The 72089-nt window shown below is 40.9% G+C and overlaps 2 protein-coding genes across 2 annotated transcripts; both read left to right on the top strand.

Annotated features, from left to right (window-relative positions):
* The first annotated feature begins 6782 nt into the window (after window positions 1-6782).
* Window positions 6783-14794, top strand: AKAP17A (A-kinase anchoring protein 17A). Its single transcript, XM_060233903.1, has 4 exons — window positions 6783-7815; window positions 9704-9852; window positions 11368-11608; window positions 12943-14794. The coding sequence occupies exons 1-4, from the start codon at window positions 7054-7056 to the stop codon at window positions 13822-13824; spliced, it is 2034 nt and encodes a 677-aa protein (XP_060089886.1). The 5' UTR covers window positions 6783-7053; the 3' UTR covers window positions 13825-14794.
* A 4940-nt stretch (window positions 14795-19734) lies between these two features.
* ASMT (acetylserotonin O-methyltransferase) lies at window positions 19735-37296 on the top strand. Its single transcript, XM_060235108.1, has 8 exons — window positions 19735-19930; window positions 20869-21043; window positions 22320-22449; window positions 25809-25877; window positions 33245-33363; window positions 34357-34497; window positions 35623-35745; window positions 37081-37296. Exons 1-8 carry the CDS (start codon window positions 19817-19819, stop codon window positions 37290-37292), a joined length of 1083 nt encoding a protein of 360 aa, XP_060091091.1. The 5' UTR covers window positions 19735-19816; the 3' UTR covers window positions 37293-37296.
* The last annotated feature ends 34793 nt before the right edge of the window (window positions 37297-72089 follow it).

Raw genomic sequence — 72089 nt, forward strand, 5'->3', positions numbered from 1 at the left:
ACTCTCACTCTGATCTTCTGGAATTTGCCAACTGTCTCTTCCTCCAGTCTATCACCTCAACTTTGCTAAAACCCAATCTAATGCATAACTTGATTGATCCTACCTTTAAGTCTTTGATTCCTTTTCCGAGTGTTAGACAAAGCCCAGTAACAAATTATGCATTTCCTTCAAACTTATCCTAGCAAAATGTGTGAAATTTCCCAACATAACGATGCAAGATAGCCATCTATGGAAACATTAAAGACCCTTTGTAACTACTGACCCCCATCCTCATACCCCTATAAAGTGTGGGTCAGAACCCCACCTCGGTGTGCATTCTTGTAGGGCGCCATTTGCAGTTTGTACCACCCGTTACTCCTGTAATTGGGTCTATAGGGCACGTTATGCTGGTCGTTCGCGTTCCTCTCTGCGTATTTTTCCTTGGGATGGACATCTCCTCTTCTGGATCAGGTGAATATTACCCGCTTCAACGACCCTTGAATTCTTGTATCGATAACCTCTATTTTTCTTAGACTCTTGTTTGCTTGTACAACATATGTGTGTGTGTATAAATCCTCTTGAAATATATCTTAAGTAAACACTATAAAAGATACAAATGTGTGGTCTATTCTTGGCTGAAAACCTGAACTCCGTATTATTGAAAGCAAAGGTCTTCGCTCCTAATTCACTCTACCAAGTCTCTTAGCTAATTTCCCCATCAAAATAAGAGACTTAAAGCACTGTCTGTAACAATATGGATGGTAGATCCTAAGCAGAGTTACATGCTTCTATTACTACTGACTTCATCGAACTTAAAATGGTTAGCAAAATTCCTTTACTATGCTTCTTAGATGTTCTTTTTGTCCATAGATTCTAGTGCAGTTCATTTGATTCGTGCTGTTATGCCAATAAAAGTTGTGATGATGATGATGACGACAACAACAACTTAGAATAATGTAACTGTGCTTAGGAAGGCAAGTGGGAACAGAAAGAAAGAAAGAAAGAAAGAAAGAAAGAAAGAAAGAAAGAAAGAAAGAAAGAAAGAAAGAAAGAAAGAAAGAAAGAAAGAAAGAAAGAAAGAAAGAAAAGCAAGCTATGAGGATGCTACCACTTGTCTGCTTATCTGTAAGCCAAAACTATCTCAGTGGTAACATCTGCTTTATACATCTCTCCAGAGAGGTTTACAGATTCTCCCAGAGAGGCTCATCAGACCTGCTTTCAACATGTTTTGCTGTTTCTTTTTAAATGAAGTCTAAATTAAATGAAGTCTGATATTTAAACTGCTGCTATAATTAAATGTTTGCATTTTAAATGTTTCCATTTTATGTTATTGTAAACCACATTGAACATTTTGAGGGGAAAGCAGAATACCAATATCAATTTAAATACATTGAGATATATTAGTAAGAAATAAGCACACATGGTCATGTGAATCAACCCCCCCCACCCCATTATTGAGTTTAGATGAACAGCTTGAGTATTTTAAGAAACTGCCTTCCCCTACAACAATTTATGAAAATATTTACTTTATAATTTCAATAACCAATGTTTTCAAAAAAGCAGTCACTTGTAGAAAAGTAAAACAGAAATCGAGCAGTACCACGTTTATTTCAGCTTATTTCAGTATAAGCTTTTGTGAGTCAAACTTCACTTCTTCAGATTCATAATATGAAATGGAAATTTCACATGAACATTAGTAAATATAATGATGTGAGGGAGAGGAGGTGGCATGTAAAATCTTGCAGCAAATCGTTATGAATGAATCCATGTTTAAGGCACTGGAAATTCTTATACTTAATTAATGATGGAAGGGGCTTATTATTAATGAGAGGGAACTTTGATCCCCCTCTTTACCTGAAGTCTGAAATAGGGTTGCCAGCCTCCAGGTAGTGGCTGGAGGTCTCCCATTATTACAAATGATATCCAAGTGACAGAGAGCAGTTCACCTGGAGAAAACGGATGCTTTGGAAGCGAACTTTATGGCATTATACCACATCGAAATCCCTCCTCTTGCCAAATCCCACTCAGGCTCCACCCTCCAAATCTCCAGGTATTTCCCAACCCAGACCTGGCAACTCTAATCTGAAAGGTTCATGCTGCCTCAGCAATCGATATTCCCATCCATTGTACTGCATGTGTAGACCAGATCCCAGACATGTGAGGGCACAGAGATAAATATGCACAGTATGTGCCCAAAGCAGGCTACAGGACTGATTCACGCTCCAAGTAAATGCCATTAGCATTAGTTCTTTTATTTGTGGTGTACACTCATGCATAGAACTTGCTACTAGGCTCCAGTAGTCCTGTTATCCTTCAAGACATGATATAATTCAGATGCTATGCAGGCATCATCACTTCTGAACTTGTCTTCCTACATCTGATACACTACAGGTCTTGAACTCCAAGCACTATGCCAAAATGTACAGAAATGTAACTTCTCTATGATTTTGAAGCCAGAGACCTACTGCTTCCAAATGCTAGACTAACAATTCCCTTGCCTGAGAATGAGATTCTGTTTTATTTGTATGTCACGGATTGCTTTCTTAAAAAATGGTGAAAGGGACAGCCCTTCACAGGAAACAATAAAGAAATCCTGGGGTTTAATACTTCCAGGCAGGTAATCCTGTTAGGCTTTAGCAGCAAAATAAAACAGGAGTCCAGTGACACTTTAAAGCCCAACACAATTTATTCCAGGCATAAAGTTTGATGAGTCAGAGTTTGCTTCCTCAAACACTTGTATCTGTTATGAGTTTATGGGACTGGGTAAAAGTCAGGTCTAGGTAATTTAAAACAGATCCTCATGAATTCATATGATTTTTACATTGAAAAGTTAAAACCACTGTCATATTGTAGATCCTGTCTTAGCCTACAGGCAGCACCACAAAAATCATGCATCCACTGCTTCATGGCTTTGCCATGGCTTAGAAATATAGTTCCAAAGAATGGATCCGGATGATTTTTGCATTGTGTCACCCCAAACTCAACATAAAATCACATATCATGACAATAGCCACAGACAGTGGTGTACCTAGCCTATTTGGTATCCAGGGCAGATAATTTTTTAACTCCTTTCCCCTCTATTTTTTCCCATCAAGTCACAGCTGACTTATGGTGACATTGTAGGGTTTTCAAAGCAAGAGACATTCCGTTTGTCACACCACCCATGTTCTGAGCAGGCACTTGGGAGGGCTCCTCTCATTTGAAGCCCAAGAGCTAACCATCCCAAATACCTACAAGGCATTTTTGCTAAGAGCTTGCCTTTGTATTAAATTTACTAACACTAGCCAAAGCCAATTTTGTAATCTAGTCTCAGGACTAGATTACAAAATTACAAAAAGACAAACTATTAATAATATATCTCTGAATGTCAATTGCAGGAGGCAGGGTGTGGGGTGCTGTAAGCCACCTCTTTGCTAAGTTTATTTAATGGTTTACTTTAAGAATCTAAGAAGAGCCCTGCTGAATCAGACCAGTGGTCTATCTAGTCAGGCACCCTGTCTCACACAACTGGCCCACCAATTCCTCTGGAGGTCCAAAAACAGGGCACAGAGGTCAATGCCTTCCCCTGATGTTGCTTTTTGGCACTGGAATTCAGTGACTGACTGCCTCTGAACATGGAGGTTCCCTTTAGTCACAATAGCTAGTAGCCACTGATGGCTACTTTATTTACAGTAATGTGCTTCCAAGAAGCCAGACAAGATAGTTCTTTGGTCTGATCCATCAAGGCTGTCTGTATTTTTACTTTAAACAAGGGATAGGACAGGCCTCTGGATTTGGGAATGTGTGAAGCAATAGTAAAGAGCAGGGTTGCTAGCTGTAGGTTGGGAAGTACCTGGGGATTTTAGATGTGTAGCCTGAGGAGGGCCGGGTTTGGGAAAGGGAAGGACCTAAATGGGGTATAATACCAGGGTTCACCTTCCAAAGCAGCCATTTTCTCTGGATGAACTGATTTCTGTCACCAGGAGATATGTTATAATTCCAGATCTCCAGCCAGCACCAGGAGGTTGGCAACCCCAGAAGAGGAAAGAATTCAATTAAGCTACTGCAGAATATTTCCCTGGTGGCTAAGGTTGCCAGCCTCCAGGTGCTGGCTGGAGATCTCCTGCCAGGACAGGATCTGGGGATTTCCTTCTGAGTCAAGACTGAAACATCTTTTGCTAGCAAGCTCCCATTGGGGCTTTCTTTGGAAAAAAAGCTTCCATTGGGCAAAAGTCAAATACAGATCCTTATGAACTCGTATTTTTTTTAACACTGAAACGAAACTGTTATAGATTTTGTCTTACTTTATAGGCAGCACCACAAAGGATCCACTATATGAAGATGGTTGTATTTTGTTTCGTATCCAAAAATCATAAGAATCCATGAGGACTCGTGTTTCGCATCATGTTTTTGTGCCACTGCTCCGCCGCAAAGTACAGAAGGTTCAGTCTGCGGTTTCAAATGTGATGACACTGGATTTGGGGGAGCTCGCTGAAAAACTCGTGAAGATCCGGCTTTTATTTTTCTCCAGAGGTTATTTCCCCTTCGCTTTTCTACACGCGGATGAAAAATATTGGTGGAAGGAGGGTGGTGGAGCGTTTTAAAATACTGTCCTTCCTGCCCGTGCAACTATTTTGCATTGCTGTTGAGAGACCACGGTTTATGCCAACCCTACAAAGTAGTCCAGGATTATTATCCGCAGACTTGAATTACTCTAATGTACCTTTTTATGCAACACTCACAATACCATTCTATGCCTGGTAACAGACCAGGTTACCAGTTAAGCGCCAGCAACGATGTCCCCCCTCCCTCCGGAAAGAGACGTCATCTTCAGTCGCCGGCTGACCTTGTACCCCCCACTTCCGGGTGCCTGACCAATTTCTTCCTGTCGCTGACTTTGCTCGAGTGTCAAAGGAAGCGGAAGTGCTTTTGTTTTGGTGGGTGCTAGGCAGTGTGGGAAGGCCGGTGCCGCGCGCGTCAGCCTTGAGGCGGGGGAGGGAAGGAGGGAGAAAGAGAGAGGACGGCGGTGACGACGCTGATGATTCCGGTCTGGGGTCTCTGAGGCTAAGGTGGTTGGATCTGGAGGGTGTCAAGAGGCGAGGTGGTTAATCGGCATAAGAGCTGGTGTGTCCCTTCGCAGTCCACGCTCTCCCCGCTGGGTATGCCTCTGTGTGAGTGTGTGTGCAAAAAGGAGGGCAACCCCCCGGTCCCTCAGTCTGTCCGTTATAAAGCCGGTCTGCCTTACAGGGTGCCTCCGAACTTTCAAAGCCTATACAAATGTGCAGTCTTGTTGGGGCTTTTACTCTAGATGTAATGTGACGTTTCTGAGCCCCACCAAATCGCTTCTCTTTGTTGTTAAATTTCCTTATGTCCATTTTCCAAAAATAGTTCTGCATATTTTACCTGCTAGTATAGTAATTTCCGTCTTTCTCAGGCCATCTTTAAACCCAGACTGTGATGCGACCCCTTTAAAATTATGTCACATCTGTATTTTTGTTCTTTTCCTCCTCTCTTTGTAGTATTTTCAGAGGCAGTGTGGCAGAAAATACCAGTTGCTGGGGCAAAAAGCAGGAAGTGGCCATTGCCTTTATGATCTGTTTGGTTGCTAGTGAGTGACCATTTTGGAAGTACAGTGCTTGGTCTTGTCCAGCTGAAGAGCTCTTGAATACTTCTCTGTTTAGAAAAATGGGAATGCTGTTGGAATTGCTAGTGCAGCACAGGTTAAATAAGGGCATGACTGAGCTATCAGTGTTGACCTGTTAGCCTGAGAGTGTGTGACTGGTCATATTCTGTGGGTCGCCCAGAAGTCTTCCACAACAGAGTGAGATTTTACACCTGGGCTCCCAGATTCTATTGTATCCACCACACTTCCTTTTGCACCAAGTTTAAGACAAAACTTTGCTGTTGCAAAGAAGGGATGGGACCACTTTTAATAACAGGATTCCTAATGAATACAAACTGTTTAAATTAAAAGCCAAAAACCTCTAGAAAGGCTGGTAACCCTGAATTTACTGTTTTTGTATATATGTGCTCCATACCATGAGGTGGATGAAGTTATGCAAACATTATACAAAAGTGAAAAAAATATATCTTTAACTCGTGCATCCTGGTTAACTCTGTAATATGTCAGATGTCCTGAAAAGGTAATGAATAGGTGTTAAACATGTAGATTTTGTTAAATTCGAAGGGCTGCAATCTTGTGTCTGGCTGATGAATAAATATGCAGAGGTTCATGCTTGAAATACATATATTTTATATAATTTCATTGTATAGATATTTTGGTATGATGTTTACTGCTTTGAATACTTTAGTAATTTGGTAGCATTGTGATGCAGTGGTTAACATCAAAGATCTGGGAGACTCCAGGTCTGAATCCTCAGTTTGCCTGAGAAGCTTGTTGGGTGATTAGGCCAGTCCACACACATGGCTGTCATGATTAGGCCAGTCCATTCACAATGCACCTCACAAGACTGTTGTGAGGATAGAAAGAGAATTATGTAAACCATGTTGTGACCCCTTAAAGAAAAAGTTTAAAATAATAAAAATGACTTTATCAGATTTGATGAGGATAAGCAAAACTTTAATTCTTTTTCAATTTCTTACAGAGCAAAAGCGTTCTAGTTACTGTAAAGATTGGCATTCCATTCATATGGCTGTGATTCATTATGGAACCTTGCAAGCAGTCTGAAGGCAGAGATTCTCGAGAGCTATTGCTGTTTTGGCATTATTACGGAACCTGGCAAGCTGTCTGAAGGCAGGAATTCTCAGAGGGCTATTGCTGTTTCTGCATTTTCAGTGTCTTCTCAAACACAATTAACTCTTGTATTTCTTCTACAAACCGGTTTTGTGCTGCAATATTTCTTGCACACAAATCTGTCCATTCATGGTCTTTGTGTGATATGTTTTGACAAATTCTAATGGAACTTAAACCAAGACAGGCCAGGCCTTGTCTTAAATCCCCTCACTGCATGTACTTTTCAAAGTCTTAACAGTTAAAATGGTCATTTATTCAAAGAAAGGGACCACTTTTCCCCAGTGTCTTCAAAATAGATAAGCCTACATTTTTCTTTGCTAGCTTTTTTATTAGTCACAGGTATGGCAGCTGCTACAATAGTTCATGACACTTCAGAAGCAGTGGAGCTCTGTGCTCCTTATGGGCTTTACCTTAAACCCATTACCAAAATGACCATCAGCGTGGCCCTTCCTCAGTTAAAGCAGCCAGGGAAGTCCATTTCTAACTGGGAGGTGATGGAACGGCTGAAAGGAATGGTGCAAACTCATCAGTTTTCAACTTTACGGATTTCAAAAAGCACCATGGATTTCATCCGCTTTGAAGGAGAAGTAGAAAATAAGAGTTTGGTTAAATCCTTTTTGGCTTGCTTGGATGGGAAGACTATCAAACTCAGTGGCTTCTCAGACATTTTAAAAGTTCGTGCTGCAGAATACAAAATTGATTTTCCTACTCGACATGATTGGGACTCCTTCTTTCGTGATGCAAAAGATATGAATGAGACTCTGCCAGGAGAAAGGCCTGACACTATACATTTGGAAGGTTTACCTTGTAAATGGTTTGCACAGAAAGATTCTGGCTCAGAAAAACCAAGTGAAGAAGTTCTTATCAAGGTGTTTAGTAAATTTGGGGAGATACGCAATGTGGATATACCCATGTTGGACCCTTACAGGGAAGAAATGACTGGCAGAAACTTTCATACTTTCAGCTTTGGAGGCCATTTGAATTTTGAGGCTTATGTTCAGTACCAGGAATATGCAGGCTTCATCAAGGCTATGAATGCTTTACGTGGAATGAAACTGATGTACAAAGGGGAAGATGGCAAAGCAGTGGCTTGTAACATAAAGGTGAGGTCCTATTGAGTCATTTATAGTTGATTTCTTTGGTAGAACTGTTACATGCCCTTCTGTATGTTTTTGTGTCTGTTATGCATTCTGAAACACTGATTTAGATACACATTCTGTTGATTTCTTCTTTTGGAAAAATGATTTAATTTCATTGAGTGATTGTTAGGGGCAGGATGGAGGGATCATATTATCCCACTGCTGAGAGAGTTGCAGTGGTTGCAAATTTATTTCCAGGCAGAATTAAGATCGCTAGATTTTAGCTTTAAATGGCACTTGAAAGATTGCCTCATCCTATATTGACCAGTCTGCCAGTTAAAATCTGCCTCTGAAGCCTTACTCTCTGTGCCTTCAGAGCTGAGGTGGATAACAACCATACAGGGCTTTTTAAGCCATGGTGTCTCACTTATGGAATGTTCTTTGGCTTGAGGCTGTTCTGGTACCTACATTGATTCCTTTTAAGCTCAGCAGAACAATACTTACTTGTAATCTCCAGCCCGAGACATCTGCCTGACTTCAACCAGAGCCAGAGCTTTTTCGGCTCTGGCTCCAGCCTGGCAGAACGTGCTCCCAATTGAGATCACGGCCCTGTGCAACTTACTGCAATTCCACAGGGCCTGTAAAATGGAGCTCTTCCCCCAGGCTTTTGGTTGAGATGGTGGGTGCCTCACTATATCTGCCTCCCCTGCTCTAACCAGCCCCTCCTGCTCTAACCAGTCCCTGAAAGGGCAGCTGCTGTGAGAGCCTGCTCAGTCCCACACACCTCACAGGGTGTCTGTTGTGGGGGAGAAGATATATGAGATTGTAAGTCTCTCTGAGTCTCTGATTCAGAGAGAAGGGCGGGGTATAAATCGGCAGTCTTCTTCTTCTTCTATAATAGGTTGGGGCTGGACCCAATTAGTACCTTGATAGCCCTTTCTGGAGTCATATACAGTTATATCCCTAGGGTCTGTGTCTTCCATCTCACCATCATGTAGGTTTAATTGGATTTTTTAAAGTTTAACTTAAATTATATGTAATTGCTTTTATGTGTTTGTTGGAGAATTGTACCCTGCCCTGAGCCCGCTTGTGGGGGAAAGTGGGATAAAAATCTCATAAATTTGAGATAAATTTTATGCAGTACCAGAACAAAACATTTCTATTCACCCAGGCCTTTAATTAAGGGTTGATCTTTTAACACTGTTTTACTTTGGAAACTTCTTTCAATCTGTCAGTGGCTTGTTTTTATAGTATATGGATTTTTTGATGTTGGGCTGGATTTTTATGTGGATTTTAATATCTTTGACTATTTTTGTTTGTAAACTTCTGCAAACAGGCTCCTGTAGAAGCAGCAGAAATATTTACTGAATAGTTTAATGTTAGAAGTAGTTTTCTTTGTTGCCTTATAATGGAAGTTTGGATATGTTTACTTACCTGTCTGGATCACCTTTCCATAAGCACAGCTGATGTCAGTACATATAAAGTGGGCTTCCCTAATAAAACCGTCATCCCAACATCTCCTGTGAGAGAGGTTCATATAACATTGTTTACAGGAACACAACTGTTGTCTAAGAATCCTTTGCAAATGTGTTACAAGGCCTTTTGTCCCTTTGTTCTTCTTGCCACTGAAACAAAGACGAGAGCTCTGTGAAGTTTGTCAAGTTTTGTTTTCTCAGTCCCACATGAAAAACCTTTAAAAATTTATGTTGTTTTTAAGGAAAGCCACTCTGGTTAAAGAACAATTGGAGTACAGTATTTCTAAAACACAAGAATTCAAATAATTATTGTTAAAGTATGTATGCTAAGAGCCCTTTAGACTATTAATGTTGCATCCTAAAATGTATGTTAACTATACATAAGCTTAAGAGAATTCTAACTGCTGGTATGAATATTTTCCCCTGTGCTTGTAAAGGTTTCATTTGATTCAACAAAACACTTGAGTGATGCTTCAATTAAGAAACGTCAGCTTGAAAGGCAGAAGCTTCAAGAGCTGGAAAAACAAAGAGAAGAACAAAAACGCAGAGAAAAAGAAGCTGAGGAAAGACAAAAAGAGGAGGAAAGGTAGACTTTTTATCTATTCTTACCAAATCTTCAAACATTTCTGTACTTGTAAAATATTTCATACTTTTGTCATATTCTTGGGTGGGGAGGAGGGGTTTAATTTTTTTTTGGAGAATATTGAGAATAATTTGAACTATATATTCTGGACCTTATTAATAAAAGATTAGTTTGAGGTTTCTGATGCAGGCAGATGAAATGGGAGGCCTGCTTTTAGAAATTCTGCCCTTCATTTGCTGGAAAGCGCAGCAGTAGGTCTTCGGGTCTTGCTTCTAACACTGAAATAGATCTCAGACTACTGATGTGAAAAACAGGCCTCCCCTCAGGAAGATAGTGAGGGGTTTGGAGACCAAGTCCTATGAGCAAAGGTTGAAGGAGCTGGAGGTGTTTAGCCTGGAAAGGAGGCATCTTGAGAGGTGATATGATCACCATCTTCAAGTACTTGAAGGGCTGTCATATAGAGGATGGTGTGGAATTGTTTTCTATCGCCCCAGAAGGTAGGAGCAGAACCAGTGGGTTGAAATTAAATCAAAAGAGTTTCTGGCTCAACATTAGGAAGAACTTCCTGACCGTTAGAGCAATTCCTCAGTGGAACAGGCTTCCTCGGGAGGTGGTGGGCTCTCCTTCCTTGGAGGTTTTTAAACAGAGGCTAGATGGCCATCTGACAGCAATAAAGATCCTGTGAATTTAGGGGGAGGTGTTTGAGTTTCCAGCATTGTGCAGGGGGTTGGACTAGATGACCCTGAAAGTCCCTTCCAACTCTATGATTTCCTGCAGAATTACTTGAGAGTAGTACCACTATAATTGTGCTCTTGTAAGAGGCATGAAGATTTCAGTTTTGTCCATTCTCTAAATGTCTTATCTTTTATTCCTCAGGATGTTTGTTGATGTGTTAAGAGTAAGAAATTTTAAATAACTGTGGGAAATTAGTGTGGAAGAATTTAATGTAATATGCCATCAATAGAGTGACTGCTGGATTCTATTTAGACCACTGTTTTCAGTAGCTTTGTTATGTATCCTTTCTGATATGGAAAAATTACTACTCACTGTTTGCACCCTATCTGTCATGAAAACTGATTGCTTTCTTTATGAAATTCTTTGTTTTCACAATCAACAAGTCTCTTTTTAAAGTTAGCTTTGTGCCAGATTCAAGGCATGTTGTCTTTTATGCAAAGCATATAAAACATACATAATACATGCTTCTCATATTTCATGGTACCACCTTTAAGATAAGGTGGGGGTAGTTTTGTTTTTAAGATGTTCTTGGACAGAAGTAGTGTTTAGAAACCTTTCCTTGTATTCTGAGGTGGTTTTCTACTTCCACTCCTCAGTCTGGTATTTTGTAGAGATTGCAATTCTGGGCACTTTTACGTGAAACAAAGTTTTGTTGAAATTGGTGGAACTTAAACTTCTAGTGAGTATGTATAATGTTCAAATATTCATGTGTCTTTTGGTTGAAGCATCATATAAAACCTGAAACTGTATACCTGTTCTGACTTATGTAATATGCATCTTTAGGAGACAGAAGGAACTTGAGGAACTGGAACGAGAAAGAAAAAGAGAAGAGAAATTGCGGAAGAGAGAACAGAAACAAAAGGATCGTGAAATTCGTAGGAACAAGAAAAGACTTGAAAAAATGCAAGCTGAAGAGCAGAAAAAACTTCAAGAAAAAATAAAACTAGAAGAGAGGAAGCTTCTTTTAGCGCAAAGAAATCTTCATTCCATTCGACTAATTGCTGAACTGCTGAATAGAGCCAAGGTAATTTTTTTGCAAACCTAGAGAGCAAGTTTCCATGTACAAGCCACCTTAAAAAACCATGTGTATCAATTGTCAATAGCTTCTCCTGATTTCAGGCTTTCCAGTATGCAAGATTTGTAGTTCCTGCTCTGTGAAGTACTTAAATAGTGCCAGTGACCCTTTGCTTCTGGCATTGAGCTGTTGTGAATCAGGCAAGCAACCCTATTTTCTTGTCATCACACTTTTTCTTATGTGCAAAGCAAGTAGATCTCTCCCCTCACCCCACCCCAACACTTATAAACCTGAACTGGATGCTCTTATGTGTACTGCAGTCAGTGCAGATTTGTTGTTGGGAGAACTTGCAGGAAGTCGGCAGTCTGTGATCATCTGACTCTCCTTAGCATCTCCAAGGGACAGTGGTTTGGTGTTGACATGGATAGGGAGCAGACTAGGAACTGCATGCAGCATCACAAAGTTTGCTAAAGATGCTGACGGTTTCTATAGTTGAGTGGTTAAGAAACATAGAGGGCTTTTAGTGTACTGAGGATTTTTTCTTATACAAGTTTTCATATATAAGCTTAGGATGTTGATGTGGCACAAACTTTTTTATGCATCATGATAGCTTCATGTGGCTGCCTATAAATTTAGGACATGAATAATACTTACAAAACAGCTACAATCCAAACAAAATCCCTTAGAAGTTAAATTGAGGAGAATAAATACTAGGCATTCTGTTTCTTTATTATGCTCCAGTGCCTGAGGCTTCTTGAAACTGACATCTAAGCCATTTTCACCAGACAATTGATTGCATGCACAAGCTTTTGTTGTTAATGGTTGATTAGTATAGACTAGAATTTAGTTGCCATAATCTGTTCTGAACTGACTTTTTTGAGGTTGCCCATTGCAGTTTTTCAGTTTGCCTTGCCAAAACTGTCTCAGCTGAGCCTGCCTTTGTTTGTGGAATTGTATTTAGTAGTTTGGAATGAAAATTACTAATTCTTATAATATAGTATTTATCTTCTTTTAATTGGATGGATCCAATCTACTTTTTTGGTCAAGCTGACAGAATTTCCTTCCTTATTATGGCCCATGTCCCACATGGCTTTTGTCCACATGGCTTAATCCCATGGTCCCCTAGCATAGTGGTGGTCAGAGGAGACCCCAACCAACTCTTTTCACCTACAGAAAAGCTGGTTGACTCCAACCTATTATCTGAACTTGAGTGTTTTATGCAGGTCATTTTCTAACACATTGTCCCTTGTAATGGTTCTCTGAATCTGTGGAAGGTTGTCTTTGTCTTACAGGGAACATGCTTTCATACATATGATACTGTCATCTTCCCTCAATGTTCTTAGGCATTAAAGCTGCTGGAGCAAGAACACAATGAGGAAAAGGTCCGCCTTCAGCAGCTCGAAGAGAAGAGGAAGCTGCAAGAAGCTGAACTTCGTCGTGTAGAGGAGGAAAAGGAGAGAGCTCTTCGACTGCAGAGGAAAGAGAGGGAATTAAGAGAGAAACTATTAAGCAACCTCATGAGCAAGAAGATAGAAGCAACCCATTTGAAAAGGATAGAACTTAATTCTGCTCCTTTGAAAGCAATTGGGGGTGTTTCCCACTGTGTCATATCTACCTCAGCCCAGTCCACCTTGGCCAGACCCATTCAGTGCTATCAAAGCAGCATATCACCTAATGAAAGCATCAGTCCTCAGCTGAAATACCTAAATGGAAGCTTTCCGGAGCCGGTTCACATCAATGAACCGAAGACTGGTATTAATAACAAAGAGACTGTTTCTGAAGAAAATAGCTCAGGTGTCCTTTCTTGCATCCCTGTAAATCAGCAATATAGGAATGCATCAGAATATGAACAGAAGACATGCAAAAAAGACTTATTGACTGAACAAGACAAGTGTAACAGAGAACCCAGTAAGGGGAAGAGCCATTCATACAGAGATATGCATAACCATCACAGCAAAGAAAAAACTGAAAAGAACAGACATAAAAGAGACTTAAGCAGTGAGGATGAAAAATACAGAAAGGATAGACATCACAACAAAAAATATGCTGCAAAAAGTAGCAGTCCTTGCCAGAGAAGTTCAAGTCGAGAACATGCACGAGAGAGGCGATCCTTTAGTAGAGACAGGGAGCAGGATAAAAGAGGATGCAGTCATGGTCACAAGAGCAAGAAACAAAAACATCAAAAGAGATCTTTGAGCAATCAAAGAAACTCTTGGAGTAGGTAATTAATATGACTTGGCCTTTTTGTAAGAGTTATCTCAGGCAGGACTGGAATGGACCCTCTGCGGAAGGGCGGGGGGGGAGGGATGGAAACCCTGATCAGTTATTTTACTTGAATATAGTTTAATGGAGCCAAAATGCATATAACCAGGCATTTTGAAATTTTCTTTTGTGACTTCTCATCTATCAACTCTGCTGGCTTACTACTACTATAGCATACATTGAGCATTCTTGCTCACACTTTGACTGACTTTCATGGTCTTCGCTTATTTCTTCCACTGGATCCCTTTTAAAGATACAATCACAGCAGCCTCTTTTTCAGAAACTGGCCTGTGTATGCTTCGAGAAGGAAACATGAACATAATAAGTAATTATGTGCTTGAATCATATAAATTCAACAATTCAGTGCAGGATGTTTTGCTACCTGAGTTGGTGCTAGATGCAACCATAAAGGCAAACCTATTTTTATAAAGTGCCATGATGGTTCTTGAGCAATGCATATTTGATAGCGTGATCTAGGGCTCAAATAGTCATGGTATTTGATTCTATTATTCAGTGTTTCAGATTTCTGTTTAAAATATGCACACACACTCTAGGAATTTAGAGCCTTGGTGAAAGTACACATGGGACTGCTGTAGTATTTGATGTTCGACTATTTTGTTCATACTGTTGGTTGAAATACCTCTCCTCATGCAGTTGCACAGACATCTATCTTTTGAAAGAGGGGCCTTCCTGCTAAATTATTTTTACTTGTAATGTTCAGATTCAAAGTTGCTATTTCTCTTAACTATGTTTATAATATCTTTGCTTCTGGAAATAAAGTTCAGGAATTTCCAAAAAGAGAAGACGTTAGCATTGCTGTGCAAAAACCAGCTTTACCATCTTATGGTAAAAACACAAAAGCCATTGCCAGTGAACCCAAACTGCTGTTTCATATTTTAGTACATTAAAGATCTGTACATTTACTGCATTAAATTAGATCTCACTTGTGTGTGTTTCGATAATTACTGGGTTGTCCTGATAACTTTCAATATGAAATGAAAATAGGCTTCTTCACAAGAAGATAATGGAAGCCTAGAAATGTTTTATCTCATGCTTCTTTGGTCTCAGTTATAGATTGCATTTACAAAGTGTTCCTAGGAGAGACTCCAAAATCCCAGATAGTGTAATAGGTAATGGATAGATCCAAAGTGTTCTGCAAATGGAGTAAATTCATGTGAGCAGCTTTTACTGCCTCTCCCTTCATCCAGAACTCCTTGTGCCCCTCAAGCATCTGTTGGGGGGCACTCTTCCTAGTCACAACTCAATCCACATCTTAATGCTTCAGCTAAATGTTCTTGTAGCGCTAGTGTTCTTCACCATGTTAATTTTCTCTGTGGAAGTGTATAGTTTGAGCTGCAGTTTTTGTTCTTTTTAAATAATTTTGACCCCATTTTCTTTTGAAAATGTTACTACTAAGTTGTAAATGCTTTCTTTTGATTTAAATAGTGAGTAATACATTGATCCAATGTACTAGGAAGATAGTTTTGCCCTTTTGCTTTTACCATTTGTAATGGCTTTAAAATGAACTCAAGATAACCATTTAAGCTATTGTCATCAAGACAATTAGGCAGGTGTTATTTCCATACTTGATACATTTGCTGATGAAAATAGTGGAAGTGAGATGTTTCATTGGAGTAGTTGTAATTTGCAGCACTGCATGCTGTTTTAGAACATAGTTGCAAGTGGAGAAAGTGCAGAACAAAGCCAGAAGGCTGTTGTACAAATGTTTTCTAATTAATTTCTCTCAGAATTGGAGAGCAGAGCCATCCATGTGAACTATCATCTAGTAATATAAGATTGAACAGTCATCATTGCATCTATTTCCCTGCTGATTCTATCCATTCCGTACCTTATTTAAATATTTAGTTTTCCTCTCTAGGGGCATCCAAAGGGGCTTACAACAATTTTAAAAAAATTAAAATCAGTTTCGTCTTGGGCTGGTTCTATGTCCTGTGGGCCAGTTTGTCCAAGGCCGCAAGCCAGAGCTAAGAGGCAAGAGCCCTCATTGACTTGCACTTCCAGTTGTGCCCAGGCTTCAAACCTGGAAACAGGAAGGGAAAACAAAAGCACTACTCAGATGTTACAGCTAGCAGCCATGTTTCTCCCAATATTTTGTTCCTGCTCTAGAATCCCAGTGCTGCTCTCCTGTTTGTTGTTTGCTAACACCAAGCATTGCTTTCATTTTATTTTATTTTTTAAGAAATGCTCACTGGTTTGGGGTTTTTTTTGTTTTGTTTGTGTGTGTGAGAAAAGGTGTCATATATAAGGTTGTACCAATTTTCAACAAGTCTCATACTGGACAGCCCCCCCCCCTCCCCGGTGCGGGTACTTGATGCCAGTGAGTACTGTGAATAAATGTAGTTTTTTCTCCTTTGGAGGTTTGGAATGAGCAAAACCTTCACCATGAGTTTAGAAGTTTTTTTCCCCTTTTTGAGCAGAGGGCAGGAAGTGGGTAGTTCAGTTGCTTTCCAGACATACCTCTGCCCACTTACATAAAAATGCTAATAGATCTAGCAGGATCAATAATGGGTGTGTCAGGCTCTCCCCCTTCCCCAAGCAGGGGGCAGAGATTTGGAGGAATTAAATACTAGAGAGACTCCAGGAAGGAAATATTTGGAAACCAGGAAAAACTTATCTGACCCAGCCTGACCTGGTCAGTGGGTGGGGAAAAGCGATGATAAAACTCAGGAGAGCAAGAAGGAAGTTACTGTCTTTGATGCAGAATCCATCAGAGTGGACAGAACTCTTAACTGAGGTCTGGGGGAGGCAGCCATTTAACCATCTGCTGCCCTGGAGATCTGAAGGAAGCTTCAGGGTAATGGCGCTCTGTAGAAATGTGTAACTTCCTATGCTAAGGAGCCTGTCCTATATTTTAACATCTGATAGGGCATCTATAGAGTGAGGGACAGAGGAATTCTGTTTTACCCATTTCTTTTGGAATCCCTTGCTCAGTCTGGTGCTGTGCTAAAAGTATGTTGGTGAACATTTTCTTTTTAATAAATCCTTTAAAACTTTTAATGCTGGAAGTGGTTCTCTGTACCACATAGACCTCTGTCATCTTGGACATGCTATTTTAAAAGGAGCACCATGGACAAGGCAGTTAGTTGGCAAGTGGCTACTCCTCTAAGGACGCACAAGGCAGTAAACAGTGCCCATGGTGATGCTGAGCAGTGGAGATACAGAGGCAAAGCTTCAGAACTTGGAAGGGAAGCTGGAAGTTCTGACCCCGCCACCCCCCCTCCCCCCTGTGGGTAATTCCTGCAAAGATCAGGTGGTGGTGTCAGGCTACCAGAGAGAAAAAAAAGCCTCTCCAAGTGTTGGGAGAACCTTGGAAGGCAGGGTGGAACAGAGCCTGCAGGCCCATTCTGCCCCAAGTACCACTACAAAAAAAAAAAAAAAAGCCTTGGAAACACCACTACATTGTGTTTCAATCCAAATGTCCTTTTTTTGTAATTAGTGTGAGGTTTTAAAGAGAACAAACAAATGTTCTTAACTATGTTGTATGTTTGCATTTTTACCCTGAAAGTCTCTGGTGGTGGGTCATTTGACCAGGCTGAATTGAGGGAAGCTAGGAGAAACAGAGGCTAAAATCTCTTTTACAGCCTTACAGCCTCACCCCCTCTCTCATTGATGCTAACTGATGGCTTTAGATATTTTTCATGATGGGATTATGGCATTCTCATGTTCAGAGAGGCTTGCAGACTAACAGCTTTCCCAACAAGCACTTTGGGGTATTAGGCTCCAGTACCTTAAGGTTTTCTTAAGAGAGTGAAAGCAATTCTAATTTACTTTCTCTATATTTTAGTAGGCACTTAGACAGTAATCATCAATCACTGTCCAAGAAAACTGCAAACTGTGCACAATATGTTGTCTGTTTAGTTACTGGAACGAACAGTCTTGTGCACAAGAAGACACTCTGCTTTTGTAAATCTTTTTAGCTGATTATCTTGGATATCCTCAAAAGAAACAGCCGCTCACCAAGTTAGAGATTTATTGCATTTGGTTTTAATCAACAAGATAGCCTTACAGATTAATATTTAAAAACCTGTCACCTTTATTTTCTTTTTATTGAAGTTAAGATTACTGACTTTTTTTTGAAATGATAAACACTCCTCATTTCCATACCTCTGTGGTTGATGGAAGAATCTATGTTGAGGGATCATGCTGAACAGGATGGGGGACTCCAAGACATGGCTTTCAGAAAAGGAGTAAAAGGTGTCTTCTGGTCTCACCACCTCATCCTGTCAGTTCAATCATAGTGTCAGAAGAGACCTCCAGGGCCATCTAGTCCAACCCCATGCACAATGCAAGACATTCACAAATACCTCCCCCCCACACATCCTCAGTGACACCTATTCATGCCAAAAATGGCAAAACCCCCCAAAGACCTTCAGGATTCCTGGTCAAACTGGCCCTGAGAAAAATTGCTGTCTGACTCCCAAGCGGTGATCAGCATTTCCACGGCTGTATAAGAAAGGGCCACGAGAACTAAGCACTGATGCAACCCTTCTTGCCCTCCTCATGACCTGTGTAAGTTCACAGAATCAGCATTGCTGTCGGATGGCTATCTAGCCTCTGTTTAAAAGCCTCCAAAGAAGGAGAGCCACAACGTCCCAAGGAAGCCTGTTCCACTGAGGAACCACTCTGTCAGGAAGTTCTTTCTAGTGTTTAGCCGAAAACTTTTGATTTGGTTTCAACCCATTGGTTCTGATCTGACCTTCTGGGGCATCAGAAAACAACTCTGCAACATCCACTATATGACAGACCTTCAAGTACTTGGAAATGGTTATCATATCACCTCTCAGTCTTCTCTAATAAACATATATAGCTCCTTCAGCCTTTCCTCATAGGACTTCATCTCCAGTCCTCTCACTATCTTTGTTGCCCTCCTCTGGACATGTTCTAGTTTGTGTATATCCTTAAATTGTGGTACCCAAAACTGAACACAATACGTTAGGTGAGATCTAACCAAAGCAGAGTGCAGCAATTCCATCACTTTGTGTGATCTGGGAACTACTTCATCCACTATGCTTTAATAGCATAACATACACATTTAGACTTCTGTTGATACAGCACATAATTGCATTTGCCTTTTTTAGCTTCCACGTCGCACTGCTGACTCATGTTCCGTGTATGATCTACTAAGACACCTAGATCCTTTTTTGCACAGACTATTGCCAAGACAAAACTCCCCTGTTCTACAATGATGCATTTGATTTTTCCTACCTAAATGCAGAACTTTACATTTATCCCTGTTAAAATTAATTTTATTGGTTTTAACCCAATTTTCCAGCCTGTCAAGATCATCCTGTATCCTGGCAGGCTGGAAAACTGGGCTAAAACAAATAATGCAACACATCTTAATTTCTATTTTAATAATAGCCATGATGGCTCATAATGTGATTAGCAAATGACTAGGGCAACCTGTGCCTTGCAAAACTTGACAAATTCCACAACTTGGCCGGTATATCAGTGCTACGGGAAAATAACTCCTGTATGAAAGAGATAAACTTGTTCTAATCTATCTCAAGGGCTTGATAAAATATTAAAAATGAAATATGTTGGAATATGAATTGCTTCTGTTAGAGTTGACTTAATCTTGTAAACTGTAAGCTTTCAATGGTGACAAGTTAATTCCTACAGCAACATATTTAAAAACTAGTTTCAGATGGGTAATCATATTGGTCTGCAACAGAAGAAAAAAATTGAGTCCATTAGCACCTTAAATATCAGCAAGATCTCAAGGGTATAAACTTTCAAGAGTCAAAGCTGCCTTTGTTAGATTTAAAAAAGCATTCTTCTGACTTGTGGCCTGCAATTGTTCCAAGTGGTCCCACTTTAACTGGAGCAAATTAAACCCACAGAGATTGGAGCATTTCATTCAAGTGAGTGGAATTAATATAGTTAACTAGGCTGTCCAAATGATCTGTGCTAGCAGGGAAGAGGCTTATTTAAATGAAAAGGGAAAGAGGATTTCTGTCAGAGAAGAGCAGAAACATGAGCTCTGCAGAAGACCTTGAGTATCTTCAGATGTTAATTCAATATCAGAATGGATTTTTAATATCAAAGGTAAGACTCACAGGTAATACCTTAACGTTACTGAAACTAAGAAGAAACACTTATAGTTATCTGTGGTTATGTGATCAAAATGAGTAGACACTTCACATGAGAACTACAGGGGTAAACATTTTAACCTAATGATCATAACTGTTGTAATTTGACATTGGAACTGTGTTTGTTTAAAGAACTGAAACTGACATTAGCTTTGGGAGCTTGACCAACATCTGAATAATATATATCAATACAATAATTTAGAACCTGCCTGTCACACTGGGAATTCCATTTGTTAAAATTAATAATTTGGCTAAACTATATAATTTGTCAGACTTCCAATTGCATTCAACTTTCTTTCTTGATAACATTATATATTTGAAATCCTTTAATGCTTAAACTAGAAGGAAGGCATGCTTTAACTTTAAAAAAAATCAGCGTCAACCAAAGACATTATCTAAAAACAGTAATGTAGCTTTCCCACCATCTGTATTTCATTCTTTTATTTTTTTTACAGAGAACGTATAGTTGCTTGGCATTTACCAGCTTGTGCTGTCCAGGAAAAAAATCTGGTCTTGGTTAATATGTTTCCTTACACCAGCGAACAGAGTGGAAAGAAAGCAGATGGCAAGATAATTCTGTTTGTTTTTACATTCTAAAGAACTATTTAGTGATGCAAAAAAAGAAACCTGTGGGTCTGTACAATTTTTTTTTAAAAAAACAGCCCTTACTGGTTCTTGCTTTTGCAGTCACTGAAATTGATTTTGTAAACCCACAAAATGATAGGAATATTGTAAAGCCTAGTAAAGAAATGTTCAAAATTTCCATCAGACATGACCAGAAGGGGAATACTGAAGTGAGACAATGTTAACCTTTGTAATGTCTCCCTTTCTAATTTAAATGGTGCCAGATCCACCCCATATTACCTTTCATTTCTCCTCTTGTTTGGTCTTTAGGTTATGTTTGCAGCTTGTGAGTTGGGTGTTTTTGACCTGTTAAGCAAGTCAGAAGAGACCTTGTCCACAAAGGCTATTGCTGAAGAGCTGGGTACCAGTCTCCAAGGGATGGAGAGGCTGCTTGATGCATGTGTGGGTTTGAAGCTCCTGATCATAGAGGTCAAAAAGGGAGAAGGTAAAAATGTCTAGATGGAATCAGTACGACCAACCACTTTCTATCTTGGTCTCTGTACACAAACTGAAGTAGGAGATATCTGCTAGTTTCTTCCAAAAATTGAAGGTAATATGGAAGAAAGATTGCTGTCCTTGGTGCATACACTCATCCTGCTGTTATCTTTTGATTAAGCAAGTTTTAGAAGTTCCTGAATTCAGAAATATGAAACAATTGATGTGTTCATGACAAATTTTGGCCAGGTCATGGTTTGCAAATTGAATTTGTGACTCTGCACTTTTTGTTCCTTCTAAGCTTGCAGTGCAAGTGGGTTTTTCTGGACCCTCTGTGATTTCACTGGTATTTCTAGGCAACTCTGTACATTGTACTGGTTTTGCTAGGCTTGCAAAAATGCCCCGTTGCCTGGATCATGATTGAGCTGGTATTGCCACATTGGTATTGGGTGCTGCTAGGTACTAGCTCAATGTGTGCCGATCCTATTCTCAAACCTGTACAAAGTGTTTGCCAGTTTGCATGTGTATGTGCATGGTGGGAAATGATGCCTCTTCCAACCCACTTCTAGCTCTCTAAAAAAAGTGTTTGTTTTCATCCTTGGTACAGCAAACCCTTTTGAGTGCATGCAAGGGTATGTGAATGCACTACTGTTCAGCTTTTGTTCCCCCCCCCCAACAGAATTTGTGTTGCTTCAAAATTCTTTTAAATTGCTAATTTTAAAAATATGAATTTGAACACAAGGGGGACTACTGCTGGGAAGGGCTGTTTGCAAGGAGTTTGATACATGGCCCTCTGAATCATGAAGTATACTATTTTAGATTCTATTAGGACCATTTGACTATGTAGTTCAGATCATTTTACTTTTTAAAGATAACATTTTACTGTGTCATGGAAAAGTGGGTCTGAATGATTAGCTTTTTCAGACATATCATAACACCTATAAGTGAATCTCAAATTTGGATTAATGGGCAAAATGTTCTGCATGAGTGAGTTGTTCAGTGGAACATTGCCACTCTGATGTCAGTATAAAATTGACAATATTTAAAATTATTTATAGTAGATTCAAGTGAGTACAATATATCTTGTTTTCTTCATCCTCCTTGTTATTTTGGTCATGGTTCCATCAAGCATCTTATGGTGGCTTAGTCTCCTGTATAATCCCCATTTTCAAAGAGATTCAGTATGGATTTGCTTTCCCTCACAAGCAAAAGAATGGACAAAGTAAATATAGATGCTGAACAGACCTTGCTACATAGTATATTGATTCTACTTCTTTCCTATTTAGTGTTTTATAGAAATACAGAAATATCCCATCTCTTCCTCACAAAATCAAGTCCAAAGTCTCAGTATCATAATTTGATGTACTACTCCAAAACCATCTATCCATGCTGGCACTACTTAACAGATGCTGTAAGGTAAGGAGTGAGGGAAAGAGTGTTTATGATGCCAAGAGAAATATCATGTATCTTCAGAGCTCCTTATAATGAAAGATTGTGCTTTATAAGGAATTGTGTCATGAGGCAGATCAGGAAAAATGAAGATGTTGAATCTTAATTATGAGAGAATTATTCTGATATGCATTGTGTGTGATCACAAATAGTGTTGCTCTACTAATGCTTCTGACTGTTTAGTGTTACACGTCTTGTGTTGCCATTTGCCAGTAATTCAAAGCACAAAATTACTGCAGAGATGAGGAAAACTATTAGGTTGTACCTATCTGATGGTCCCAAAGGGAATATAGTCATAACAACACTATTTACAGAGTGGATCTCAGGGGGATGCTTGATGATGTCCACTGGTTCTTCTTCAGGCTAAAGTGTGCAGCACATGTGAAAAACAATATTATTCCAGTCTCTTTTATAGTATGATTTTTTTTTAACTGTTAAAGTAACTATCAACAAGAAGAATAAAGACAAATCAAGCATACTCCTTCTTGAAAGTTCTTTTGAAGAAGCCTTTTAAATGAATGTGTTTCTTTAGTTAGTTATATCACACTCAAGGGCCCAAAGCAGCTTACAGCATCATTATCTCCACCTTCATTTTATTCTCAAAACCCACCATGGGTTTCCTGAACAGGAAAGACTTGCCCAAGGGCACCTAGGGAACTTCCATGGCAAAATGAGGGAGATATATTCATTTCAAATGTGGGGATTCAGACCCCTGACTACTATGCCACATTGCTCTAAGAACTGCCTGGTTAAACGATGAAATATAATAAATTATGAAATATAATAAAATAAATAATCACTTTCAAAAAGAACTTCTCAAATATATTGGGGTTACTTAGACACCAGATATATGTATAAGGTGTATAAAGCACAGCATGTCCAAGTTATTTATTAGAGTCTAACTAACATTTGAATCAGAGTTACACCCTTGTAATACAAGTGTCAATTGATTTAAAAAGGTGTAATGTATCATAGAACATTTTTTGGAGGTCATTAATTTATAGAGTCACCATAAACTGGAAATGACTTGACATCAGCTAACACACACACACAAAACACTATGCTCAAGACTGCACTTTTAAAACATGATGAAACCTTTAATGAAAAGCTGTAACAATTGTTTTCTGTTGATGCAGCACTGATCACCTTTAAATGTTGATCAATATATTTTCCTTATTTTTATTTTCATTTTTTAAGTTGTTATATAAATACTTGACACATGTAAGAGGGCTGAAGTCATGCACACATGGATCCCCACTAAGAAGAAGTAACCATGTATATCAGATGTTTGATAGATATGGGAAGGTAGAAGAAGGAATTAACGGCAATCCCACTATTCCACATTAAATAATTGATTTGATTGACACTATTACTGCTTAACGTTATGAAGAGTAAATATGTATTTACAATTGATAGAGTTAGAAATGAAGGACTGGGTGGTGTCCTCTGCCTCCAGACTTTGTGGTAAGAGAGTCAAATAGCCAGAGAGGCAATCCCTATGTTTTCTTCCTATGTTTACTCTCCTGCCACTGTCCCCTTTGATATGTAGATTGCAAGACTTTTTTGTAGAAAGAGCCCAGCAGGAACTCATTTGCACATTAGGCCACACCCCTGACATCACCATTGTTTCACACAGGGCTTTTTTGTAGAAAAAGCCAAGCAGGAATTCATTTGCATATTATGCTACACCCCCTGATGCCAAGCCAGCCAGCACTGCATTCCTTTGTGCTCCTGCTCAAAAACAGCACTGGTAGATTGTATTCTCAGGGACAACTTCTTTCCGTTCATCCTCTCTCCCGAACACTTTCCCTCCTGCATGCACCAAGAGGGCGAAAACACTGTCGTCTTGGCACCATGACCCAGATGGCCTCTCACTATCTCTGTCCATCCTTCGTTAGACTAGAATACTATCCTATCTCTACACTTTCCTATCCAGAGTGTAGTTCTAGAATAAAGCAACTACCATTAGTCTTAAACTTGCAGCATGGCTCTGTGTAGTTTTGTAAGCTGGGTAACCTGGTGAAAAGACGCTCCTGTGGTTGTCGCTTTGTTTAAAGCACTCTGCTAACTAGTGGGTATTGGACTATAACTATAACAGTTAATGCAGTAGGTTATGGGTCCAGCACAAAGTATCCCTGGACAGGATAACCTAGGCTAGCTCAGATCTTGGAAGCTAAGCAGGGTCAGCCCTGGCTAGTATTTGGATGAGAGACCTCCAAGGAATAGCAGGGTCATGACATGAAGGCAAACAATGGCAAACCACTTCTGAATGTTTCTTGCCTGCAGGGTCACCATAAGTCAGTTGTGTCTTTGCAGCAAAAAGAAAAAAAAGAAAGGACAATCAGTTCAATAATGAAAAATAATTCATTTCACATCAAATATAGACTGAAGTTACCACAAATATCTGGGGCAGGAGGGATCCAGAAAAGTCTCCACATGCATTATACATGTGGAACCTCTTAGGCAACACTGTACTTATTTTATTTGATTCATTTATACCCCATATTTTACCCCAAATAGGACCCAAAGTAGCTTACATCATTCTCCTTCATTATATCCTCACAACAGCCTTGTGAGGTAGGTTAGGCTGAGAGAGTGTGACTCTCTCCTGTTGCTCCTGTAATGAGGGCTAATACCAAACCATTTAACTGTCATGTCTAATGTAAGATTATTCTGAGAAGGAAATAAAAATAATTGGCATTTGAAAAGTTAGAATGGTATTGTAATGTAATGGGAGATATAGTAAGAGAGTGGAAAATGTATAACAAAACCTGAGCTTGCAAAAGATCCCAAATTTATATTGTTAGGGCTCTTCCCAAGTAGCGTTTCACTAACGTATAGAAGCCGACAAATATTCACTGCAGCAAAAATTATTATAGTAAGAAAATGGAAAAGAAAAAGGTATTTAAATTTTAAAGAATGGATTAATAAGTAATGACACACTGTCTAAGTTAACCAAACTGGTGAGGCTGAGAGATTACAGAAACTCATGCTTTGATGAATGCTGGAAACCTTTTCTGAAATCCTGATTAACTGAGTTGAAGTTAAATTATATTTAAATATGTGCTGTTTTAGGTAAAGAAAAAAAAGCAAAAAGTCTAAAAGGTTTGATATAGTTTGTATTACTTAGATGTTTACATTTTCATAAACATATGTTTTCTTTTGTTGTTTATATCATTATTTTCTTTAAAAATGTAACTACAGCAGTGATTGATTTGGGGAAAATGTATTATTAATGTATTATAATGTAAAATGTAATAAAAATCAATGTTAAAAAAGATAGGTTAAATCTGTTAGATATCTTAATATATTTTTTTTAATTTAAGGGAAGGAAAAAGTCAATCTGAGAGAGCATTTGGTGTTTCATCAAATGATATCTTTGAAGCACTTTACAGGTAAGGCTGCTGTGTAACAAGGTGATGGATTGGACTTTATCGTTATGTGAGAGGCAAGTGTTGATGGTGGTGGATCTTTCTCACATTCAGCTTCGCATAGAACCTCTCTGAAGCCCTCAAAAAGGCACTGCAGTGGATTGCCTTAAGTCTGTTTACATTCTCATAGCATTAGATTCCTATGCAACTGCTCACAGTTTGAAGAATTTTTAACCACCACCAGCAAAGAACCTAGCGAGATGCAATACATAACAAGAGAGAAATGGTTTGCTTGTATATGTTGACCTACAAGACATCACTGAAGACTAAGTAGTAAGTAAGTAAGTAAGTGAAGACTAGAGACAAAGCTAGCCCCAGGCAGCCTGTGTTATGCTAATATGTGTGTGTACTCCGACTAGTAATGGGGGTGGGAGAGATACTAGGGCCAAACAGAAGAGATTCAAGATAGTGGAGATGAGGGTAGAAATGAGGTTGCTTGATATCTTTATTATTCCTTTAAAAGTAGCTCTCTGGGGAGTGGGTGAACTTCTGAGAATTGAACTCTCTGCCTTCTAACAGATCACAGATGAAAACAGGGGCACCCATGAATGGCTGGGATATGACAGTGAGGACAATATAGGGATGCCAGCCTCCAGGTGGAATCAGGGGATCCTCAGAATTGCAGTTTATCTCCAGACTACAAAGAAAAAGGATGCTTTAGACTAGAGGGTGGACTCAATGGCATTGTACCCCACTGAGACCTCTGTCCTCCCCAAGCTCCACCCCCAAATCTCCAGGAGTTTCCCAACCTTCATCTGGCAACCTTGTGGTGACCAGAGGGACCTGGCAATCTTAATCTGGCAGCATGGCTGACTTCCACTTGATAATGATTCTCAGGCATTTTCTCATTGCTGCTGATTCAGAGCCAAGGGCACAGAACTTCTACATGCTACATTGCCCTGCATTTTCCCTGCCACAAATTGCTCCAACTGCCACACCTTCCCCCAGCCACCAATAAACTTTTGGTTTTATTTAAGCATTGGTCTTTGACCATTTAAAAAACCTCAAAAAGCCCCTTCCTTGCGGTGATGGAACAGAGTGTAAGAGGAAATGGCAGCTGCAGGCCAGAATAGTACTCCTTGGGTGGGACTTGGAAAGAGCTGGACTTCCCCACCACTGCAGCAGCAACCTTAGCACTGCTGCATTCATTCCAAAAAAAGATATAGTAAAGCAGATATAAGACTTCCGGGGGAGGAAAATGTCGAGCTGAGCTGCTTCTCATAATGGGAGCAGGCTGGAACTTCTGTTCGGGGTAGTGGAAGGCATTTAATGCCTACTGCCTACTTTTCTCAGTCAGAGATTAGTCCAAGATATGCACAGGAAATTTTGAGGAGATTTACCTTGGCTAAAAGGGAGTCTGTGGGGGGCGGGGGCTCCTTTGAGGGGTCTCCGGGAAGAGTTGCATTTTCATCATCTGTAGAAGTTTTCAGAGTCATTTAGTTGACATAAGCTCAACAGGATCCTAACCTTCTTGGACATTGCTAAACATCTAAAGCTTTGCAAGACCGGTGGAAACTTGGATAATTGGAAGAGAAGGTACAAATTACTGTCTTTCATTCAGGAACTATTTACAGCTTAATGGAATAAATTGAAAAGGTGGGAAAGGAAAATCTAGAAAGTCTGGAAGAAGAGGGGAGGAAGAGGTGAAATTTGGACTTTATAAATATAAAAGACAGTGTTAAAAAGTGCTTAAAAGTGGAAAGGAATTAATTGTTTAGTCTACTTGTGGTTTTGAAAAAAGAGCACCATCGTCACAGACTTACAGCACATTCAAGCAAGACAGGAAGTACATCAAGTATCGTGAGATCTCCTTACCAGTGTGAATGAGACTTCGTGGCAACAAAAGCAGGAAGTAGCAGAGGGAAAACCTACTCTAGGAATTTACTACCATTGAGAAACATCGGCGACCATTGCTGGAAGGTCAAAATAAAAACAATGTTTTTAAAGAATTCGGGACATTAAAAATTATTGGAGTTAACTGAGAAGAGGGTAAGAAGTTAAATACTATTGGTCATATTATTTATGTGGACCTTGGATGTTTTTAAAAGGGGGGAAAATTGTAAGGAGCAGTAAAAAGTTGTGACTGCCATTTTGGAAGTTTTAAAAACTTTAAAAATAAATATCTTGACTTTGGGAGCTCCGAGGACAGCGAAATTGGGCTTGTTATAAAGGGCAAGTCCTACTCTTTTGAATCTGATAGTCGAATTGGAAATTGGTGAGGTCCAAATTTTCGTTGTTTTTTAAATGTCTGAACACAAGCAGCCCCGTACATGGGCTACTTCATTGGAAAAAATGCAAAGCCAATTGGAGGCAATGGAGGCCAGAATGATGAAAGGGGGAGAGAGATGATAAATGAATCGGAGAAAAAAAATATTGCAGAGATTAAAAAAGATATGGAAGATCTCAGAAAGGAAACTGAGGAAACATCTAAGAAAGTGCAGGAGGTAGAAGGCAGAATGAAAGTATATGATTCCACCTTGTTGAAAATGCAAGAAAAAGTGACAATCCATGACTGCAAATTGATGGAGACTCAGATACTCAGAGAGGAGTACCTGAGAAAGGAGGATGGTGATTTAAAAGAATATATAATAAAAATAATAGCAGAATTTTTAGAGGAAGACCTTGAAGAGTCTAAAAACATGTATGACTATATGTATAGAGTGAACTCACTTTATGCCAAGAAAAATAACTTACCAAGAGATGTTGTCATAAAATATATGACAAAGGAAATGGTGGGAAGGATCATGAGTAAAAACTTTGAAAAGACATTGATAGTGGGAGACAGTAGAGTGAGAATCATGAAGGAGCTGCCAAGGCAAGTGATAAATGATAGAAGAACATATAAAAAGTTGACAGAAAAACTGAGAGACAATGGAATGAGGTTCAGATGGATAATACCTGAAGGCTTGAGCTTTGAACTCCAGGGGAAAAGAATTACAATTACAAATGCACAGGATATGTGTAGATTTTTTGAAGAAAATAAAGAATTTGCACCATGATGGATTACAAATTATCGTCTTGGAATGTAAATGGACTAAATTCACCACAAAAAAGAAGGGCAACATTTCATTGGATTAAGAAACAAAATTGTAATATAATTTGTTTGCAAGAAGTGCATATTAAACAAAAGGATTATAAATTTTTATGGAACAAACAATTGGGAGTGGAATTTTTTTCATTGGCTGAACAGAAGAAAAGGGGAGTGTTTTTTTTATATTAAACAAGAATTGGAGCCAAAATCAGTATTTAAAGATAAAGATGGAAGATTTGTAGCAGTAGAGACAATATTAGATGGAAAAACAACGTTGTTATTGGGTCTCTATGTGCCTAATGGTGCAAAGACATTATACAACAGCTTGATGAATTGACCTATGACCAAGTTTTGATAATGGGAAATTTTAATGGAACAGTTAAGAACTCATTGGACAGGTCGGGAGGGGAAAAAAAACAATAGTAAAAAAGGAAAATTGCCAAAGTCTTTTTTTGAACTGGTTAAACAAGAAAATCTGGAAGATATATGGAGGAAATTTAACCCTGAATATCAGGAATATACTTTCGTTTCTGCAAGACACAAAACTTTTTCTAGAATTGACATGTTGTGGGGAACTAAAGATTTAGGTCTTATAACAACGAAAATAGAGTTTTTACCTAAAATTGGTGCTGATCATAACCCAATAATGTGGATTACAAAATTGTCCAAGAAGGTGAGAAGATGGAGACTGAATGAAAATTTGCTACAGAATAAAGAAATAGTGACATACTTAGAAAATGAAACTAAAGCTTTTTTCCAAGTGAATGACAAAGAGGATATTGACTTTCAGACAGTCTGGGATGCCTATAAAGCAGTAATGAGAGGAATGTTGATTACTTTGAATAATAAAGATAAGAGAGGTAAAAAAAAAAGTTGTTGGACATTCAAAATGAAATAAAGAAAAAGAAAGGGGAGTTGAGAAAAAGGCCAGGGAAAAAGAAAATTTTAATGGAAATTACAATATTACAAACTCAATTGACACATTTGTTAAATAAAGAAGTGGAATAGAGTTTGAAAAGACTTCAGCAGAAATCCTTTGAGGGAGAAAATAAACCGGGAAAGTATTTGGCTTGGCACTTGAAGAAAAAGAGAGAAAAATAGAATTATTAGAATTGTGGTAAATGGAAGAGAAGTGGTTACTCAAGAGGGAATAAAAAGAGAATTTTTAAGTTCTATGCCAAATTGTTTAAAGGTGTTAAAATAAAGAAAGAGAAGATGGATGAGTATTTACAAAAGATAAAAATAGAGCCCTTAACTGAAAATATGCAAAAAGTTTTGAATGATCCAATTGAAAAAATAGAAATTGAAGCAGCAATTAATGCAATGAAGAATGGAAAAGCACCTGGGCCTGATGGATATGCAGCTAAATATTTTAAAACTTTTAAAGATGAGTTGATACCAAAATTGCAGAAGTTGATGAATACGATAAGAATAAAAGGGAAAGTACCAAACACATGGAAAGAAGTTGTTACTTCGTTGATACCTAAGGAAGATAGAGATGTCACGAACGTAAAAAATTATAGACCAATTTCGCTATTAAATAATGACTATAAAATATTTACAAGAATCTTGGCAGAACGGCTTAAACAACATTTGATAAACTTTATAAAGGAAGATCAAGCAGGGTTTCTTCCCAAAAGACAAATAAGAGACAATCTTAGAACTGTTGTAAATATTGTAGAATATTATGAAAGACATCCAGAAAAAGAAGTAGCATTATTTTTTGCAGATGCAAAGAAAGCATTTGATAATTTAAATTGAGACTTTATGTTTGCAATAATGGAAAAAATGGAGCTGGGTGAAAACTTTATAAGAATGATAAAATCAATATATTCTGAACAAAGTGCAAGGTTGTATATAAACACAGATCTTACAGAAGATATGAAAATTAGCAAAGGTACTAGACAAGGCTGTCTGCTTTCACCATTGTTGTTTATAATGACTCTTGAAATATTATTGATGCAGATCCAAGAAGAAAAAGAAACAGAAGGATTAAGAATAAAAGGATTTACTTACAAATATAGAGCTTTTGCTGATATAATGTTTATAAATGAAAACCCCATACAAGTTACACCTTTGCTACTAGCTAAAATACAAGAGTATGGGGAGTTGGCGGGACTTTGTATTAATAGAGAAAACTAAAAAAAATTCTGTGTAAAAATATGTGGATGAACAAGCAACAAGAATTACAGAGACTAACGGTTTGTGAAGTCACCTCTAAGGTAAAATACCTAGGGGTGGAGATAACAATGAAGAATATTGATCTGTTTAAAAATAATTATGAGAAGTTATGGCGTAAAATGGATGAAGACATTAAAATGGAATAAGTTTAATTTGTCATTGTTGGGTAGAATAGCTGCAATCAAAATGAATATCTTACCAAGAATAAGCACCATGTTGTTTTGTGGAAATTGGGGGCGGGGAGGGAGACCACATCCCATCAGCATCTGAGCCAGACAAACACTTGAACTGATTCCCCACTAGGCTTGTTCCAGCATCGGAGCTCTCCCCCCCCCCCCCGACACTTCCATCCAATTTCACACAAGCTGGCCGGTGGCTGTGACCTGACCCACCTCTTTCCTATGATAAGCAGAAACCAGTTTTCAGAGGATCTTACTTGCCACAGGAAAGAGACTGGCCAAGTCACTGCAGTGTGGCAGCTTGTGCAAAATCAATGGAAGTGTTGGGGGGAAAAGAGCTCCAACACCGGAACAAGCTTAGTATGGAATCAGTCTTGGTATGGAAGTGAGAGAGTCCTCACAGGCAGTGGAAGGACCTATACAATTCAGATTCAAATGTGATGGAAGTAGCAAATGAGGTCTAAAATTGCACCAAGGCAGGTGTCTCCAGCTGACAAATAATTAGTACACATCAAGCTAGGGTTGTCATAGGGTTGCCAAGTCCAATTCAAGAAATATCTGGGGACTTTAAGGGTGGAGCCAGGAGACTTTGGGGGTGGGGCCAGGAGACATTGGGGGTGGAGTCATGAGCAAGGTTGGAACAAGTAAAATTGAACTCAGAAAGGAATTCTGACCATCACATTAAAAGGGACTGCACACCTTTTCAATGCCTTTCCTCCATTAGAAATAATGAAGGATAGGGGCACCTTCTTTGGGCTCATAGAGTTGAACCCCCTGGTCCAATCCTTTTAAAACTTGGAGGGTGTTTTGAGGAAAGGCATCAGATGCTACACTGCAAATTTGGTGCCTCTACCTCAAAGAACATCTCCCCCCCCCAGAGCACCAGATACTCATGGATCAATTCCCCATTATTCCCTATAGGAATCGTTCTCCATAGGGAATAATAGAGTGCCCAATAGACATTTCTAAAGCGGGGGGAGGGTCTCCAAACCAGGGAATCTCCTGACCCCTCCCTCCCTCCTTCTCTCTCTCTCTCTCTCTCTCACACATACACTGGGTATGGTTCCTCCACAACTTTACTTGCTCTGAAAATGAAAGCAAAACAAACAGAGGGTCTGTGCTCTGACAAAACTGCTGCTGACCCTTCCCCATGAAGCACTTCCTGTTTCCTACTCAACTTTAAGGGCACACATTTTTAAACCGGGTCTGTTTGCAGGTTTCTAAACCTGCCCGAGCTCTAGAGGTACATGATGACTATGGGGGCGGGGCTTCCCCCCACCGGCCAGCTGGCTGGGGGCAGGGGGAAGCCTGTAAAACCAGAGGATCCCCTGCTGGGACATGAGGATTGGGAAGCCTTGGTTGTCAACACCATCTTGGGAAAAGTTTGGATGCTTTGGGAGTATTGTCTGGAAAGGGTATAGAAGCATAGAAGGGTATAGAAGCATAGAGTCCACCTGGACTTCCTGGAGAAAGGAAGAAGCATAGAGTCCACCTTCCAAGGTTGGCATTTCCTCCTGAGAGCCAGTTTGTTGTATTGGATAAGTGTGCTGACTCTTATCTGGCAGAACCAGGTTTGATTCCCCACTCCTCCTGATGCAGCTGCTGGAATGGGGAGGAAGATAAAGGGAGACTGTAAACCACTCGGGGCCTCTGAGATTCAGAGTGAAGGGTGGGATATAAATCCAATATGTTCTATGTTGTTCTTCTGAGGCACTGATCTCTCTAGTCTGGAGATCAACTGCAATTCCAGGAGAATACTAGGGACCACCTGGTTAGACCCACACCAAGTCCCTATAATACACATACTGTTTCAAGTTTGATGTGCTCACATTACATGTACACAAAGTTTAGGATTAGGATTAACTGTGTGTCTTTACTTAATGTTAGACCTTCTGGATTTATGCCATAAATTTATTGCAAATATAACTTGGAATGTCTAGATCAGAGGAAGAAATGATAAAATTCATGTCTGGCTTGAATGTGATTTGGAGCATTTGTGGCAAAGATGTGATAGCAGCATTTGATCTTGCCCCTTTCACTATGATTTATGACCTTGGAGGTAAGTTCCTTCAGAATTTTCAATTACCTTCATTTCTTAGATATGGAGAGATTTGCTGTGAACTCAATTCCACACACTTAGGTTCCCCACCCCATCCCATCAGGAGAGCAATTTAAGTATTTTCTGGTCCATGTAGAAACTCCTTATCTATGTAGCATGGGATCTAACTGTAAAAATGTGCTATTTCTTGGACATAATTGTAACAATTCATACTCCAGTTCGGTCTTTTACTGAGATACTCTAATGAAGTATATGCACATTATAAAGATCCTTTAACTGCTTGCTGTAAAAAAGTGATCCCACAACGTGTTGACCATGTGTCTCTGGTGCTCACTTCTGCCTTTTGTAAATAGCTTCTTTCCCAAACCAAAGAATTTATCATGGCTTTCCCCTTCTTCATTGGAGCACAAGGTGCTTCAGAAGGCCCTGGGAGGGAATCAACTTTGTGTCTTCAGGAAAGCATGCATTCAAAAATTGCTGTCTCATTGTGACTGCTGTCTCCGTCATTGTGACTGGCCCTCTACTCTCATAGTATTTGTGCTGTGTTTGCTGGATACCCCACTCCAAATATGCATTTTATGATCATTGGTCACAATCAATACACTTCCTTAAAATCTAAAAAGTACCCACAACTTCAACAAGGTTGGGTGCTACTGCTCTAATGTGTCAAGGGCACACCTGACATTTCCCTGGAAGACTGGGATATTCCAAGCATTCTAGACTATGGATCCATGCATTAGCATGTTTCTTTTCTTCATATTTCTGGTGAAATATTGAATGAAGAAATTTATCTTCCCTGCACCAGTTCCATATATGTTTGGTAGTAGCATGTCTTGCCAGTGATTTGAGTTCCCCATTGGACATTACATTAGTCACATGAAAAAGGAAAATAAGTTCTTCATGCATTCTAATTAGTTCAACCAAATCCCAAAGGAGTGTCACAGCAGAATATAGTGCATGGTGTGAATTTAATTTGTACTTTTCTCTGAAAAGGTGGGGCTGGTGCCTTGGCTCAGGAGTGTGTGTCACTGTATCCAAATTGTACAGTCACCATTTTTGACCTACCCAAAGTGGTACAAACAGCAAAGAAGCATTTTGTGTCTTCAGAGGAAAGCCGGATCCGTTTTCATGAAGGTAAACTTGGGATGCAGTCCTTAAAAACACTTTCCTGGGAGTTAGCCCCAATGAATGAAATGGAGGTTGCATCCAAGTAGTCATGCTTAGCATTGCTTTCGTGGCTTCTTCTGGGGTCATGTTCACAGTATGCTTTGTTTCAGAGATAATAAGTATGTTCTGCTCCCCCTGTGTATTCCTTTCCCCATCTGTAGAAAGCAGTTTCATACTATAGTATACCCTGTAATTTCTAACTCAGAAATTTTTCCTCCGATGATTGGAAGCAGGGGTTTTTTTTGTAGCAGGAACTCCTTTGCATATTAGGCCACACACCCCTGATGTAGCCAATCGTCCTGGTGCTTACAGTAGGCCCTGTACTAAAACCCCTGTCAGCTCTTGGAGGATTGGCTGCATCCGGGGTGTGTGGCCTAATATGCAAAGGAGTTCCTGCTACAAAAAAAAGCCCTGATTGGAAGTATTTGATACACTTCCTTAAAGGCTTAAATATTTGTTAAAGTCAAGACTGTAGGAAAAGTACATCCACTTCTGATGGCAAGTATAGATGCTAGGTTGTGTTCTTCATTACAGCCTGAATTGAAAGAAGGAGCATGCATGGCCATCCAGATGCCTAACTTATTGCTGCAGACAATTCTCAGTGCTTAAGAAACAAGCCCAAGGACATGGCTTGGCTCTTGGACACTGGAAGCAGCTGGTGCTACATGGTGCTCAGCCTTTGTATGCACAGTTCTCCCTCTTGTGTGTTTGTGTCTTCATCAGGCCCCATCTTGGAAGTTTATGGGTAAACAGAACAAGGAATGCATAAAGTTTGACTCCTTCTGCTAAAAATTAATCACAAGAAAGGCAGTCTGTAATACAGCTTAAAACGGAAAGAACTTGTGGTTTCCTTTTTTGTGAAAAGCAACAGTTCATATTTTAGTGCCTGGCAAACTGACTACTTGTGGCTTACACTATGATGCTGCTTATCCTCCAGCAAGTCAGAGGGGGGGAAATGGCTGTTTTAATGGCTGTACTATTATGGAAGCAAAACCAGTGGATTTCTTTTGTTCTTAGCTAGTTTTGTTTCATTTTATACTTTCTTGTTCCATTTAATCAGAAATCTTTCCCCCTCCCTTTTTTTTGGAACAGGAGATTTTTTTAAAGACTCAATTCCTGAGGCAGACCTGTATATTTTAGCAAGGATCCTCCATGACTGGACAGATGAGAAATGTGTACAGCTTCTCACAAAAGTGCAGAAAGCTTGCAAAATGGGTAGGTATTTGTATGCAATGGGTAAAATGTCTAACTCACCTTCCTGAAAAATAGGGAAAGCTATAAGGAAAGGAGGGGAGGGCTTCTCCTTCCTTATCTCTGCTGCAGCAGTCAACTGTCCCTGGAGATTGAGGTAAATTGCAGCAGGACTAATTAACCATTGGAGAAGAAGTAAGATAAGCAGAGGAGACAAAGAATAGGTAAACAGACCAAACGGCTTCTGCTTTCCTGGATTCCACCAGGTTCCTGCTTTTCTAGGTTCTGGTCAAGCATTCACTGGTTTCTAGGGAAGCAGCAGAACTGTCAAAGTCAGGTCCTGCCTTGCCTTTGAATGCAACGTGCAATCAGATAGGAAAATTAAAGATTTCCTGTCTACCATCAATGCCTGTTGGTAGAATTAACCTAAAGAGTTATTTATATAAGCAGTTTCTAATTTATATGTCTGTAGTATGCAAGGACATGTTTAAAAAGATTAACAATTACAAGTTTTACAAGAAAGCAACTCCAGTACTTCCAAATCATAGTTTTAATTTTGTTTATTTATTTAAAACATTCATTCTTCTTTATGGAGCTCAAGGTGGCTTGCAGTATAGGTAACATACAAAAAATAAAAGACATAACCCAAAATTTAAAATCACAATTCATGACTGCTAGTAAACTCAATCAAATGCAGTTCCAAATAAAACCATCTCCAACTGTTTCCTACAGATCAAAAGTATTCTGTCCAGGCACACCTTCCTGGGTCCGTAAGTGCCCAAGGGAATTTTGAGCTTTCATTTGTGAAAGATATGGTCCCCATTCCATATGGCAGTTTTTTAAACCTTAAGACTTGGAGGATATCAAGCTGCCTTATAGCCAGAGAGACCATTGATCTATTTAGTTTAGTACCATTTGCTCTGACTGGCAGTGACGCTCCAGTGTCTCAGATTGAGAAAGGTCTTTCCCAACACCTGTTACTTGAGAACCTTAATGTGGAGATCAGGAACTGAAGCTGGGGCCTTTTGTATGTGATGTATCTGTCACTGAGCCACTGAAAATTCATGCCACGGAGTCAGTCTGTTCTCAAGACAACTAAGGTAATTATTCCACCAGACATGTTACAGGCATCTAGGCAAATAAGTAAGCCCCATTTCCCTATCACATTTTTATCATACATTTCCTTCAAGGAGTTCATTTTATCCTCACAACAGTCAGCTGGGCAGTGACTGGTTGATGCGCTTAATGGCTGAATGGAAATTTGAACTAGGCTCTCTAGGCTTTGTCTAATACTCTAACAACTGCAACACTGGACTGAATTTTAAAATTCTAGCTTTATACATTGTGTGTCCCAACTAGGTGGTGGAGTGTTACTGGTTGAAACACTCCTGAAGGAAGACAAAAGTGGGCCCCTTGAAAGCCAGCTCTATTCCCTCAATATGCTTGTACAGACTGAAGGAAAAGAACGGACATCCACTGAATACAGTGCACTCCTTACAGCAGTTGGTTTCAAGGAGATCAAAATCAAGAAAACTGGAAAACTTTATGATGCCATTTTAGGAAGAAAATGATGGTTTCTGCTGAGGTATTATGTATATGCAGTAATGGAGTAAAAACATTAAAGGTCAATTCAACTGAGGTAATCTATGTTGTTACAGTTGAGGACAACAACATAATGTTAGATTATGATGATTTAGTTCACCCTACAATAAAACCTTTTTGGCCTTTTCTGTTTAAATTCTCCCCCTCAGCATGCCTTACAAATCTATGTAGCATGTGTTTCTAGATGACTATCCTATTTGTAAGCTTGGGTATCTCTGATGTGTTGGACTATTATTAAACATTGTAAATGCCAAGGGCAAGAGCTCAGTCACAGAATGATGAAAAACAGGTCAGCCAAAGTGAAAGAAATGAAAGACCAATGTTTAGTTGTGGGGGTAGGGTGGGAAACCTCTCATACAAGCTTGAAATGGCAGGCTGAGAGACTGGGGAGATAGAGCTAAAGTGCTTATAAGGCAAGACAGAACTTGGGCAGAAATTAGTGTTGTCGTGGGAAAAATATCACCCATTTATTGTGAATAAAATCACATGGTTTCTCATTTTGATTGAATACATTGTCGTACATGTTTAATGTGTCCTCCTTTATGTAGCTTGGATCAGCAAGGGCAGTTGAACAGTTGTCTATAATGTTTGGTGAAAGCAGTTGAACTGCCTCAACCCAAAGTTATTGTCTGTGCAATTCTAACTAGAGTTATTCCTATTAGAAATGCACTGTATATAATCTCCATGAGATCTCTGCATATTGTTAATCGGTTCAGGTAGGTAACCAGGTCTGAAACAACTGAACAAAATCTGAGTCCAATGGCACCTTTAAGACCAACAGAGTTTAATTCTGGGTGTAAGCTTTCATGTGTATGAACACTTCTTCAGATACATTAAAATGCAAGTCATCAACCACTACATATAGGTAGACAGTGATGAGGGTGTTGCCAGGAAGGGCCAATTAGAGTCAAGATGCATAACTCACTGAGCCGTAAATATAGCTAAAACTGGATTAAGGCAATTGGTAAGACTTGTGAATAGCAGCAAATTAGCATACAAAATAATAATAAAGGTGTTTACAATATATGCAATAACTGAATGACTTTAGCATGTGTAGTGAGATAAGAAATCAATATCTCTGTTAAACCCTGGGGGTTTCATTGCCTTCTGTGTTGTAATCTTGTAATTCAGCAATCTCCTGCTCTAGTCTGTTTCTAAATTTCCTTTACAATAAAACAGCTAATTTGAGGTCCCCTGTTGAATGTTTTGGAAGGTTGAAGTGTTCTCCTACAGGTTTCTTAGTTTTGTGATTATTGATGTCAGATTTGTGTCCATTTATCCTTTGTCATAAGGTTTGACCTGTTTGCCCTGTGTAGAGAACTGAAGAGCATTGCTGGCATTTAATGACATATGCATTGTTAAAAGCTGAACAAATTAATGAACCTGAGATACTGTAGTTGAGGTACTTAGGTCCAGTGATTGTGTTGTCTTGGTATATGTGCAGCAAAGTTGGCATCTGGGTAACAGTATCTGAAGAATGTAGGCTCTGGTAGCAGTAACTGAAGAAGTGAGCAATGACTCATAAAAGCTCATATCCTGCCACAAATTTTGTTAGTATATAACAGGGATGGCCAAACTTGCTTAGCATAAGAGCCACATAGAATAAATGTCAGATATTTGAGAGCCACAAGACATGAATGCGAAGGAAGGAAGGCAACTTAATCTTTAAATGCATTCTCCAAGCCCTCCCCCCCCCAACATTTGTTGGCTTGGTAAAGGGATTAAAAGATATAAATGCTTTCTCCAAGGTGGCCAACTGGACGGTGGGGGTTTCGAGAGCCACGCAATATGTTTGAAAGAGTCACATGTGGCTCCTGAGCCAGTTTGGCCACCCCTGGTACATAATTTGCTACTGGTCTCTTGCTCTTTTCTTCTAATACCAGTGTCCATGTTCAGATTTGATGTAGTATAATTGTGGGTGAGGAGCTGTTTAAGACTGAGGGCAAGAAAAGGTTTGCCTGCCAGTACTTGTGAAAGAGAACAGACATTATCCAGTAGAGCAGGGGTGGCCAACGGTAGCTCTCCAGATGTTTTTTGCCTACAACTCCCACCAGCCCCAGCCAGCATGGCCAATGGCTAGGGCTGATGGGAGTTACAGGCAAAAAACATCTGGAGAGCTACCATTGGCCACCCCTGCAGTAGAGGTTTAAGTACCTGGTAATGCAGCTGTTTGGAGTTGAGAGTTGTATATGACTATTAGTGGTATTCTCTTATTGTCTATTTTGGGCCTGTCTTGCATCCGGTTTTCTCTAGGTGCCATTCTGGCTTTGTTAATTTTTTTTTTAACTTCATCAGGTAGTGGTTTTAGAGCTTGAGATCAGAGCCCTGCTGAACCTTTTACCATTCTGAAGGGCCTGTCAAAAAGAGCTGTTCTGTCAGGCATTTGGATGAGGCAGCAGATATCCAATTAAGTGGGCTGCCCTTGCTGAAGCCTTCCATCTTTAGGTGGCCCAAACTGAGTACATCTTAGGCTCAGTGGCTCTAGTTTCTGAGATTATTGCGCTTTAACTGACAGTGCTACCTTTTTAATTTATTTTGTTCTTAACTGTTTAAAATTATTGGAATACTATTTTATTGTTGTATGCTGCTGTTGTGATCCATTCTGAGCCTGATTGCGGGGAGCATAGAAAAAAAATTGAAATAAATAATTGAATTGAAATAAACTACACGTGTTAACATCCATCAGTTCTAGCATCTGTTGTAATCTCATTTGTTATGCTGTATGCTAATCTGCTACTATTCACAGGCCTTCCTGGCAACACCCTCCTCACCCTCTACCTATATATAATGGTTGGTGACTTCTGTTTCAGTGTATCTGAAGAAGTGTGTGTGCACATGAGAGCTTACACCCAGAATAAAACTTTGTTGGTCTTAAAGGTGCTTCTGGACTCAAACTTCATCTTGTTCATATTTAGAGAAGTGATTTCTGAATATCATTCACCCTTTTGAAAGTATCAAAGTTTTTTGAAAATGAAAGGAATGTATATTTAAAAGGAAGTGGAACACAAGAAAAAAATAATTCTTGGGAGATGTTCTCTTACTTTTCAAACTAACACTTTTATGCACCAAAATTTTGTGAACTCAAATGACTATCTGGTAATAATAGTAAGATGTTAATGGACATTCGGCTTCTAGATAAATTTACAGAAACACCCTGTGAACCCAATCTAAACCAAAAACACTTTAAGAAAATTGATGTTTGTCATTGTCAGGAATTTGAGATAATGTATTCAGAATATAAATATTACTACGGTTCTTTCAGGAAAAATGATCATATATACCATTAGGTGGTGCCAGTGTTCTGTTGGAAGAGAGCTAATTCTGATATTTGTATGCTAAGTCTCTTCCTTTGGTGCTTTAGGAATTCAGCAAGCTGAGGTCAAGCTATTAAAACCCAAGGCAATTTGAGCATTCATACTGTGATTTACATCAGGGTGCCATTAATTTTGTAGTTGCTTATAGTATGCATAAAATTTCATTACATAGGATGAGCCTAAAGGATAGACTGGGGTAAGGGTAAATGTAAACGACATGCAACTTTCCCATCTTATAGGTTTAGTTATTTAATTTAAAATTATATGGGGTTTTTTGGAATTATGTTTTTATGGTGTTTACAGATGGGAAAGTAGCCTTGAAAAGAAGTAGCTAAAGAGAAGTAAACCAGCTTTGGTTGAATCAGAATTAAATATTTTCTGATAGCTTTCTTTACTTACAGGAATAGTCTCCTGAACAGAATGGACGGCATATGACTTGCATAGTATATCCTGCCCACTAGCATTTTCTGTTACCCTTTGTAGCCTCATACTCTAGCCATGTGACAGTTCTTCCATGGGTCTGAAGTTCTCTTTGAAAGGAGAAAGAATGCAGGCATACCTTTAACAACACCCCCCATCTCCTTCATAAACTTCATCAGCCAGCTATCTTCTCACATTTAATTTTAACATTTTAGCTGCAGTTTGGGCTGGACATATGCTGTCAGGCAAATCTACTCCCACAAGATTGTGAGGTTTTGTATTTTTAATATGTGCATGTATGGCTCTGAGTGTGTGCACACCTGGAAGTTATGGCAATCTCTGGTGACTGACCCCTACTGGGCACCTGGAGGATATTCAGAGAGGTGGCTGAATAAAGTCTGTCCCTATTCTCTCAACTGCTGGTATTTCAAGGTCTCCCATCCAATTATTTGCCAGAGTCGACCCTGCTTAGCTTCTGAGATCTGATGAGATCAGGGATGCCTGGGCTACTCAGGTCAGGGCTACAGAAGATTGTTGTCAGGATAAACTGAGGAAGGCAGACCAGTGTAAGGCATTCATTCTTCAGTTCCCAGCTGCAGCAGGAATAACCTTGTTAATCTGGGAAACCAAGTCAGAAACCTGTGCATTCCCTGCCCCCATCACAAGTTTTTAAAGAGAGCATTCCCTTTCTGTGTTGCATCCAATTGTGTTCAATTTGTGAGGCAGAACCAAGAATAAGATCAAGACTGAGATTCAATTTCCACCTCCTTGCCGCCTTGCACCTATTGGACACTACCGCACTTTAGACTTTGCCGCCTTGCACCTTTTTTGGACACTACCGCCTTGCACCTTTGTGGACACTACCGCACTTTAGACTCTGCCGCCTTGCACTTTTGGACACTACCGCACTTTAGTTTTTAGTTTAGAGCTGTTATAACATAAGAAGAAGAACTGCACTTTAACACTTTGTTTTTTTTTTTTTTTTTTTTTTTGAGTTTTAAACAATTTATTGGTAGCATATGGTTACAAAGCTTATCTATTTCTTAATTTTTTCTTTTTTTTTCACATTAACCCATATGACATTTCCATCCCCCCTCCCTCCAATGTTGACTTCCCCGAGGTTATAAGTTCAAATCCATACTAAAGGCACTTCTGATTGCTCAAAGTTCCGTATATATATTCTTACAACTAAAAAAATGTCCAATATTTCTTTACTTTCCAAGTTTTCTCCATATATCCTTTAAATTTTCTCCACTCCCTTTTGAATATCTCTAAATCATAGTCTCTTAGTGTTCTGGTTAATTTGTCCATTTCACACCACGATAAAACTTTCATGGTCCATTCCCATTTCTCTGGTATTTTTTCTTGCTTCCAAAGCTGCGCGTACAAAGTCCTAGCAGCTGATAACAGGTACCAAATTAAAGTCCTGTCTTCTTTTGGGTATTTTTCTAATTGTAATCCAAGTAAAAACGTCTCTGCAATTTTCTTAAAATCATAGCCCAAAATTTTGGTGATTTCTTGTTGTATCATCTTCCAGAATTCTTTCGCTCTTTCACATGTCCACCACATATGGAAGAAAGAACCTTCATGTTTTTTACATTTCCAACATCTATCCGACATTTTCTTACTTATCTTAGCCAATTTTTTCGGAGTCATATACCACCTATACATCATTTTAAAACAGTTCTCCTTAATGCTTTGACAAGTTGATATCTTCATTGAGTTCTTCCAGAGGTGCTCCCATGTTTCCATTTGTATTTCTCTATTCACATTAATTGCCCATTTGACCATTTGAGACTTTACTACTTCTTCTTCTGTAGACCATTTCAATAATAACTTATATACTTTTGATATCAATTTTTCATTGTCACCTAACAGGACTCTTTCCAGTTCTGTTTGTTCTCGTCTAATCCCCTCTGATTTTATGTCATTTTCCATCAAACTTTTAATTTGTTGCATTTGAAACCAATCATAATTGTTATTTAGCTCTTCTGAGGTTTTTAATTCAATTTTGTCTCCTTGAATCTTAAGCAGTTGGTTATATGACATTTCTCTTTTTTCTTCAGAATCAGCTGTTATTTTTATTACTTCTGCTGGCACTATCCATAATGGTTTTCTCTCGTCCCCGTATTTCTTGTATTTTATCCAAGTATTTAGTAATGTATTTCTGACATAGTGGTGAGAGAAAAAACCATCCATTTTATTCTTCCCATAGTACATGTATGCATGCCAGCCGAATCTATTTCCGTGAGCTTCTAACCACAAAGGTTTTTTATCTAACAGCATTATCCAATCTTTTATCCATGTCAAACAAACTGCATCGTGGTATAGTCTTAGATCGGGAAGTTGAAAACCTCCTCTCTCTTTGGCATCCGTTAAGATCTTCATCTTTATCCTTGGTTTCTTTCCGGCCCAAATGAAATCAGAGATTTTCCTTTGCCATTTGTTGAATTGTTTTGCTTCTTTTACAATCGGGATGGTTTGAAACAAATACATTATCCTTGGCAAAATATTCATTTTGATTGCAGCTATCCTGCCCAGTAAGGACAAGTTGAGTTTATTCCATTTCATCAAATCTTTGTCCATCTTACACCACAGTTTTTCATAATTGTTTTTGTATAAATCAATGTTCTTCATTGTTATCTCTATTCCAAGGTACCTAACTTTGGTTGTGACTTCACAACCTGTCACCTTTTGTAGTTCGTTTGTTTTATTTGGTTGCATGTTTTTACAGAGGAATTTCGATTTCTCCTTATTTATGTATAATCCTGCTAGTTCTCCGTATTCTTTTATCTTAGCTAACAGCAGTGGTGACACTTGAACCGGATTCTCCATTATGAACACTATATCATCTGCAAAAGCTTTATATTTATAAGAGAATCTTCTAATTTTTAGACCTTCTATTTTTTCATCTTTTTGAATTTGTTGTAACAAAATTTCAAGAGTCATTATAAACAACAATGGTGATAGCGGGCATCCTTGCCTTGTTCCTTTACTCACTTTCAATTCTTTGGTAAGGTCTGCATTTATACACAATTTTGCATGCTGATCTGTATATATTGCTCTTGTCATTTTTATAAATTGTTCCCCTAAATTAATTTTTTCCATTACCGCAAACATAAAGTCCCAATTTAAGTTGTCGAAGGCTTTCTCTGCGTCAACAAAAAATAAGGCCACTTCTTTTTCCGGGTGCTTTTCATAATATTCCACAACATTAATAACAGCTCTTACATTGTCCCTTATTTGTCTTTTAGGAAGAAATCCCGCTTGGTCTTTGTTTATAAAGTTGGTCAGGTATTGTTTCAGTCGCTCTGCTAAAATTCTTGTATAGATCTTATAGTCATTATTCAACAATGAGATTGGTCTATAATTTTTTACGTTTGTGCTATCTTTATCTTCCTTAGGAATCAGAGAGATTACAGCTTCCCTCCAGGTCTTTGGGATTTTCCCTTCTTCTCTTATCGTGTTTAACAACTTCAACAGTTTGGGTGTTAATTCATCCTTGAGAGATTTGTAAAATTTTGACGTGAATCCATCTGGCCCTGGAGCTTTACCCTCTTGCATTGCTTTTATTGCTGCTTCTATTTCAATTTTCTCTATTGGGTCATTTAATATCTTTTTCATATGTTCCGTCAAAGGTGCCACCTGAATGTTTCGTAGATACTCTTCCACTTTTTCTTTACTTACATTCACACCCTTGAATAAATTTGCATAGTATTTAAAGAATTCTCTTTTAATTCCTTCTTGATCCACTACTGTTTTCCCATTTGCCATGATTTTATTTATAGTCTTATTTTCTTTCCTTTTTTTTAATTGCCAGGCCAGGTATTTACCAGGTTTGTTTGCACTTTCAAACGATTTCTGTTTCAAATTTTTTAAATTCCATTCTAATTCTTTATTCAGCAAATGTTTAACTTGGGATTGTAATATCGTAATTTCTTTTATTAATTTTTTCTTCCCTGGTCTTTTTTTTAAGTCCTTTTCTTTTTTATCTATTTCATTTTGCAGTGCTGACAGCCTTTCTTCTCTTGCTCTTTTGTCTTTATTATTCAATGTAATTAATATACCCCTCATTACTGCTTTATAAGTGTCCCATACTGTTGGATATTCCATATCATCCGTTTCATTTATTTGGAAGAATGCTGCAGTCTCCTTTTCTAAGAATGATACAGTGTCTTTATTTTGTAGTAAATCCTCATTAATTCTCCATCTTCTTGATTTTCTTTGCAATTTTGTTGACCAGCATATTGGATTATGGTCCGCCCAAACCTTTGGAAGAATCTCAATTTTTTTTGTTATGAGGCCCAAGCCTTGGGAACCCCACAACATGTCAATTCTGGAAAAAGAATTATGCCTTGCTGAGAAAAATGTATAGTCTCTTACCTCAGGGTTGAACTTTCTCCAAATGTCTTCTAGATTTTCCTGTTTAATCAACTCAAAGAAAGAATTGGGCAGCTTCCCTTCTTTATCATTCTTCTTTGGACTTGATCTGTCAAGGTTATTTTGTATTGTCCCATTAAAATCGCCCATCATCAATACCTGGTCATAAGTCTCTTCGTCCATTTGTCTATTTATGTCTTTAAAGAATTTGTCTTTCGCTCCATTGGGTGCATAGAGTCCTAGTAGTAACGTTTTTTTCGCCTCTATCGTCACCTCAACAGCAATGTATCTTCCTTCTTTGTCTTTAAAGATTAATTTTGGGTCAAGTTGTTCTTTAATGTAAAAAACCACCCCTCTTTTCTTTTGCTCTGCTAGTGAAAAAAATTCCAACCCCAAATTTCTATTCCACAAAAATTTACTGTCCTTGCGTTGTATATGAACTTCCTGTAAACAAATTATATTACATTTTTGCTTTTTAATCCAATGAAATGTTCTCCTTCTTTTCTGTGGTGAATTTAGTCCATTTATATTCCAAGATAGTAATTTGTACTCCATTATGATGTTGGTTCTTTATTTTCTTCAAAAAAGCTATGCATCTCTTGTTCGCTTCTTATTGTAATCCTTTTGCCATTTTGTTCAAATCCAAGACCCTCTGGTATTATCCATCTATATCTTGTGCCCTCTGCACGCAACTGATCGGTTAGCTTCTTGTACTTTTTCCTATCGCTGATCACTTCTCTTGGTAGCTCTTTCATTATTTTAACTCTGCTCCCTTCTATTGCCCAGGCTTTTTGGTACCCTTTCCTCAAAATTTTCTCTGCCACTTCTTTTGATCTTAATCTTATGACGATGTCTCTTGGCAGACCTTTATTTTTCGCATAAACTGAGTTGACTCTGTAGGCACCCTCCAACATACTCTTAAATCTGTCAGGGTCTTCTTCTATGTACTCAGTGATGATATCCACCATATAGCCTTTTAAGTCTGTGTCTTCTTTTTCAGGTACCCCTCTTAGACGCACTTGTGACTCCAGCAACTTACAGTCGTGTATTATGACCTTTTCTTGAATTTTTAGCAAGGCAGAGGCCTGTGTATCCACTTTCATCTCTACCTCTTTCACTTTATTTTGAGTCTCTTCCTTAAAATTCTCTATCTCCTTCTTAAGGTCTCCAACTTCTTTTTTAATATCTTTTTTTATTGCCAAATGCAATTTGTCCATAGCTTTTAACATTTTTGCCTCCAGAGCGTCAAATTGAGCCTGCATCTTGTCAAATGATTGGGCTCTTGCACGTGTTGTTCTTTCTACTGACATATAAAAAATCACCAAACCTTAAAAAAATCCCCACATAAAATTTAGCATCCAATCCAATAGCTTAGAGCCAGTTCTTTCAGATGAGACTAGTTTCGTTTTTCTCCCTTCTTCCTGAGCAAAGATATTGAATTTTAACAATTTTGACAGTTTTTCTCCCTTTTAAAATGGCAATCGTTATTTCTCTATGGTACAGTTCCAGCCTAGAGAGGTCTCTCTTCGTCTTTCTTGATCTGAGTCTTGGACTCAATTCCTTCCTAGTTCAAAGGTCGGATGTCACAGCTCTTGTTGTCCTTATAGGCTCTGATTTATTGTCCAGCCCCTTTTAGTTTCACTTCCTGTCACAGCTTAGACTGATCTCGTGTCTAATCTCGCAGTTTTTTGAGCTGCATGAAGAAACCACAACCACAAAAATTCACAACAATATGTCCTTTCTCCAAAATATCTTTGAAGGCAATTGTTTTTACGGCGTTCAGTTTTCCCAAGCTGAATTCTTTTCCTGCTGTGCCCCCACTCAGCTCAGTTCATTCTAGGTTCTGCAGTTTATGGGCATATATACACGGCAACTCTCTTTTCTTTCTTCTGCGTCACCAGCCTCCCATTGCCAACTTTCACTCTTATCTTGAAAGGTTTTTTTTTTTTTGCTGTTGTTCACATCCAAAGCCACAGAGCTCAGCTTAACAAGGTAAAAGTTTTTTTTTTCATTCAATTATGCTTTGCCTTCGTCTGTTATTAATCCACTCAGTGTTTAAACTATATTCAAAGTCTCTCAGAGTGAAGATAAGAATGATGAGTCTACCTTTTAGATGTTCTCAACTCCCCCGGCTGCTATTTTCTTGCAATTAAAATCAGTCCTTCTAGCGTGCTTGGATTCCGACAGCCTTAAGTGACCGAAGTCACTTTAGAGTCACTGCAGACGATGGTTGACATTCCATTGCCGGACATCAAGAAATGAAGGAGTCAGTTCCCTGACTGCTCCAGTTCGATATCAACAGCATTAAAGGAAGATAAGTCGTCTTGGGTTAACCCTTGCCTAGGGTTAATGAGCATAGACCTTATCAGGGGTCTTTAATACCCTGAACAGTGACAATAAAATCCCCCTCTGTTAGGGAGCTGCAGACTGTCTTCCAGCCAAACAGGAAGTCCTGCACTTTAACACTTTGCACCTACTACTCCGTAGTTGTATACAGCAGCACTTTACTTCCCAAGCTACTGTTACCATCAGTCGACGAACTGGTTTCCACTATAGAAGATGACTGGCCTGGGGATTCCGGTACTCCTGGGGAGGGGAAGGTATGACGGTGGGAGCAGGCAGACCTATAAGCGAAGGAGGCTGAGACATGAGAGTGCTCGACCACCTTCCAGCCTGTGTCCCATCCCGATGGTGACAGGTAGTGGGACCAGACGAATTTACCCGCCTCCGACACTGGTGTTATGCAACGCCAGGTCCATCAATAATAAGACCGTCGTCCTTCGGGACTACCTGCTGGAGCAGGACGCGGACCTGGCTTGCGTGACCGAGACCTGGGTGCGAGATGGGGAGACCGTGGCTCTCTCCCAGATGACCCCCCCAGGTTACTCGGTCTTCCACCAGTCCCGGACTAGCGGGCAGGGGGGAGGAGTGGCACTACTCATACGAGAGGCTTACTCCTTTAGGCCTCTCCTGGCCCCGGAGATCCCGGGCATTGAATGTGCCGGCCTGATGTGGGATGTTGGGGAGGGGTTGGCGATCTGGCTGGTGTACCGACCGCCTAACGCACCAGCCGCCGCCTTACCATCCCTGGTGGAGGCCGTGCCGGGCTGGGCGCTGGAGTGCCCAAGGCTATTGGTCTTGGGCGACTTCAATGTCCACGCCGACGATGCGGCCTCCAGCCAGGCGATGGACCTAGTGTCATCCATGGCGACACTAGGACTCTCCCAGGTTGTTACAACACCCACTCATCAGGCAGGACACATGTTAGACCTGGTCTTCGCGGCGGGAGTACAAGTGAACGATATTGCAATGGAAGCAGTGCCATGGTCGGATCACTTTGCCCTTAAGGCTCGTATGGATATGGCACCCCAAACCTGTTTAGGTGGAGAGCGTATTTTAGCTCGCCCACGGAGCCTGATGGACCCGGAACGGTTCCTGACGGCTCTGCGGGATACCTGGCCCACTGGCGACTCTCTGGATGATCTGGTAGAGTCCTGGAACGATGGACTCTCCAGGGCCATCGATGAGATCGCGCCTAGGCGTCCTCTGCGCCCCCGCCTTAAGCCGTCTCCCTGGTTTAACCAGGAATTGCGGCAATTGAAGCGGGACCTCAGACGACTAGAGAGGCAATGGCGGCGCACTCGAGACGAGGTGACCCGAACATCTTATAGAGAGAGTTTGAAGACCTATGAGATGGCAATCAAATCCGCAAAGAAGACATACTTTGCGGATAAGATTGCGTCCGCAACTTCGCGCCCGGCACAATTGTTTGATATAATTCGGGATCTCACTACGCTGCCTCAGGGCAGACCAAATTCCTTTGAATTGGAGATAGGCTGTGAGGCTTTTGCGAATTATTTTGCGGACAAGATTGCATCACTCCGCCTCGACCTCCCCGTCAACTTAGAGACAGTTAACGCAACCGAGGCCCCGAGCATGTCTTCGGATTATATTCTGGACGGTTTCGGCCCCCTCAGCCTGGAGGAAGTTGACAGGATCCTCTTGGCTGCCTGCTCAACAACTTGTAAATTGGACCCATGCCCTTCCCGGCTTATTAAATCTTGCCAAGGGGATCTCAGATATCCTATACGGGATATCATAAACAGATCCCTAACGGAAGGGCTCTTTCCAACGCCGCTTAAAGAGGCTGTGGTCCGTCCCCTCTTAAAAAAACCATCTTTAGACCCGGCCCAATTGGCACACTATAGGCCGGTCTCAAATTTGCCCTTCCTGGGCAAACTTATTGAGAGGGCAGTGGCGAGGCAGCTACAGACTTTCCTGGAGGACGCTTCATGTCCTTGACCCACTCCAGTCCGGCTTTTGCCCAGGTCATGGGATGGAGACGGTGTTGGTTGCCCTGGTAGATGACCTTCAACGGCATCTGGATCGGGGTGGCTCGGCAGTGCTGATGCTGTTGGACCTATCGGCGGCGTTCGATACGGTCGACCATCGGTTACTGACTTGCCGCCTCGCCGACGCGGGGATTCAGGGGCTGGCCCTGCAGTGGCTTTCGTCTTTCCTTGAAGGTCGGGGACAAAGGGTCACAATTGGGGGGGAGCTATCCCGGAGGCACACACTTAATTGTGGAGTGCCCCAGGGAGCGGTTCTCTCCCCGATGTTATTTAACATCTATATGCGACCTCTTGCCCAGATTGCCCGAAGGTATGGGCTGGGGTGTCACCAGTATGCTGATGACACCCAGCTCTATCTACTTATGGATGGTCAACCGGTCTGCGCCCCAGAAAACCTAGATCGGGCATTACAGGCCGTGGCTGAGTGGCTCAGACTGAGTGGACTGAGACTGAATCCTGCGAAGACAGAGGTCCTTTGTTTGGGCTGTCGTGGACCGGGGGGGGGGGGAAATCCCCCTGCCGGTTTTTGACGGTGCGCCGCTGACGGCGGCGGACAGGGTCAAAAGCCTGGGGGTGCTACTGGAGCCGTCCCTAAAGATGGAGGCTCAGATAGCAACCACTGCCAAGTCCGCGTTTTTTCATCTTAGACGGGCAAGGCAGTTGGCCCCCTTCCTGGACCGCGACGACCTAGCAACAGTGATCCATGCTACGGTCACCTCGAGGTTGGATTACTGCAATGCCCTCTACATGGGGCTGCCCCTGTGCCGGACCCGGAAATTGCAGCTGGTGCAGAATGCCGCGGCCCGGCTGTTATTTGGCCTCCCAAGGTGGGGGCACATTCGGCCGGGTCTTCCGGCTCTGCACTGGCTTCCAATAATATACCGAGCCCGGTACAAGGTGCTGGTCATTACCTTTAAAGCCCTATATGGCCTGGGACCTGCCTACCTGAAGGACCGTCTCTCCCCACACGTTCCCCAGAGAGTACTGAGGTCTGGGATGCAAAACCTTCTCACCATTCCCGGGCCCAAAGAAGTCCGTCTCAAGACAACCAGAGACAGGGCCTTCTCTACAATGGCCCCCACATGGTGGAACCAGTTGCCGAAGAGGTGAGGGCCCTGCGGGATCTTACTCAGTTCCGCAGGGCCTGAAAGACAAGCCTCTTCCGGTTAGCCTACGCCTGACTAGATAAATGTAGCTTATCAGACTTCAGTGAAATATACTGTATAGTTTTAACGTTAAGATTTTAAGGTTTTTAGGTTTTTAAACGCTCCAACTTTTTTAAATGTAATAACTTTGCACTCTGTTTATTGTTTTATCGTTTGTTGTGAGCCGCCCTGAGCCATTTTATGGGAAGGGCGGGATATAAGTCATAGAATAAATAAATAAATTACTTTTGTTAGCGTGCACTCACAGTGTGTAGTAGCCTAGCAAGATTACATAATGTGCTTACAGTATGTCTTTTTTCATAATACTGTCTTAACAATTTCTACAAATATTTGCTATACAGCATGGAAGAACAGAAATTCTGCTTTTGTGCATCACTTTTGTTTCTGAAAATCAGCAACTGAACCTGAAAATTATGATCCATAAAGTTGACTTTATGTTCTGTGTGTGTGAGACAGAGAGACAGATTCTTTGAGGGTACATACTGCCATATCAATAAACAGTAGCACAACCTAGCAACAATGGGAAAACACAGGGCCTTTTTTGAGAAAGAATGCACAGGAATGCAGTTCTGGCCAGCTTGGCATTAGGGGTGTGTGCCTAATATGCAAATGAGTTCCTGCTGGGCTTTTCCTACAAAAAAGCCCCGGGAAAACATAAGAAAAAGCACTCAAAGTAAAACAGTGTGACTGAGGAAAGAGGAGCTGACCAAAAGTTTCTCCTTACAGGCAGCTGACAGAAGTCATGTAGCACTTGTTGAATGACTATATATGCTCCTTGAGAAAATGTGAGTGTGTCTGAGAGGTAACTGAGATGAAACTTATATTATTAATTAATATGAGTCTTATAACACACCCTCCAAAATTAGTCGGTGAGACTAAACCCATGAAATGTAGTATATTTTATGACAGAATCTCAGGAGTTGGTTTTTAAAAATTAGGTGGGGAAGGTAATGCTTCCTCTTCTACAAACCATTTTCCTGACTTCACACAGCCACCAGAGCTGCTAATCACCCCACTGAGACATACAGGTGACACATATGAGTACCCCAACAGAACAAATAGCATGGTGGAAGGCAGGTCTCAGATTCAGCGGGAGCTCACAGAAGCGCAGCTCCTGAACCTTTCTGACAGTTCCACCTCCTCCTTCCCACCTTGTCCATTGAATAGTAGGTGCAGCTGCATAACAATCCCTGGATGAGCTCCACCACCTATTTTTCTACAAAATAACCCCTGATGGGAGGTATTTGAGGTCAGGAAAATGATGGGGGAGAATGAAGTCAAACCTACACCACCACAGTGGGTCTCCTGTTGACATTCTAGAGATATGACGGACATTCATTTATAGATATTTCAGTATCTTGTCTGGCATTGGTTTGACCCTAACAAAAATAAAAATTTCTCTTATAGCGTTATAGTGGATTATCATTCACAACATGACAACTACTGAGGGCCAAATAACACAATTTATTTTCCCCACAGCAGCTGTGGGGAAACATCTTATTTAAAGCCTGTGAGGGTCCAATCTAGCATGGGACCATGGTGTCAAGGAGCAGCATGCTTTCTCCCTCACGCCGAACCAGCCCTGATGGGGAGTTATTTGCATACCTTTGAACCACCATTGGGTAACCTGGTTTCAACTTGTTCAAAAAATGTTTTGTAGTTCAACGTGTTCGCTTTTTTTTTTCTCCTACTGAGTGGAGCAGTTTACATTCTGAGCAGAATATAACTGCTGTAATCTTAAAATTAGGAGATGGGCAGTGCAAGTACCTGTGCAGTTCCAGAATGCTGCTGAGTGGGGCCTCCTGTGTTAATGAGTGGCCACTCACACATAGCTTAGAAGGCACACTAGTGTAGTTTAGCTCTGAGCTTCAAGGAATAACAGGACTTTGAACATGGAACTTCCTAATTCCACATTTTATCACTGGAGGAATCATTGATGATTCATAGGTGATGTGCTTTAAATTCTGTTTGATAAAGAAAGTAAAATGTTAGTATTTAAGATAATAAAACCCAGAGATGCTTAAGCACCCACTCTTCCAGTTGCAACACATGTTACAGATGTAGCGACTTCAGATGAGAGCCACTGGAAAAGTCAAACATGCTAGGAAAAGTTGAAGGCAGAAGGAAGATCCCAAATGAGATGGATTGGCTCAATAAAGGAACACACAACAAGACCAGAACAAGGCTGTTAATGATAGGACATTAGGGAGGTCCTATAATGTAAATGAGGAATCTGATGATGGTAAGTTTGACTTGGGTCCTGAATGACTAGCATTTCTGCTTGTGGAATGTATGCTTTTTTCCCCATCTGACCCCCTCCCACATCATTCTGAAATGCCCACTGAAATCCTGTTCTTGAAGGTCTCCTATGGAGAAACAAGTTCTCTAACCTGGAAAAGGCATACTGTTTGTAACAATGTCAGAATGTTTGTTATTGTTATCTCTGTTTTGTGTATGTATAGCAGTTTTGAAACCCTCCTGCTATTCCTTTCCAAGTGTACATTGTATTTTCACTTAGTGAAGCAATTGAGTATTGTTAAGGAAAAGTTAAAAGGTCACTCAGAACAGCATTCAAACTCAGAATAGGTTTTCAACCCAAAAGGATGCTTTGAGGGGGACTCCTAAAGCCCAGAATTCCAGAACCAATTAGAACACGGCCTAGCTGGGTAGCTGTAGTAGATTGGACAGAACTTTCCTGAGACAGAGTATATAAGGGACAGTTGAGAGAAGACACTGAAGAGAGGCAGCAGAGAAGTGAGTGGAAGTCATGGGGAAGGGGTATCCTCAGGAAGAGGAAGTGAAGAAAACTACCATGAAAAGCCTTCCAAGAGCTGAATGAATGAGAGGCTGAAAGCAAGGAAGATTTGCCATCAGAGAGAAAGAACATAGATATCCTAGGAAGAAGCTAGAAGATCTATGGTCACATCTCTCTGAAGAAATGGGAAGAATACCTCAGCATGACCTTTTATTTCCAGGACCTGACTGACAACCTGGTGAGGCTTAGAAACCTTTGGAATTTTATCACATCACCACATCCTGTCCTCACTGATTGGTGGCCATACTTAAAGTTCTCAGTACCTTTAATCAACACTAAAAAAAAACAGCAATGCCAGTTTCATCTGGAAAATTCCTGTCCTTGTCTTGTAACTCTTAACAGTTTTTAAAGAGTGTGTGTGTGTGGGGGGGGAGGATTATATGAACCCATGGAGGGAGACCATTTAGAAAGCAAAACAAATAAAACAGTTGGGGGGGGGGCAGCTTGCAACAATGACCCTTAGTGGTGATAATATACAAAAAGGGAAAGCAAGATCATCTCTTCTGAAATGAACCTATTGGAGAGGGGAGGAGGTAAACTGTCCCCTGATGTAATCTCACGAGTGCAGGATAGATGGGGGGAGGTGTCATAGCTCAGGCCTCTTCTAATAACTTGTTTCCCTTACAAAGCAGATCTCTGTTGTACTTTCATTGCTAATGGATATTTTTTGATGCTTGACACTGGAAAGGTTTAACAAAATTCTAAAAATAGCTTTGCACACAGGACAATCTTTGAAATAATTGAAATCTGCCTCCGTTCCTGAGGACTCCGTTCCTGAGGACTGGAAGGTAGCAAATGTCACCCCCACCTTTAAAAAGGGTTCCAAAGGAGATCCGGGAAATTACAGGCCAGTCAGCCTGACTTCAATACCGGGAAAGTTGGTAGAAACCATTATCAAGGACAGAATGAGTAGGCACATTGATGAACACGGGTTATTGAGGAAGACTCAGCATGGGTTCTGTAAGGGAAGAGCATGCCTCACTAACCTGTTACATTTCTTTGAGGGGGTGAACAAACATGTGGACAAAGGAGACCCAATAGATGTTGTTTACCTTGACTTCCAGAAAGCTTTTGATAAAGTTCCTCATCAAAGGCTCCTTAGAAAGCTCGAGAGTCATGGAGTAAAAGGACAGGTCCTCTTGTGGATCAAAAACTGGCTGATTAATAGGAAGCAGAGAGTGAGTATAAATGGGCAGTCTTCGCAGTGGAGGACGGTAAGCAGTGGGGTGCCGCAGGGCTCAGTACTGGGTCCCATGCTCTTTAACTTGTTCATAAATGATTTGGAGTTGGAAGTGAGCAGTGAAGTGGCCAAGTTTGCAGATGACACTAAATTGTTCAGGGTGGTGAGAACCAGAGAGGATTGTGAGGCACTCCAAAGGGATCTGTTGAGGCTGGGTGAGTGGGCGTCAACGTGGCAGGGCTCAGTACTGGGTCCCATGCTCTTTAACTTGTTCATAAATGATTTGGAGTTGGAAGTGAGCAGTGAAGTGGCCAAGTTTGCAGACGACACTAAATTGTTCAGGGTGGTGAGAACCAGAGAGGATTGTGAGGCACTCCAAAGGGATCTGTTGAGGCTGGGTGAGTGGGCGTCAACGTGGCAGATGAGGTTCAATGTGGCCAAGTGCAAAGTAATGCACATTGGGGCCAAGAATCCCAGCTACAAATTGTTGGAACTCAGTCCTAAAATGGCTGACTGACTCCATCTTAGTAATAGTAATGTTGTTTCTGCAATGTCATGCTGAGTCATGCTGCATCATGATCCAGCTGTTACCTGTTACTGAGGTAAGGTGGGATGACCTCACCTGTAATTAGGCTTTGTGCTGACTCACAGAGCTGATGCAACCCTGATGATTGGTACGTGTACTTAGGGAAGCTCAGTGAGCCTGCTCAGTCTGCCTGTAAGGATTGTGGGTACTGTGAGGCCCTCTTTCTGGGTGGCAGCGAGACACTCCTAGTGTTGGATCCTAGGCTACTGTGCTTGGATCGTGCTGTGTATACTTACTGCTGTATACTGTTATCTACTGAAGTGTGTACTGATTACTGTGTATGACCTTGGCCTGGCAATGGTAAATATATCTACCATTGAATACAGCTGTTTCTCTTGACTATTAATTCTTGTGTTTTGCCTGTCCCTCTCCTTCAGCTCTTCTGCTGCGTGCAAAATACTCTAACATTGGTTATGGGCCCAGAGCTCCCAGTGCTCCCAGTGTTTCCAGAGGTGCTGCTGTTCTGAAGACAGAGGAGGCAACACAGTGTTTTGGAAGAGACGGAGGCAGACTGCCAAGTTGCCCAGGTGTCCAGTGATAAGTAGCAGAGATGGAAGCTGCAAATGTTGTTTCCTTCTCTGGGCTCAGCATTACTAAGCTGAACGGGACTAACTATGCTACATGGTCCCAGAAGGTCAGTCTGTTATTAAAGCACCAAGAGCTGTGGGAGGTGGTGGCTGCTCCTTTACGGGGGTTGTTGGCTGCTGCTGAAGACAGAAAAGCTGCAGACCTTTTGCGTAAAAAGGATGTTAAGGCTTTGTCTTTAATAGGTCTTTCTCTAGACGACTCCCAGCTGGTGCATATAGCAGGACTGGAGAAGGCTCATGACTGCTGGAATGCTTTGAAGGAAATTTACGTCCGAGGAACTGTCGGTTCTCAGATTCGTTTGGTGAGGAAGCTTCTGCATACCAGGCTGGCAGCTAATGCTGATATGTTATCTCATATAGAGTCTATGCGTAGGATGTTTCTAGAGCTAAGAGAGCATAACCAAATGTTTTCTGAATCACAGGAGGTGTGCATACTTTTAAGTTCCTTAGATGCATCATATGACGCTGTGATAACGAGCCTGGAGGGTTTGCCTGAGACAGGGTTAACCATGAACGTCGTAACTGGACGGCTTCTTGATGAATATGGCAAGAGACAGTCCAATTCCTCTCTACGTGCGGAGAGAAAGCCTGTCTGTAAGCCAGAGAGGGGCAGTGGATTTACTGTTAAGGAGGATCCTGACTGTCAAACAGGAAATTAGGCCATGCTGGTTTTCCTGCTCTAAAGAAGACTGTTGAACAGGCAGAAGGCCTTAGTCTTAAACCTTGCAAGGAATTTCTTGACTGTGAAATCTGCAAGCTGGTAAAGTCTACAAAAGCTCCTGTGCGTACTCCAAGTAAATTTACTAGTAAGAAACCTCTTGACCTAGTGTTCTTAGACCTGATAGGGCCCTTTAAGGAGTCAGTGGGCGGGGCCAAATATGTCTTAAGTATAGAAGATCACTATTCAAGGTATGGTTTTGTTTACCTGTTGAAAGCTAAAACTGAAACCTTTCAAAATATGCAGAATTGGCTAAGGTTTGTTAAGAGAAAAACTGGAAATGTGCCTGCATGCATTATTTCTGATAGAGGCTCGGAATTTGTTAATAAACGTTTTCAAAGTTTGTTTGCAGAGCTTGGGATTGAGCACAGATTGACTGCTCCGTACAGACCTACCCATAATGCTTTTTGTGAGAGAAGAGGCCGTACATTGCAAGACATGTGCCAGTGTATGTTACGTGATGCAGACATGCCCTGGAGATTTTGGGCAGAGGCTATGTGCTGTGCCAACTACAACCTGAACAGAGTTTGGTGTTCATCTACTGGCAAAATACCAGCAAGCCTATGGCATGACAAGGTAACTAACTTGGCAAATTTGCATGTATTTGGAGTTACAGCTTTTGTTCATATTCCTCAACAGCTCAGACGTAAAGGCCAACTGAAGGCTAGACGTATGAGGTTTCTCGGGTATGAGAGAAACGGGAGCTGTTATCGTTTTGGCACGCTCGACAGTCGTGAGGTGGTGATTAGTGCTTCAGCCACGTTTCTGGAGAGATCAGAGGGCTGGGATCGTTGCACCCAATCGCCAGCGTTCTGTCCTGAGGATGACCAAGGAATCCGGTTACAAGTCAGCTCAATGCCTAGCAACCCAGAGGAGGGAGAGGCGGCTGAGTTAACCCCAAAAGAAGAGATGCCTGATGAGGAGGAGATGGAGGAGAAGCCTACTCGTGAGGAATCATCCGGGAGGAATGTGCCAACTGATGAGCCTGCATTGAGGAGATCTACATGTGAAAGAAGAGCTCCTGAGAGATTTAGTCCTGTAATGTCTGCTATACATGAGCCTGAGAAATATACTGACATTTTCTCTTTGTCCAGTGAAGAGCAGTGTAACTGGAAGGCTGCTATGGACGATGAACTTTCTTCCCTGAAACGTTTAAATGTTTATGTTGAGACTGATACTGTACCTGCTGGTGTAAAACCCATAGGCAGTAGATGGGTATACAAGGTGAAAACAGACCAGTCTGGGGGAAAAAAGTAGAAGGCGAGGCTTGTAGCACAAGGTTTTAAACTGTCACAAAAACCTAAAATCATAGATTTGTTGGACAAGTACAAGATGACTGATTGCAAAACTGTTTCAACCCCTATGGTGACTGGCTTTGTAAATGATGTTACAGATAGCCCACCATGTAATGTTGAAATGTACAGGTCGTTAATTGGTAGTCTGAGCTATATCAGTAATTGGACACGGCCAGACATATCAGTAGCCTGTAATCTGTTGGCAAGAGCTACCCAGAACCCTAAGCAGAATCACTGGATTGCTGCTAAGCGAGTGTTGAGATATTTAAAGAACACTGCTGACTGGTGTCTTTATATCGAACCTAAGGGGGAGCTAGCACTGAAAGTGTATACAGATGCAAGCTTTGCAAGTGACTGTGAAACCAGAAAGTCAACAACAGGTCTTTCCATATATTTGGGAGAGGTATTAGTATGCTGGAAGACACAAAAGCAGCGTGTGGTTGCCTTGTCCACCACAGAAGCAGAGTTCTGCGCCCTTTCTACTGCTTGTACTGAGGTAGAATGGTTTAGACAGCTACTAAAGGACCTGCATATAGAGGCAGAGAAGCCCGTTGAGATTCTGGAAGACAATCAAGCTGTGATTGAGATTGCAAAAGCAGAAGGAGTAAAGACAAGGAATAGATACACTGACATAAGGTACCAGAATGTCAGATCATGTATCATGGAAGGGTTGATAAACATAAGGTATTGTGATACTGGCCACAATACAGCAGATATGTTTACGAAACCCCAGACTATGGAAAAGCATAATGAGCACTGTAAAAAGCTCGGATTGAGAAACGAACAGAACTATTAAGAGGAGAATGTTGGAACTCAGTCCTAAAATGGCTGACTGACTCCATCTTAGTAATAGTAATGTTGTTTCTGCAATGTCATGCTGAGTCATGCTGCATCATGATCCAGCTGTTACCTGTTACTGAGGTAAGGTGGGATGACCTCACCTGTAATTAGGCTTTGTGCTGACTCACAGAGCTGATGCAACCCTGATGATTGGTACGTGTACTTAGGGAAGCTCAGTGAGCCTGCTCAGTCTGCCTGTAAGGATTGTGGGTACTGTGAGGCCCTCTTTCTGGGTGGCAGCGAGACACTCCTGGTGTTGGATCCTAGGCTACTGTGCTTGGATCGTGCTGTGTATACTTACTGCTGTATACTGTTATCTACTGAAGTGTGTACTGATTACTGTGTATGACCTTGGCCTGGCAATGGTAAATATATCTACCATTGAATACAGCTGTTTCTCTTGACTATTAATTCTTGTGTTTTGCCTGTCCCTCTCCTTCAGCTCTTCTGCTGCGTGCAAAATACTCTAACACAAATACAAGTTGATGGGGTGTGAACTGGCAGAGACTGACCAAGAGAGAGATCTTGGGGTCGTGGTAGATAACTCACTGAAAATGTCAAGGCAGTGTGCGACTGCAATAAAAAAAGGCCAAAGCCATGCTTGGAATTATTAGGAAAGGAATTGATAACAAATCAGCCAGTATCATAATGCCCCTGTATAAATCAATGGTGCGGTCTCATTTGGAGTACTGTGTGCAGTTCTGGTCGCCGCACCTCAAAAAGGATATTATAGCATTGGAGAAAGTCCAGAAAAGGGCAACTAGAATGATTAAAGGGTTGGAACACTTTCCCTACGAAGAAACGTTGAAACGCTTGGGGCTCTTTAGCTTGGAGAAACGTTGCCTGCAGGGTGACATGATAGAGGTTTACAAGATAATGCATAAGATGGAGAAAGTAGAGAACAAATTCCTTTTCTCCCTTTCTCACAACACAAGAACTGGGCATTCGATGAAATTGCTGAGCAGTCAGGTTAAAACGGATAAAAGGAAGTACTTCTTCATCCAAAGGGTGATTAACATGTGGAATTCACTGCCACAGGAGGTGGTGGCGGCCACAAGCATAGCCAGCTTCAAGAGGGGATTGGATAAAAATATGGAGCAGAGGTCCATCAGTGGCTATTAGCCACAGTGTGTGTGTATATATATAATTTTTTTTCTTTTTTTGCCACTGTGTGACACAGAGTGTTGTACTGGATGGGCCATTGGCCTGATCCAATATGGCTTCTCTTATGTTCTTATGACAAAGAAGTGCCAGTGGGTTCATCTGTGTGACAAATTACTGTGTCCAAAAAAATCCTTTCCTCTTTACACTGTGATGATGAAATGCCTCTTCAGGTGATCTCTCTGTTGATTCTCTATGAGGTCAGCATAACATTGGTGATTGCTTGCTATTTGTATCTATTTATTTCTGTTGTTATTTCCCTGTGAACATAATTCCAACATATTCCAGCATTCTCCAGTTAATGGAATGGGCAAATGAATGTATACACAATGGAGTCATGCTGCAAAATATTATGTGACAGAAAACTAACATGCTGTCAGTTGCTTTCAAAATCCCATGCTCCTGGAGCATATTTAGTAATTATCACATAGGTTTTGAGGGCTTCTCTCTTTATCTTATAGTCGTATTTCTCTGCAGGTCTGGTAAGTTCCACAGGTAAGTAGAGACCTCTTATTTTCCTGGTGTTGTACTTTTGTCATTCACAAGGGAACCAGCCAGCTTACTATTTAATGGAATTCTTGGGTTGTGTCCTACCACCTTATACTGAGAAAAGTCTGAAGTCTTCCTCCAGTGGAAATGCCTCTTCCTATCATGGAATAACTATTTAAGCTGGAGGAAGGTTCCTTAGGCTGGAGGAAGTTCCTCTAGACTAAGTTGGGATACATGCCATTAAAACTACAACTAAGAATAATGCAAAATGCAAAGGCTCAAATTCACAGGGCCACAGTGGCCTTCATCCATTGCTCCCCTTCCTACTGCAACCACTGTCAAGTCGGCAGATTCAATAACGAGTCGTTGTTGATACGAAGAAACTACTTTATTGATACTGATACTTGAGGCTAGGCCAGCATTGAAAAGACTAAAGAACAAACTGTAGATACACTGCATATAAAGGATACTTCAAAGGGATTCCTAATGGGGGGGAGGAATATGCAGGGAACATTCACACATTGGTGTTACCAATTCGTTCTCAGGCTTGCATGGCCTTGATCGTATTGGGCTCCTGACTCCCTTTCGAGAGTCAGGCCTGAGAAGGCGCAGATAAGACTTTCACATCTTTCCATTTCAAAGCAAGGTTACTCACTACAGGAAAGGAGGGGTAGGGAGAGTATAAGCTAGCAGCATTTGAATATACTTTGGTTCTACCCATAATGCTCTTTGACTGAGCCAGAGTTACAGACAGACTTGAAAACCACTTGCAAAAATTTGTTTCCGATCCCATACATACATGCAATGTTTTGAAATCATTCATTGGGGGGGGGGCAGAGGAAGAAGAAGAAAAAAATGGATTTATACCCTGCCCTTCACACAGAGTAGTTTACAATCACCTTCCCTTCCTCTCACCACACAGACACCCCCTGAGGTAGGTGGGCTGAGAGAGCTCTCAATGGACTGCTCTTGAGAGAACAGCTATGCAAGAACTGTGGCTAAGCCAAGGTCACTCCAGCAGCTGTGTTGGAGGGGTGGGGATTCAAACCCAGTTCTCCCAGATTAGCGTCTGTGCACTTAGCCACCACACCAAACTGACTCTCCTGGCTAAAATATTTACATTCTACTAAGTGTTATTAATGTAAGCCAGTTATTGATTTCCAAAACCGGAATCTATCAGTGTGTTTCAAGCTTTTATAAGCAGATAGCAGGAAATTATCATGTTATGTTAGTCCTCTTGAGCGTTTCAGCTCTTTGGATGTATTAAAAAGAAAATGTCAGTTGCCTTCCCAGATTTCATAATTGATTGCACTGAAAGAGGATACCTTATGAATGGGGGGAAATTGTAAAATAAAAACTTGGGGAAATGTATGATTTGACATTGATTATTATGGTGTTAGAGGAACAATGCTATTGGTTTTGTACTGAGAAAGCAATTATCGCATTTGGCAACTGGGTGAAGCTCTTGTATTTATATACTTTGTATGGCTGTGTCAAAATGGTTATTTGTTAAACAGCTCAAACAGAAGGACTGCATAGTCTGTTCCAGGGATGCCAGAAATCCTGCTAATTGCTTGAAATGCTCAGAAAAACAAAACATGTTTAGTAGTGCAGGAAAGGTGTTTTCTAATGCAGCTTTCAATCTCTAATTTACTTGCATTACTATCTGGGATCTGAAATTTGAAAAAGGGCATAGGTGATATATGGGACTTTCCCCCATTTCTATGGATATTCTGACTAGGGATGGGCACACACCAAAAAACAAACCATTGTTTGAGCACAAACTAGGCAGTTCTTGGTGCTTTTCAAACCAGTTTATTTGGTATTACCATGCCCAAAGTTAATTATCAAGCATAGAAAATTTGTGTGGCTCTGTTAACACTCTAATCAGAACATTTCTATTCTGATCACAATAGCTATAGAAAGAAACTCAATCGTGCTTAAGATGAGGTTACTATAGCTCAAGTAATTCCTAATCAATATTTGCTACTAATGCAGTATTTTAGGCAGAAGATACAATGGATTGTTTCATTTGGTAAATAATTTTTTGTTTCTGCTTGGACCTTCATGCTGAAATTTAAACCGTAATCCTAAATAGTTGGAAGTGATTTCAAAGCAGCAACAGAAGCTTACTTCTGAGTAGATGATATTAGGTTTAGGATGTAAAGATACTTCCATTAGGGTTTGCATAGCCCAATATAACAACCCCGGGAAACTAAATATTGCCCCCAATTTGTCAAGCATGGTAGAATTCCACTGGTAATTAATTGTTTTAGGGTCCCCCATAAAGCTGGTCTGTGAAATATCAGGGGGACCAAAGTATATTGGCTCTGTTATTCTTTCCCCCTCTCCCTTCTTGCTTTATTGCTTGTGAAGTAGAATAGAAAGAAATGAAACTGACTTGAGAAGAAGCAATCGGCACCTTCCCATACATTCTCCTTGGGAGTGTGAAACATCTGGGGAAAGCAAGGACGAGATACTGATAACATTGTGAGGATGTAGACATTTATGATAGTTTATGTGTTAGAGCGCCCCCTTGCCCCCACCCTTGGGAATCCTTTGAAGTATGTCTTAAAAGTAATGTAGCAATGTATTTTTGGCATTACTCTCAAGCACCTGTATCGAGAGCATATCAGTCTATCAATAAACGTAGTTTTGTATCCACTTGACTCGTCATTGAAAACTGCATGCTTGACACAATTAAGATAACATTAGTCATGATTTATGTTTGCTTTGAATATGTTGTGATTAGCACTGTACAACAGAAATAAGGTTTCCAGCTCCAGGTGAAGTCTGGAGATATCCAGAATTACAATTGATCTTCAGACTAGAGAGATCAGTTTGTCTGGAGAAATGGCCACTTTGGAGGGTAAATTCTACAGCATTATACCCTGCTGAGGCTTCTCCCTTCCCTAACCCTGCCTTCCCTGGGCTCCACTTCCAAATCTCCAGGAATTTCCCAACCTGGAGTTGTCAATCCTAATCAAAATGTCCATGTGCCTCTGAGGACTGTGGGATCTGCAGTGGCATTAAATGGGATGACTACTACTACAAAAAAAGCATCAGTCTTGTTGCTACTTTCCATTTGATGTATTTAGCACTTATATAGAACAGCTTGCCATGGTCTTTGTCCAAGATAAGACAGGGTGAGCAGAGATATCAAGAACAAGCCAAAGGGGTTACATAAAAGTAATACTACAAAGGAATAAACCAGACAGTTCCAACAAGTACGAAGAGATCTAGATAGGAACTGAGTAATAAGAAACCTGAGCTTCTCTGTGTTTGTAATACCAGGTTAGCATCACATTTCAGTGAAGAGAAGGAGCTGTAAATGATTTGGTGCAAATATCACACCAGCTATACTCTTTAAGTGGCCTGAAAAAAGCCCCTATTACCCCCCCCCCCCAAAAAAAAAATTCTATTACAAAATTAATCACACTGGCCTATTTTATGCAGCAGGATTACAGAGATGATATTTACACAGAGTTTTCCCAAAGTGTTCAAAGCACCTCATATAGACCAAGCATTATTAAGTTTAAACTAGTGGGTGTGGATAGATGCAGCTATGCCCAAGCTTCACATAAACTTTGGGGTGGGACGGTGGCTCAGTGGTTGAGCATCTGCTTGGTAAGCAGAAGGTCCCAGGTTCAATCCCTGGCATCTCCAAAAAAGGGTCCAGGCAAACAGGCATAAAAAACCTCAGCTTGAGACCCTGGAGAGCCACTGCCAGTCTGAGTAGACAATACTGACTTTGATGGACCAAGGGTCTGATTCAGTATAAGGCAGCTTCATATGTTCATATCTCCTAAGCAGGCAGGGAACTGGCAAAAATCTGGCATCCAGAAGGTGAAATGGGCAGGTGTGTCCTGGCAGTAGTATCAAATAGTAGGCTAGCAGATGCTGAGCACTTTTGCCCTGTTCACATTGCAAATAATGCATGCATACCCAGTATGCATGTGCATATATGTTTGTAAGAAAGAACCAACATGTGTTCACTTTGTGAATGAAACCAGGGACACCTGGATAGATGTGCAGTTTAAATCACATGTTCCTCTGCACATGCGTTGAATGTAAGAAAATAGTTAAAATATGTATTATCAAAAATTGAGTGTATATTGTACATGGATTGTACAGGCATTCCCTATAACTTTTGGACAGGGCTGCAGTAGGGAAGAAAAGGAATGAAATGAAGAAATCCAGCACTAGATGTCTGAGTCAGTGGCAAATGATTTAGGGGACAGTGACACTGTTTGTGTCAAGGGTAAAGCATTGATATGGTATCACTAAATGTTTTGGTGTTTAGTTTCTGCTATCATATTGTCACACAGCAAGGGACCACCACTGCTGGCTGCCACCACTCTGGTGTAAGGGAGAGCCCAGAGCACCCAACCACCCTTGTACCTTCCTTTTTAGCAAAATCTTTTCCCCGTGACTTAAGGACCCAGGCAGTTAAACAACAACAGTTTATTTGCAGTGCTCAAACAATAAGGGGATAATAAAGACTTTAGAGCAACAGTGAAATATATTAACAGTAAAGGTTGGTGTAAACAAAAAGAAAAGCCCTAAAATGACTTGCTAAATATCCCCTTCCTCTAATACCAAACTCACCCTCCTTTAGGGTTGCCAAGTCCAATTAAAGAAAAATCTGGGGACTTTGGAGGAGGAGCCAGGAGACTTTGGGGGTGGAGCCAGGAGACACTGGGGGTGGAGCCAGGAACAAGGGTGTGACAAGCATAATTGAACTCCAAGGGAGTTCTGGCCATCACATTTAAAGGAGCAGCACACCTTTTCAAATGCCTTTCTTCCACAGGAAATAATTAAGGATAGGGGCACCATCTTTTGGGGCTCATAGAATTGGACCCTCTGGCCAATCGTTTTGAAACTTGGGGGGTATTTTGGGGAGAGGCACTAGATGCTATACTAAAAATCTGGTGCCTCTACCTCAAAAAATAGCCCCCCCAGGGCCCCCAATACCCACGGATCAATTCCCTATTATTCCCTATGGGAATCATTCTCCATAGGGAATAATAGAGTGCCCAGTAGACATTTCCCTCCCCCCCACACACTTTCTAAAGGGAGGGAGGGCCTCCATACCAGGGAATCCCCCTCCCTCTCTCACACACACACAAATACTTACTTGGTCTTCTTCTGGAGAACTGTGCCTGCTGAGAAAACGAAAGCAAAGAAGGGAGGGGCCGTTCTCCGAAGCCCTTCCTGTTTCCTCCTTCCTGCCCAGCCTTAAAGGGACAGGGATTTTACAAACTGCTCAGGAGCTCTACAACAGGAGCTCTATAGGTATGTTCTCCCCCCCCTCCACCCCCCCCCCCCGGCTTCTCAATTTTTGAAGACCGGGAGATTAAGCTGGGAACCCAGAAGTCTCCCGCTAAAGCGGGGGGATTGGGAACCCTACCCTCCTTGAGCGAGAGATCGCTCTCCAGCTGCCTTCTCTCCAGAAAGAACTTTCTCTGTGTGACTTTTTGCAGAGCGAACACGCCCTGTCTGTGCCTTGGCCTTTTATGCTTTCCCCCCAGGTCCCACCCTTCTTGGGCTAGTCTTTCCCTCTGAAACTTCTTCACCCAATCAGAGGGATATCAGGAATCCTGTAGGCCCTGTATCTACTCCTAGGCAGGCTTCTCCCTGCTCTCTAGGCTGCACTAGGCCTCAGATCATGACACATACCACTATTCTAGAGCTCATGCTGAGTAACTGAAGATGTATTAGAAGAGGTCTCCAAGCATTTGGTATGGAGGAAAAATATGGATTTATCTTATCCACTGGGATTTTCTCATTTGTTACAAGTATACTGTATGCTTCATGAAATGTCAGCTCTGAACTGTTTTGAGGTTTCTTAATGGCTCCTGGCAGATAGACCCAGGGAGCAACTAAAAACCACAAGTAAATCACTCTTCCAATGAGACACAGTTTATTTACTCATGGGTCATCTTGTCAATGCACTGGAACTATTTTCACATCTAACAGAGCACATAAATCATGTCTTCATATGGCATATCTGTAGTGTGTGTCTTGATGATAGTTTAATTAACAGGAAGATCTGAGATAAACCTGCAGTTTATCGCTATGACAAGGTCTCAAGAAATAGAAGGGGGGAAAGGCAAATAGAAGTAGTTTGTAAGGAGCTGTGAAGCTGCACACTATTGTGATTACTGTCCTTTTCAACCTATAGGTCTCATCCCCAGCCAGTTAAAACCTACAGATCACTTGTTTATTGACTTTTCAAGGTGATGTTATTTGTTGTGGGCAAATATTTATTAGTGACTCAGTAGCAGTAATGCTGTGTGTCATACATAATTATTTACTTATTCATTTTATTCAATTTATATCCTGCGCTCCCCACAATTAGAGGGATCTTAAGGAATGAGTCATGCATGCATTTCTAGTATCACTCAATGTCTCTGCATTTGTCACTCTGACTTGCAGCTGAGCAGGAGAACCCCTTCCATTTTGTGTCTGAGGTCATGGCAGGTGATGTGGAAACAGTTCTCTTTGTGATGTTTGATCTGTGATGCCAGTTTCATGTATGCCAGTCACAATGTGTAGTCATAGAATGCTAAAGAACTAATGATACAACCTTATATTGTTCGGGAGGAGGAAGTTGCTACTTGGAGTAGCACTATTTACAAACATTAAACCATGGTCAGCTTGACAGTTTGCTTATGGTTTTTGGAAAACATAAACTTTTAAATATTTTAGAATAATTCTGGAACTGGTAAGCCATCAAACAGCCCTGAGCTTATCCTTGCAGAAATGTATTCTATTTAGTGCAAGTGAACCTTCTAAGCCCCCTTCCTGGTTGAAGTCTGATGTGCTCCTAAAATTGTGCTGCTGTGGGTGATGGGTGGGGGGTTCCTGTTGTTTGGAGGAGAATACAGTATCCTTCCTTTTCTACTGGCAAAAGTAGCAGCAGAAAACAGAGTTAGGATCTAGGCCAGTGTTTGGAAATGTTGTGTTGAAGGTCATAATTTCAGTCTCTGGCAAAAAAACAATGTATATATTGCCAATATTTTCTATGTGATTTTTAAAATATTCAGATATTAGATTTTGCTGGGAAAGGGGCACAGCTAAAGCAAAGGCAAAATACTAATTTGCATTACTGAGAATAACTCTGCATTCTCTTCTGCTAATATTGCCTTAGCTCAAATTATGTTTCTTCCAGCTAAATCCTGGGGGAGAGAAAGGGAAGCCTGATGTCAGATAAAGATGGAGGAGCTGTAAATAGGAGGAGGGGGAAATGAAAGCAAATTAAACATTACTTGATCTTGGAATGGATCTCAGTGCATCCATTTGGTGTGGAATATGGTTTGGAGAGACACCTACAAACTTTGAGTGACATGGTGTATGCCATTCTTATGGACCTGTGTTTACCTGGCTTTCAGTCTCTGAATACACAGACTAAAGAAGAGAGTAGGGTTGCCAAGCCCAATTTAAGAACTATCTGGGGACTTTGGGGGTGAAGCCAGGAGACTTTTGGGGAAGAGCCAGGAGATATTGGGGTGGAGCCATAAGCAAAGTTGTGACAAGCATAATTGAACTCCAAAGGGAGTTCTGGCAATCACATTTAAAGGAACCGCACACCTTTTAAATGCCTTCCCTACATTAGAAATAATGAAGGATAGGGGCACCTTCTTTCGGGGCTCATAGAATTGGACCCCCAGGTCCAATCGTTTTGAAACTTGGAGAGCATTTTGAGAAGAGTCATCAGATGCTATGCTGAAATGTTGGTGCCTTTACCTCAAAAAACAGCCCCTCCAGAGCCCCAGATACCCCCAGATCAATTCTCCATTATACCCTATGAGAATCAATCTCCATAGGGAATAATGAAGTGCCCAGCAGACATTTCCCTCCCCCTTCCCCCCCCCCCCCATTTCTGACAACTCTGAAGCAGGGGATTGGCATCTCTACTCCTGAGTTGCAGAACTTCCAACTTCCAACCAAAGTTTCAAGTTTACCTTTCCTATGCAAAACAACCTCTGAGAAGATTGTGCAACCAATGGAGGGTCTGGGCTGACCCAATGGAGGGTCCACTGGGAGCAGCCATCTTGTTCTGCCGGCTCCTGCCACCCCCCATTAGGGTTGCCAATCCCCAGGTGGGGGCAGGGGATCCCCCGGTTTGGAGACCCTCCCCCTGCTTCAGGGTCGTCAGAAAGTGGGGTGGGGGGTGGGGAGGGAAATGTCTGCTGGGAACTTCATTATTCCCTATGGAGATTTATTCCTATAGAAAATCATGGAAAATTGATCTGTGGGTATCTGGAGCTCTGGGGACCAAATTTTCAGTATAGCATCTAGTGCCTCTCCTGAAAATACCCCCCAAGTTTCAAAAAGATTGGACCAGGGGGTCCAATTCTATGAGCCCCAAAAGAAGGTGCCCTTATCCTTCATTATTTCCTATGGAAGGAAGGCATTGAAAAGGTGTGCCGTCCCTTTAAATGTGATGGCCAGAACTCCCTTTGGAGTTCAATTATGCTTGTCACAGCCTTGATCTTGGCTGCACCTCTAATATCTCCTGGCTCCACCCCCAAAGTCCCCAAATATTTCTTGAATTGGACTTGGCAACCCTACCCCCCATTCAGCCTTAAAGACACAGAGACACCATCCCAAGAGACACAGACACACCATCCCATTTCCAAGTGCAGTCTGAAGCCTCCGGAGGTGGAAAGGCACACGGTGGCTGTGGGGGCGGGGCTTTCCCCCGCCGGCCAGCTGACTGGGAGCGGAGAGGAGCCTGGGAAAGTGGGAGAACCCTCCCTGGGACCTGTAATTGGCAAGCCTAGAAGGGAGGCAAAACAGAAGAAGAAACTACATCACCACCAATGTTCCCTCTAAGTTGCAGAGTCTTGTGAGCAAAAATTCTGCATCGTGAACTACTGGCGTTAAAGTTGTGAGCTTCTGCATAAATTATTGAGCTCTGGGGTGAGCTTTCCAGAGCTAAGACAAAAATGTGTGAGCTGGAGGCTAAAAATCTGTGAGTTAGCTCACGCCAACTCAGCTTAGAGGAAACACTGATCACCACCACTATGAAAGCAGTGCCAGTGCAGAGAAGAAAGGCATAGTTTTCTTTATACTTTCTGGAAAACAAGCATTACAGACTATGAGGAGAGAAGGTGAATGTTGCTCCCCAGCTGAAAATTAGAACCAAAGTATATGAGATACAAATTCTCATCTATGACGAGGAAGAATAAGAGATCTTGGTTAGAGATCAGCGGGTATCAAATTTTTAAGATCTCTTGCATCTTTAATTCTACTTAAATAAATTGGGGGCCTAATTTTGATGTTGATGCAGAGCTTGAAGAAGAGAATAGACCAACCATCTTAGTCCATGGCCAAATGGATGTGATCTTTCTATAATGACTCTACCCATTTATATTTAAAGAAAGTAGGAGGCAGGAAAGTCTCCTTTTCAACAGAGAAGGGAGTATGCAGATGGGGAACATTCAATTGTGCCTTTTTAGTTGATAGAGCCGTTATTTGTTCTTCTCTTGAAGTTTAGAATCTTATTGTACTTTGGGATTCTTCTCCTTATCTCCTTGTATCCAGACTCTGGCCAAGTCTTGGCATTTTTGGTTGATTAGCAAATGTACAATTATCTTAAATGCCCAATAAAAATCATTCTAGAGATGCCATTGAACTCATATTTCCTGGGCTTAGAAATGCAGCCATCAGCATCTCAGGCTCACCTTGAAATGTGAAGGTGAGCATTACATCCTGCATTTTCCTCTGACTCAGACTGTATATTCAACACTCTCCCTCATCCTCTCCCAATAACACTTCCTGCAGCAGACTGAAGGTGATGGCAGCTGGCCAGGAAGACTTTCAGCTAGCAAGATAGCTAGCTGGGAAGAAAGATTTCGCTTTCTTTCCAGTCCCCTCCCCCTACCATTGCCAAGGCACACTCTGGGAAATGCAGTTCCTAGGGCAGATATTACCCAAGAGAAAGAGCAGAGAAGAAGTGGGAGGGACAAAGGGAAAGATTCTCTCTTCTGGCTCATGGGCCAGATTATGCATGGGATGGAGAAAGTAGAGTAAGAAGTACTTTTCTCCCTTTCTCACAATACAAGAACTGGTGGGCATTCAATGAGATTGTTGAGCAGTTGAGTTAAAACAAATAAAAGGAAGTACTTCTTCACCCAAAGGGTGATTAGCATGTGGAATTCACTGCCACGGGAGGTGGCGGTGGCTACAAGCATAGCCAGCTTCAAGAGGGGATTGGATAAAAATATGGAGCAGAGGTCCATCAGTGGCTATTAGCCAAAGTATATTATTGGAACTGTCTGGGGCAGTGATGATCTATATTCTTGGTGCTTGGGGGGGGGGCAAAGTGGAAGGGCTTCTATAACTACTTGTGAACCTCTTGAGGAAACTGAAAGGAAAGGTAAATACAGTCAGAATCCTTGGGGAAGCTTGGAGGCTATTTAAAACTACAATCCTAGAAGTTCAGATAAAATATATACCACAAGTTAGGAAAGGCACAAACAGGTATAAGAAAAACCTGCATGGTTAACAAACAAAGTAATGGAAGCTGTAAAAGGTAAGAAGAACTCCTTTAAGCAGTGGAAAGCTAGTCCAAGTGAGATTATTAAAAGGGAACACAGGCTGTGGCCAATCAAATGCAAGACTGTGATCAGGCAGGCTAAAAGGGACTATGAGGAACATATTGCAAAAAACATAAAGACCGACAGTAAAAATTTCTTCAAATATATTAGAAGCAGGAAACCAGCCAGGGAGGCAGTGGGGCCCTTGGATGACCAAGGGGTAAAAGGATTGCTGAAGGAAGATAGGGAAATGGCTGAGAAGCTGAATGCATTTTTGCCTCCGTCTTCACTGTGGAAGATGAGAAGTGTTTGCCCGCTTCAGAACCACTAATTTTGGAAGGGATGTTGAAAGACCTGAGTCAGATTGAGATGACAAGAGAGGAGGTCCTACAACTGGTTGACAAATTAAAAATTAATAAGTCACCAGGTCCGGCTGGCATACATCCAAGAGTTTTGAAAGAACTCAAAGGTGAACTTGTGGATCTCCTGACAAAAATATGTAATCTTTCATTAAAATTTGCCTCCATTCCTGAGGACTGAAAGGTAGCAAATGTCACCCACATCCTGAAAAAGGGTCCCAGAGGAGATCTGGGTCCCATGCTCTTTAACTTGTTCATTAATGATTTGGAGTTGGGGTAAGCAGTGAAGCGGCCACGTTTGCAGATGACACTAAATTGTTCAGGGTGGTGAGAACTAGAGAGGATTGTGAGGCACTCCAAAGGGATCTGTTGAGGCTGGGTGAGTGGGTGTCAATGTGGCAGATGAGGTTCAATGTGGCCAAGTGCAAAGTAATGCACATTGGGGCCAAGAAACCCAGCTACAAATAAAAGTTGACGGGTTGTGAACTGGCAGAGACTGACCAAGAGAGAGATCTTGGGGTCGTGGTAGATAACTCACTGAAAATGTCAAGGCAGTG

Source organism: Heteronotia binoei, chromosome 3 (assembly GCF_032191835.1).
Source record: "Heteronotia binoei isolate CCM8104 ecotype False Entrance Well chromosome 3, APGP_CSIRO_Hbin_v1, whole genome shotgun sequence".
NCBI lineage: Eukaryota > Metazoa > Chordata > Lepidosauria > Squamata > Gekkonidae > Heteronotia > Heteronotia binoei.

Coding starts and splice junctions, on each gene's coding strand:
- AKAP17A (XM_060233903.1), top strand. CDS start 7,054: ATGGCAGCTGCTACAATAGTTCATGACACTTCAGAAGCAGTGGAGCTC. Junction 7,816..9,703: donor CAGTGGCTTGTAACATAAAG/GTGAGGTCCTAT, acceptor GTGCTTGTAAAG/GTTTCATTTGATTCAACAAA. Junction 11,609..12,942: donor AACTGCTGAATAGAGCCAAG/GTAATTTTTTTG, acceptor CAATGTTCTTAG/GCATTAAAGCTGCTGGAGCA.
- ASMT (XM_060235108.1), top strand. CDS start 19,817: ATGAAAAGGGAAAGAGGATTTCTGTCAGAGAAGAGCAGAAACATGAGC. Junction 21,044..22,319: donor AGAGGTCAAAAAGGGAGAAG/GTAAAAATGTCT, acceptor TTTCCTATTTAG/TGTTTTATAGAAATACAGAA. Junction 22,450..25,808: donor TACTTAACAGATGCTGTAAG/GTAAGGAGTGAG, acceptor TTTTAATTTAAG/GGAAGGAAAAAGTCAATCTG.